Consider the following 72,089-nt stretch of genomic DNA (forward strand, 5'->3'; position numbering starts at 1 on the left):
CAATAGCAAAGACTTGGAACCAACCCAAATGTCCAACAACGATAGACTGGATTAAGAAAATGTGGCACATATACACCATGGAATACTATGCAGCCATAAAAAATGATGAGTTCATGACCTTTGTAGGGACATGGATGAAACTGGAAACCATCATTCTCAGTAAACTATCGCAAGGACAAAGAACCAAACACCACATGTTCTCACTCATAGGTGGGAATTGAACAATGAGAACACATGGACACAGGAAGGGGAACATCACACACCGGGGTCTGTTGTGGGGTAGGGGTGAGGGAAGGAGAGCATTAGGAAATATACCTAATGCTAAATGACAAGTTAATGGGTGCAGCATACCAACATGGCACATGTATACATATGTAACAAACCTGCACATTGTGCACATGTACCCTAAAACTTAACGTATAATAATAATAAAATTAAAAAAAATTTCCATCAATACAAAAAGTTTTCTTATGTCCTTTTGCAGTCACTAGTCCACATAACCTCTCAGCAGCCACCAATTTGCTTTCTGTCACTATAAATTCATTTTGCCTATTCTAAAAATTTCACATTACATACATGAAATAATGTGCTGTGCATGGCTTCTTTTACTCAACATAATATTTTTGAGATGTGTTCATGTTGTGTATGTCTATAGTTTGTTCCTTTTTAATTGATGAGTAGTATTTCATTACATGGATATACTATAATGTGTCTTTCACTTATCAATTGATATTTTGGTTATTTCCAATGTTAGCTATTATGAATATATTTGCTATGAATATTTAAATACAAGTCTTTGTATGCATCTATGCTTTTATTTTTCTTGATTAAATACCTAGGAACTGGATTGCTGAGTTATCTCAGTGAACACGTTTTAAGAAACTGCTAAAATGATCCCAAGCACTTGTACCATGTTACATTTAAACCAAAAGTATATGAGAGCTCCAGTTGCTCCAAATCTTCTCCAACTCTTGGTATTGCCAGTCTTTTAAATAGATGTGTAATACTATCTCACTATGATTTTAATTTTCATTTCCCTGATGATTAAAGATGTTGAACTTTTTATTGAATTTTTTATTGGCCATTTTTCCATCTCCTTTTGCCTGCTTATTAGCTATTTTTGTATTTTCTTTTGTGAAGCATTAATATATTTTTTCACTTTAAAATTAACTTTTGTCCTATTATTTATGTATATTTTTTCTTGAGGTACATCTTGTCTTATTATCAAGGTGTGTTTTGTCCTAATGTATTCCTTACAAAGTCATTTTTTATATACACATATTGTGAATATTTTTTCCCAGTACTAGGTGTAAATATTTATTTTAATAGTGTCCTTTGAAGAGCAGAACAAAAATAAATCAACCGTTTATAATGAGCCTATTTCTAGACCCTATATTCCATTTAATTTTAATAGATGGATAATGGAACATCAACTTGATAATTGTAGTTATACAGTAAGTCTTGAAACCAGGTAGTGTATGTCTTCCAACTTTTTTTTCCTCTTTCAAAACTGTTTTGATTATTTTAGGTTTTTTTGAATTTCTATAAAATTTTTTAGAATATGCATTAAATGTTTATTCACATACCTAGGGGCCAAATTGCTGAGTCATTTAAGTGAAAATTTTAATGAGGCTGCATGAAATCTGTAGAACAATTTGGGGAGAGCTAATATCTTACTTGTATCAAATATCAAATCTTTCAATACAATAACATAGTATATCTCTCTATTTCTTTAAATCTTTAAATTACCTTAAATGTTTTATAAAGGTAGTGCGTATGTTTTATAAACAAACCTTTACATATTTAATGAATTTTGGCACTCTTTTAATTGGAACTTGTAAAATTTCAATTTTCAATAATTTTCTGTATAAAAATATAAGGATTTTTTGTATATTGACCTTATGACTTGTAATACTGCTAACGTTGATTTATTAGTTCTAGTATGTTGTGTATATTTCTTATCAGTTCCTATATATGTGCTCATGTCATCTGCAAATAAAGACAGTTTCATTCCTTCCTTTCCAATTTGCATAATGTTATTTATTTTTCTTGTCTTACTGCACTGGTTAGGACTTCCAATACAATGTTAACTAGAAATGGTAAGAGTAGACATCCTTACTTTGTACCTGATTTTAGGGGAGAATTAGTCAGTCTTTTGAAACTAAGTTTGATAATAATTATAGATTTTTTATAATGTCTTTTATTAGTTGGAGGAAGTTCCCCTCTCTCCCTAATTTGCTGAGAGTTTTTATCATCAACTGATGCCAGATCTTGCTAAATATTCTGTATTCATTGCAAAGATCATAGATTGTTGTATGATGTAAATATGGTGAATCACATTGATTTTCAAAAGTAAAACCCACTTTGCATTTCTGGGATAAACACTACCCGTTCATCACAAATTATCATTTTTATGTTCAACCAGAATTGAACGGTTAATACTTTCCTTTGGTTTCCTGTTACCTCCATGTCTTTCCTAGTCCTCTTTTCCATTTTTCCCCCATGGTAATCATACTCCTTACAGTATGATCTTCTTGGATTATCTCATCTGTATTCATGGTTCTCATTTGGTTCTTCACTTTATAGTTCTAGGCTTTTTTCTTCCACAAGTTGTGAATCTAAATCCTACTCCCTGCTATACTCTCCTCCTAGTTGTCCTATGTGTATCACAGCCTCAACGTGTACAGAATCTATTGTTTCTTTATTTTCTTCCTTGCCAAAGCATATTCCTTATAAGATTTTCTAATCCTACTTGATATTATTACCATCAACTCAATCTTACAAAATGTATATCTAAAATTTAGCCTCAACTGTTTCCTTTATTTTACTCCTGAGATCCAATCAATCACTTAGGCTGTCTTATTTAATCCCAACTAGGTCTTAACTATTCTTCTTTTTTTTTTTTTTTTGGTTTTTAAATATCTCTTCTCTATTTTGTACTACAGTAGCCTCTTAACTCTTTTCCCAGTTCCATGTTATGCCATTCAAATCTATCATAATGCTAGATTACAACATTTAATGGTTCCCCCTTGGTCTAGTGGTCAAAGTCTAAATTTTTTAGTATAGTGTACAAGTCCCTTTGTTACCGTTTTCTTCCCAAGCCCTTATTTCAGTATTCTCTGAATCATATATTACGCTAAAGAAATATAGAATACTTGAAATTTTCTGAACACACATAGCTTTTGAATATCTCCACTTCCAGCTCATTGCTTATCACTCTGTAAGACAATCAAAATACTTAACAGTCAGAAAATTTATATGTCCTCTAACCCCCAACTCCAGTTTGGTGTTTTTTTTTTTTTTTTTTTTTTTTTTTTTTTTTTTTTTTTTTTTTTTTTTTTTTTTTTTTTTTTTTTTTTTTTTTTTTTTTTTTTTTTTTTTTTTTTTGGGTGAGTTGTTTCTACTCTGAACCGTTAAGTCACCTTGGAGACTTGTATTATTGTACTTATCACCTTGTACTGAAATTATCTATTATATGTGTCTACATTCTGCAAATGAATATACTCCCTCAAGAGTAAGAATGTGCTCATTTTTCCTTCTATATTTAATTCCTACTTCTATATTCATTCTTGGCACAAAATATGTGGCGAACTGAATTGAAGGTTAGACTCCAATCTGAAAGTTAAATTTATTTTCTAAAGTAGTCAAAAGTAACACAAGAAGAATGCTGTTCTGTGACTCAGAACACCTTGCATTCAGATCTAAATATTTATTTAAGGGGAAACAAGTGGGAAGCTGGTATTTTCAACACTTCAACTTCCTTCAAACACAATTATGAAGACGTATTTCTTACTCTGCACATTGAAAAACACAGGAAAAAAAAAACAAGACAAAATTAACACAAGGAAGCAATACCTCCACATTGGCTGGAGTGACATAAAATATTGTGGTTCACTGAAAAAACTGAGCTGGCTCCTGAAGAACAGCTGAGAGGATTGGGGTGGGCCACAAACATTTACCTTATCCTTCTTAGCTAAAGGTTTTCACCAATTTTATAAGTAATAATCTTTTGCATGTTATTTGCTAGTTTTTGTAAATGATTTATGTTTAACTAAGTAACCAGTGGTATATGATTCTCATTATAGAGTGTACACATAGTTTGCCCTGAACGTATCTTGTTTTTTTCTTCAAAAGTCGATGAATTCATTATCTCTAACATGATGTTAACAAAGCTTATTCTTCCTGAGTGTGAACTACGTCTGGCTCTCAAGCCTGTGCCTTTCATTAATACCATCACTCCTTATTATTGGGCTGTCATTAGGTCCAGAGTATGAGGTCTGAATTAGGAAGCCTAAAAATAATTTAATGCCATTGTTTGTCTTTCTTCTTTACCTTCGGCTATTGTTAGAAATTATTTCTGAGGAGGATTTTCAGACTAGAAGGTCATATAATTCTAGCAGTGGGAAATAGAGAGAGAGAGAGAGACGAACTAACAGCGGCTGCACACTGCTGTTTCAGGAAGCAGATATTCTGGTATTGTTTTACTTGTTTGCTTCTTTGTTTAATTTGGGCCATACATTTTTTATGTTTTTATACTGGGCATATCATTTTCAACTCTTCTGCAGTTCCCAGGACTTGCTAATTTCTTACACCAGGTTGTTTTTGTTATTTTAGTCATTAAAAATGTTATTACTTATGAAGTCATTTGTATCTAGGATTTCAAATATAAGCTTGTTTGTTGCTTCTTTTTGAAAAAAAAAAAATGATGTTGCAAAAATAACACAAGTTGCCCAATTTTACACCCCTAGTCAAGAGTGGATCCAGCCAAATAAAGTAGTTTTCCTGAATATCAGACCTAGGCAGTGTCTGACATGATTTGCTGTCTCTGGGTTTGTGGCCTCTTAGCTCTCTGAGATGAGAAACAATTGAGAGTGGTAAGGGGAGTGGGTGACATAAAAATAAAAAGAAGCTGAGAGAAAAGTGCAACTTTTGATATATTTGCAAATGCATATGCCTGGACGTGTGGGTGTGGGTGGAGTAAATTTGTGTATGAGAGTAGGAAGGGAGGTGTGTAATTTCTGGATACCATTTCCAGGGCTGTGCCAACAAACTATGAATTTAAGGAGAATGATCAAGGACTATACTCAATAAAGGTGATTTAGGCTGTGGGTCAAGTAATGAAATTTGGATCATATAAGAAAATTCGTAAACACTGACAATTTATCATCTAAGGCATATAATGAGAGTAATGGTAGGAGTAAGGAGAATGAAAACCGAAACAAAGGGAGATCATCAATTAAACTGCCGTGTTTGAAGGTGAGAAATATATGGCTTTTCCTGGGCTTCGAAAAATACGGCCTTTGGCCAAGTCTCAGCTGCAATGTTATCTTCAGTTGAGTTTTTTTTTTTTTTTTTTTTTATGGATTTGTTCAAAAACTTGCTGCAGTGGCACCTTGCTATAATTTGCCCTGCCTGCTACAAAAGAATTACATTCAGCTCTCATCTAGTTACCTTTCCATGCAGATTTGTAATGCATTGTTTCTTGCCTCTGGAGGATTTCATGACTTTAAAATACTGCCCTGTTCAGAAATTGCTTCAGAAGAGCAGTCCAAACCAAACTGAGACTCAGAAGCTCACATTAGTTAACACATTTGATGTGGAGTCCTATTTTCAGTATACCCTTGAAATACCTTTTACAGTGACTAAGTGCCATGAGTAGAAACATCAGAGATTATATATGCCAGTGTCATTACACTTATCCACAAAGGACACAACTCTGGGTGTGGATAATAAAAGCAAATTTAGCAATCACAGATTGTCAAGTTTTAATTGTGCTTATGGTCTATCTGCAATGTACAGAAAAGATTGGTGTGATTCTTGGAATAATAATACGTGAGAGTTCCTTTACCATATTGTCCGTTTTATAGCCTTTTCATCTTATCCAAGTCACTTTGGGTATGGCTTTGTGCATGAAAGCCAAAAATTCTAGACTAGTTATGATAAGATTTTCAGTTAAAATTATCCTTGGCAATTCAAAACATTTCTTGGGAGTTCATTGTCAAGATAAAACAACAACAAAAAACAGTCTCAGAACCCTGTCTGACTTTTCTGGCCACGATTATGTGTAGTGAGCTTTGAAATTACTCACACTCTAATTAGAACCCTACATCTGCCTTCTACCTTCTTTGTATTGTGTATGTGTCATTATTTTAATTTTTAAATTTTAATCTTAAATTATCTGATTATTAATTTTCTCATCTGTAGAGATATAGTATTATTTTAATCTATATTTCTGATGCATAAGATTACATAGATAAAATACATTAGGCTCATGTAAGTACTCATAAAGAAATGACTAATATTAACTATAATTATAATAAAGCACTTTCCCTTAGCATGATCAAACAGCTTTTTTGTCTTATGCTTTAGACTGATCATTATAGACTCCTGCAGAACTTTTTAAAAGTGAAGAATCATGTTCCCTTACTCCTACAGTTTTAAGTTCAGTCTGAGATAAGGCCCAGGAATCTGAATTTTGACAAGTTTCCCAGTTTTCCTAATGATCAATCAAATAAATTTTGAAAGACAAATATGGCACAAAAGGATTTGTAGGAAAAACAACAGAGAAAATTAATGTAAGATCAATCTTCCTTAAAAAAAAATACTCATTGTCTAAGACAAGTGCTCTATTGATGTAGCCACTAATTTGTTTTTCAAGTAACCAGCATATCTAGCCAACCTGGTATTAGTGAGGGAAACTTGAGGCTAGGCATACACAAAGGGCTTTACTAAAGGCTGATCTTTTCCTTGATGGTTTCTCCCATCAAATCCTCCATTTGAAGGGAAAAATAAAAACCATGGACTGTCTTACAAAACACCAAATCATTAGTTTCTCCATTACACATTTCTAATTTCTTTTTTTTTTTTCCCCCGCCCCCTGTATATGCTCCAAGCTGCCAGGTTTATTCTTTGATTTACAATGTGGCATAGTGTAGAGAATAAAAGTTTTAGGAACAAGAACTGCTGTTTCAAAAGTCTGACTCCACCACCTACTGAGCGACTTTTGGCAAGTTGCTGGAACTCTTTCCTAGGAAGTTGTCACACTCCTTCTGGATCAATGCTTCCATAGGTATCCTGTGAACTACACTGTACTGAACAGCTCACTGGCCACTACTTGTGCACTGTGTCCCCTTTGCAATTGAAGGAATTAAAATTCACAGAAAAAAATAAACAAATACATATTCAGCAAGATAGAAAATTAAATTCTAAGAGCGGACATGGCCTCCAAATTTTCCATCAGGATAATTCCAGGTTATTATAGACCACAGACACAAGGAATATATAGCTATTCAAAATCACATTAATAATTATTAGGATGCTATAATAGGAAAAAAATAAGCAAACTAAATATAACACGATTTCAAATTTGTAATATATAAAGATCATTAAAAATATTAACATTCTTGGTAGAATGATGATTTTATATTCTTACTATTCTCATATTTTTTGAATGTTCAATGATGATGATATGTAATTTTTCTGCTCAGAAAAATAATAAACATTTGTTTTTGTGTTTTCATTCTACCAATTTAGCCCATGCAGGATTTTTCTTGCTTTACCATCAGGCTTCCATTTGATATACCAACATGCCAGAAGCCCTCCCCTGTACCCAGTTGCTCTCCTTCCCATAATTCACAGAGATTAAATCTTTGTAGGACACATGCCTTTCTTTGTGATGAACTAGGAGAAAAACAAAAAACTTAGTTGATTATGATTGATTCATAACTGTTGTCTATAGTTATGTGGAGAGAGAGAGGGGACTAAGAAGAGCTATAAGCATAACAGGTGACACCAAGTCCAAATTTAAATTCAAAGGATTGTGTCTACTGAGAGGATCCTGGTAGAATTTAGCCATGGGGGCAAGCAATGAAAGAATCATTGATTTTTCAAGGGTTGTAACTCTATGGTTTAGAAAACAGGCCTATAAAATAACCAAAAGAATTTGCCAACTTCCCCACCTTCCCCTCCAAAAACATGAATTAGTAAGAAACAAAACTAAAACCAAGCTAAAAAGTTATACTAGTGTAATTAACTTCAAATGCTGGGGGGCTGTTTCATCATTGCAAAAAGATGTCCACAAGGCTTATGCTCAAAGGTAAGTTGTCTGCAAAAAGAAAAAGATGGGAGAATACTCGAACAAATTCATTTTAAAAATTAATTGGGCTGAAACTGATTTTAAAAATCAGTTTCTATGTGGATGAACTAATATGATTATAAGGGAGAAAAAGCATTGTTTTTGTTTTGTGTTGTTTTGTTTTGTTTTTATGAAATGTGTCTTACTTCTTTGCTTAAATATGGCCATTAATAAACTAATATATTTTTTAATTGAAATGAATATATTCTTATGAGATTTTTTGAAAGAAAAAACTATAAATGATACCTAGGACCAAAAAGAAATCTTAAATTAAAACTGAAATAATATTTTACTCTGTATTTTTTTACTTATCTCATTTTATATTTTAAGTACTTAAATTTATAATTTTATGGTTCTATTTTATTTACGTTTTCACCTGAGTTTGGAAAATAACATGCACATATATGTATAACACTCTTCAGAAATGACTGTTTTTCACTACTACTTTCTAGATTGTTAAATTATACTTATTGCGTACTGGAGTCTATTTCTATCTCTTTTTTACACACTTTCCATGATGCTAGAAGTGGGTACATCTAGATCTGGGTGTGACTCAAGACCACCAGATTCTCCTAAACATCAATATGGGAAGTGGGTAGGGCAACTGTGTGTAGTAAATCTCCCATGAGGGTGCAATTTGAAGCTTAGTGTGAGGCTACATCTAAAGAGAAATGTTTTTCTCCTCCTTAATTAAAAAATATATTTGGACCATTCATATGTGTAAAGGCATTATTCCACTGAAATACATATATGTGTATCAGGAGGTAAATGCGTTAATACTCCATCATTTATTTAGCAAATATTTATGAGCATCTACAATAGACCCATTGGTATGTGATTTTGACCCACAAAAAGAAAAAACGCAAAAATTAAGAGAAAGACAAATGCCTGAATTTTGTCAGTTTTCCAAGTAGAGGGAACCCCACCATTAAAGGCAAGGACACGTTGAGGGAACCCTATCGTCAAAAGATCTGAAAGATCAGAAAACAGTAACTAACTCAATGTGGACAAACGGGAGATAGGTATTCGGGATGCAGGATAATGGAGAATAGTGGAGAATGTGACAAAATAAGTAAGTAGGGCCTGATTATGGGACCCGACCCACTAGCACAGACTAGCTTACCAAATTTTCTTTTTTTCCTTTTTTTTTTTTTTTTTTTTTGAGACGGAGTCTCGCTCTGTCGCCCAGGCTGGAGTGCAGTGGCGAGATCTGCAAGCTCCACCTCCTAGGTTCACGCCATTCTCCTGCCTCAGCCTCCCAAGTAGCTGGGACTACAGGCGCCCGCCACCACGCCTGGCTAATTTTTTGCATTTTTTAGTAGAGACGGGGTTTCACCGTGTTAGCCAGGATGGTCTCGATCTCTCCTGACCTCGTGATCTGCCTGCCTCGGCCTCCCAAAGTGCCAGAATTACAGGCGTGAGCCACCACGCCCGGTCTAGCTTACCAAATTTTCTAGCTGCCACCTCTCAAATCTTGAGCCTTGATAGAATGACTCAATTAAGAACATGAGAAATATCACCGTAATATGTGTGACCCCCTGAGCAGAATGCCAATTATCAGGGCATCTATGGAATTATGGTGGAGAGGTGTCTCAGCCTTGTATATATCAATCTGAAAGTTCTAGGATATCTGCAAACCTCATTTCCTAAAAAAGCTCATCATGTTCAGGTCAACGTGAGTCACTTAAACACGTTTGAAGCCATTGATATAGTCCTCTCAAATCTTCTCACAAAAAATTAAGTTTCATAGGTTTACTACCTAAATAACAAGGTAATACTTTATAATTGATTCGAAATTAACATTAAGATATTAAAAATTATCTCCTAGTTTTAGACATTGCGATTCAATCTCCAAGCCAGTTAATTTCAATATTTTATGGAGGTTGATCATAACTCCATTTTAAACTCATCTTCTTATTATGAAAACACTAAGGAATAACCTCGAGTAACTATCCAAACTATCCACTTCAAACAGTGCACTATGAGATATTTTAGGCATAGTACACTGTCTGAAGTTTGAAACTTCCCTGTAAGTACCAACTACTAGCTTATTTACAAGGTTTAGGATATAGACTTTGATGGATTGTACCTGGTTTCATTGGCTACTCAGTCTAATTTTAGCTGTGTCACTAGCAGAGTACAAATTCCCCCCTTTGCCCCCATTCCATAAATTTGTGCCTGATCGCTCTCGAAACCAAAATACTTCCCACATCCATTTGTGGTTAATGATCCAGATAAACATATCCTTTCTACCTGTTGAAAAAGGACCCTGGGGGTTGTACCTGGAAGTCTTGGACCCTTCAGTAACTGCATGTACTTTTTTTCTCTTGCTACACCACACACTTTATTTTTATTAAAGCCTTATAGGAGCAGACCTTTGTTAGTCCTGTGAGAGTTTTCAACTCTATAACCTTGTATAGATGTTGTATCTACCTATACTCCTCCATCCTAACCAAGGTGTCAGACTTTCTCATACCTTTCAACCAAAGTAATTTTTACATGCCAGAGGCCCTCAGAAACTTCTACGGTATAGCTTGAATATTTCTTTGACATTTTGTGTTTATCTGTAAATATATAAATTATATTATTTCTCAAAATATTACCATGAGATTGTTATGCTGAAAAGAATGTGCATCATATTTTTCCTATGGGTTTCTTATATCCTCAGGATTCCTTCCCAGTCCTAGAATATCCTTTTGAGATCTGGTTAGGGTGATCAACCATTCAGATTTGCCTAGGACTGAGAAGGTTCAAGGGACATGGGACTTTCAGTGCTAAAACTAGTAAAGTCCCAGACAAACTGAAAGCAAATGGTCACCCCAGATCTTAGACTTTTATGACTGAATATTAAATGATGACTTTTTGTTTTCCCATAAATTTACTAAAAAATGAGTTAGATTTATTGTGACAAGAGTTCATCTTTTCCAGGAAAGCATTTATCCTACTGTCTTTGTTCATTTTCTATTGCTAAAACAGATATCACAAACTGGGTGATTTATAAAGAAGTGTATTGCTTACAGTTCTAGAGACCTGGAAGTTCAAGGGCATGGTGACAGCTTCTGGCAAGGGCTTTCATACTACATCACAACATGGTGGAGGGTACCACTTGGCCAGAGAGCAAGAGCATGTGTGTCAGCTCAGGTCTCTTTTCCCTTTGTTATAAAGCTTGCAGTCCCATCATAGGAGACTCACCTTGATTAGCTTATCCAATTCCAAGTATCTCCCAAAGGCCCTAGCTCCAATCAACATATAAATTAGAGGATTCCATTTCTACCACATGACTTTTGGGAGACATATTCAAATAATAACACCCACTAAAAATGGGGTTGCTTGTAAAGATCATTGACTGATTTCACTATGTTCAAGTAACTAAAAGTTTGCTTGTGAAAATGAAAAAAGTCACAGATTCATCAAGAAGAATTAGATTGGAAGTCAAAAGGCCTAGATTTGAATACTGGATCTACCACATAACTCACTGCTGTATTTATTTATTCAACGAATGTTTATTAATCTCCTGTTTCTTGCCAACACTGTGCTAAGCTACTAGGGAAACAAAACAATAAGTAAGATAGCCCCCACCATCATGGGCTTACATTCAACTAGACAAATGATTGTTAAAGCCCCATTCAGCCTTAAAGTCCTATGGCTACTCTTCCCTTATTCCATCATTTAGCAACCTGACCTTGCCCTTTGCTAACTATTTTCCCTCCCTATGGGCTTAAACTCTTATAAATGTGGAATCATTGTCTCAAATAAAAGCTATTCTCATTCCTGAAGTAATGAGCTAAAGGAAAGATGCTTCTTCAGCTTTTCTTTATTCAACATAAATATGCTATCTATGATCTTAGAAACACTGTTTTTCCTTGACATTGGGACTGAGATGACCACTCGGAACAAATGCCTAAAGTCACTGCCAAAAATATTTTATTTAATAAAATTAAGGAAATCTATATACCAATATAATTCTTGGGAAGAAAGTCAGGAGTTAAATTTATATATTCTCTAATATGTGGTTAAATATTTGAACTTAATTCTCTTGCCCCCAAATGAGAAATTCTTCTGATTCTTTCTAAATAAAAATTCAAAAAGTGAAGTTTTATATTCTCACTGTTAACGCTGTTTAAGCAACACATTTTAAAAGAGGAACATTGAAGTGGTGAGCTAACTTTTAAGGGGATGCAATCCACAGGAAATCTAACAACTAGCTGAATTCAGTGAAAGTGGATACAAGCTCTTCCTGGATTTTCTAGGATGGACTTGAATTTGACATGATAACAATGTAACAATATCAAGCAGAGCAATGATACACCTGTGTTCACGTCTTCTGAATTACTGTATCTAGAACTGCAACCTTTCAGCTATTTATATACTTCTGTGTCTCTAAATAACATCTATTATGTAACAAGAATAGGGATTTGTTCTGGCTTTGCCTATTCAAGAAACAAATCTTGTCTTCCCACAGTAATATGCTGCAGAATTGGGAAAACAAATATGCTGATTGAACTGCTTTTTTCATGCAACTGTAAATTTGTGTATCTTTATCTATTAGCATAAGCTTTCCCTTTTGTGCTATGTTTCTCTGCACCTCAGATTACAATTTCTATGTTCCCTCTTTGGGTAACTGAACATGAAGGTGACCAAATACCAACTCTGAATATGTAAATCGGGAGAACCATAGTTACTTATGTGAATGCATCATTCCAAAGTGTCAAACTCAGTCTTCTTGGACAATAAATAACTGTGTAGTAGTTCTACAGTTTTGTATTCAACTTTTATGTGTGAACATAATCTTTAAAATGCATTAAGAGTTTTTCTGCAAGCATACAAAGTTTAAACACTCTTGTGTGACCTGACTGACTCCTAGGTTGTCTAAACCTAAGACTGAAGGGTTTCAAAGATTTTGTTGAGTCCAAATTTAAACAAATTCACAAGCCTAGAAGCAGAATGATGAAATGTGTGTTACATTTTACTCACCAAAGTTAAACCTGAGCTATAGCTTATGAATTTGTTGGTGCAAATTTCACAAACTCATGCGGTTTTTCTCTTAACCTGCATTAATGGTTTCAACACTTTACAGAGTGACAGTGCTCTGTATTTTTGTCAGATATCCAGCTTTTTACTAAAAAATGAAAGAAAAAAAGGTGCAAAGATGCATCAATACTAACATGAATATGGAGTTAGCATATTAAAATTCATGAAGTCCTGTCAACTGAACTGATGCAAACTCTATTTGCCCAAAATACATGATGGCATTGCAAGCCAAAAAAGATGAAAACAGCTCGAGAAAGCTTTTTCTGATGCTATTTCATTCCTCTGAATATCAAGTAAGCTGCCTTTCTCCAGGTGGGAGCCACATGCAGGTTCACCATTCTGTAAAGTTAGGTTGGAGCTGGTTTTCCAAGCCCAAGAGTTTTCTATCCCTCTGTTCTTCCTGCTCCATTCTCAGCATGCTCACTGCATATGGAACACAAAAAAATCTCTGAACCGTGATCGCATTTTTCTCAGACAAGCAATGTCCTCTCTTGTCACTTGACTTGAATTGAAACCAAACAAGCCCCACAGATACATTTGTATTCAGACTCAGTAAAACGCTCCTTTATAATATTGTCTCAGGGACTATTCCGAAAAGCTCTGACTGGTTACCTTAACACGGGAGGCTGACTTAATGCAATCTGGGAATGAGGTAGAAGATACACAAGCCTGCTAGAATTCTGACAAGCCCTTAGGTAACAATCTAATAAAACATGGTTACAACTGTTAGTAGTTTAAACTGGCGAGTTTCTGAAGTTTTGCAAATTAAATAGGACAAGTCAATTTTTTCTAATTTGTAAATTAAATAGGACACGTAAATGCTTTGAAATCCCGGGCTCTGTCACTCATATTTTCTCAGAATCATCAATCATCATGAATCCTTTCATTAAAGCTCTTACAAAATGTGATATATTCTTACATACAGTTTGAAAAGAGTCTTGAAAAAGTTCCTTAAGATCAAAGACCATGTCTGCTGTAGATTCTGTGAAAGACTTATCATTTGGCTAGCACAATACAAGTTTAATTATAATTGCAAGAATAATTATGTATACATTCAGAAGGGACTTTGGGAGGTCAAAAGTTCAAAGACCCACCTTCAGGCTATGTGGCTGCAAAGCCTTCTCTTAGATGAGAATTTACCCTATTTAAGAGAGCTCTAAAAATGAAAATCCCATAGCTTTCCACTTACTCCTTAATATATATAATCTGTCTTGGTTAGAAGTTTTCTTCCTTTAACATCTACTCTTTTATTATGGGGCTTACACATTCATTATATAGAATAGAGTGCTATCTAATAGAACTTTCTGTGAAAATGGTGTGTTCTATCTTACTCTAATATAGTAGTTACTAGTCGCATATGGCTATTGAACACTTGTGGCTAATGCAACTGAGAAACAGAATTTAGAATTTCAAGTTTAATTTTAAAGTGAACATAAATAGCCACATATGTCTGGTGGCTGGTCTTTTGGACAGTGTATAATTCAATAAAATATGTTCATCATTTTTTAAGTTAAAAATACTACCTTCACTTTTTTGTTTGTTCAACAGATATTTATAAGGGAACCTCCCTTTATAAATGGAGTGTATTCCATGCCAGACACAGTTCCAGGTAGAAGGAATACATTTGTGACTAAAAGGGAAAGAGCTCCATTTATACAAAGCTTACATTCTAGTGGGGGGAAAATAAAATAATTAGAAATAGCATAAATATAATAAAGGAAAACAAGACAGTAATGTGAAGAAGAGTAAGAAGCTGGTTGTTAAACATGCTATTTTAGACAGAGTTATCAGGTGAGTGCTCTTTGGAACAAGGACATTTGAATTGAGACCTGGATGATGAGAAAAAGCCACTTCTGTTCAGATCCAAGGAAAAGTATCCCAGGAAAAAGGGAAGAGCAAGGGCAAATGCCTGAGGCAGAACCTAGTTTGTCACACTAGGGAAGTGGAAAGGCCAGCATGACTTTAACTCAATAAAGGATGGAAAAGGAGAATGAGATAAGATAAAAGAAGTAAACTGAAGTTAGGTTAGGGCTTTAGAGATCGCAGGGAACAGCTGCTTTTATTCTAAAGAAATAGAAAACGTTTCAAGGCCTGAGTGAGTGCTCTGATTTACGTGTCATAAAGATAACTCCTAATGCAAGAATATAGATTATCGGGTTGTAAGGAAGAAGCAAGGGAGTACTCATAATGATGGCCTTTTGATAAAGAGCAATGGCAAGAGGTAGACAATTGTGGAATAGTCTATATTCCAGAAAATTTTGCAGATAAAAACTGATGGATGAGTGGATGGGGGAGAAAAATTAAGAAAGAGCCTTAGGACTTTGGTTTTAGGAACTTGTTGACTGAGATGGAGAAAACTGAGAAAGGCATAAGCTTGTAAGGATTAAATCAAGAATTAAATCGTATAATATGTTGTCATTAAGATGCAAATGGCATTAAGATGCCAAATCCATAAGAAATAAGATACAAATCTGAAGCCTATGCTAACAATAGGCATTAGAAGTCCTCAGCAGAGTTGGTATTTAAAGACACAGGACAGGATATGGTCATTTAGGGAAAGTATGCAGATAAAGAAAAGAGGTCAAAATAGTTACAAGGGAATAGTTATAGCAATAGTTACAAATTAGTTACCGCAATAGTTACAAAATAAACAAAGGGAAAGATCATAACTAAGCCTTCTTGTAGGCCTCTTCACTTTAGACAATGCTTCCAGAACCTACTCTGAATTACAATCATCGTGTGGCTAGAATTTGAAACCTCTATATAAAACATACAGGTCTAGACACTTCAGTCACATCAATTTATCTATAGTTCAGAAATATATTATCGATTCAGATGTCTATGATTTTATACACATCATCATTTGGTCTAAAAGTCAGTATTTTTGCCTACACTCTCCCATTACCAATAAGCTGAAAATTTCAACTCTTCCTTCAAGAATTCATTTAATAGATCCTTCTCTGTTCTCTGACTCCTTTGTGACTGACCTTGTGACTAACTCTGTTGTAGCCATTATTTGTTTTCAGATCAATCTGCCAAAATAATGTAAACGCTTTGAGAATAGATAATATAGTCATCTTTGTATCTCTAGTATCTAGCACAGAGTTTTATTTATTCAGGGGCAATAGAATAGTTGCTACTTCAAAACTATGCTAGTTTCTCATCTAAATCCTGCCTCACAATGAGATAATTCTCTTCAAGCTCAGCACAAGCAATATCACTTATATTTTCTTCTCTGGGCCTCTTGGGGTCATCTTTTCTATTTCTAAGTTTGCCAAAAGCATAATTAAGATTCTCAATCCGAAAGAGATTCATTGCTCTTCAACTAAAAAATATTGTGTTTCTGTTGTTTCAAGCTTTCAGAACAAGACTCTCCTAATAAACTTGTTCAAAATTCTTATTTCCCAGATTCACCTTTTGAATTCTGAGTCTGTATGTCTGAGTTGGATTTTAGAAATGTGCAGATTTATTTAGTGTCCTAAGAAATGCTGATGGAGGGAGACCTTTTGCAACATCTTGAGCAATAGTTCAAGGGTTTCAAAAAGCAATCCCATTCTCCATTTGGCCTCAAAGGCGCCTAGTAGCACAGACACAGAAAGAGTCATATTAAATTACATATTATTCTAGAGGAAAATTATTTAGAAAACAATTTTAGAAAATGTCTAATTACCAGAACTTTTTTTCTTAATTCCATTTTAGAGAGGGCTAAGTAAAAATGTATTTTAACATTGTTGTCCCTATATCTAATCAGATATCTATATAGAGTACAAAATTATGCACAAATGCAAAGACAAGTTGTTAGTTCTATTTGTCATCCCATTCTATAGGTGACCCTCTAAAAATCTATCAAATTTATAGCATTCATCTACTCTTTCTTTTAAGCATGTTTTTCTTCTTAATACCAATAGATGATTTATAGTCTCATGACACTTAAGACAATCAAAATTTTGGTCATTTTATTAGCTCAATGAAAACAGAAAGAGAGAAATCTACATAAACCTGAGAAAGAACACTTAGCTGTTTCAAGTGATAAACATATAGCACGGGATGCCAGAGGAGATCAGAAACAGCTGCAACAGCCATGGTTCCATTCATCAACAAAGCCGATTCTGCTGCCCTGGTAAGCACTACAGAAATCCCCTTCCTTGTATCTAAACCTGTGTTTCTTCCAAAGCACTGTATTTTGACAGAACAAACAGACCTCCCTAACTCAGGAGGACCAGTCTGTTCAAGGGTACATAATGAGATATTCTCTTTGAAAACTTCAATCTGAAAATATCTAACAATATTTTAAATACAGTTCCTTTATAAGCGAATTATCCACTCAAAAGCAAAACTCAAATGCTGATATGTAACAACAGCTGGCTCTGAGTTTTACACGAATGGCAATGACTGGCAATGACTGGTGCAGACCTGAGGTGTTATCAACTGTGCAGTTTCAATAAGATAAATTAAGAGCCTACATCTTTATCAGTAACTGAACCAGCGAGTTCACATAGCTCTAAAGATAATTTCTATGCATTTTTGAGATTGCAGGATCTACCCATCTGTAGTTCAATGACTACAGCAGCACTAAAACATCTGATCAATAGCCCAAAGCTAAATAGGGACCCAGAAGAAAATCTCTTTTTGCCAGAAATGTTTGAATGTTTTCCTAAGTGGTGGACCACAATCACCACCAAAGTATTTACCCTGATTAACTCCTCATGTACAGTTCCCTCAGGATGAATTAAAAGTATTTTCTACCCAGTCTTCTAAAAGGTAAATTCTCTAATTTTCCCCAAATTACTGTTGCATTAGTCAGCTGGCCAATCCTTTAAAACTCCATGCTTGGATTCTTTCCAACAAATTTCAAAACTGAGCTGTTAAATCTAATATGCTCTCTAAGAAGTAAGCAGATGATTTAGGCACAACTATTTCTCAATAGATCACAGTCTTGCTTTGGTCCAGATTGCTGTAAAAATAAACAAAAATGTAAGACTTTTCAGTATTGCTTCAGTACTCCAACACATGTTAACTCTAGAGAAATGGCTATGGCATAAAAGTGGACTCTTGATTCTCTTACTGAATTGATGAGATTAAGTGTAGCAAAATGTTACCATTGGTAAACAGTAAAAATTAAAGGTGAAAAGGGTCAATGAAACAAGATTATCAAAGGCTTTATATAAGTATTGGGTTTTTATTCTATAGGCAATGGAAGACCATTGAAGAATTATGAGAATGAGAGTTGCTTATTCCTACGTCCAGCCTCAGTGCATTCTAGAGATGCAAAATGATTGCATGCTTGAGATGTGAAAAGTATGAAATGATTACCATGGTCACGGAGGTAACGTAGCATCATGTATAAAATCCCAGACTAAGTGTGACTATCACTTAGAATTCTAATTCTGTTACATATTAGCTGTATGACTTTGGGCAAACTATTACATCTCTGCACATCATTTTACTCATGTATTAAGAAAAGGAATAATAATGGCATCTTATGTAAAACATCTTATCAGGATTTAATACCATCTTAAGCACTACTGATGAGCAGTGCCTAGAACAGCACCTGATACATAGTAATTACTCAATAAATGTTAGTTATTAGCATTACTATTAATGTACTACTTACTGTTTGGTGTGTTTTTATATATTATCTGATATTATCCACAAAATAAATTAACAAAATAATTTAATATTAATTATTCAATAAATAACTGCTCACAATGATCCTTATATTATAGCAGAGGTAATTGATACTCAAAGACATTAAATAATTTTACAAGGTTGCACACCTACTAGGTTAGAAAACCAAGACTGCAATGGAGTCTTCTGAATCTAGAATCTGTGCTCTTCATCATCACTCTTTTCTTCATTGAGCAGCTTTATTAATACAATTAGATTAGCATAACAAGGAAGAAATGCATTTCATCAATATTTTCCAGGTGATGAATTACACGGCATTAGCTAGATCTGTGATAACATCATTTAAGATGTTCTTTTAGCCAAATATTTTATCTTTCCATCCACACAAACACAAACAACTAACCAAAATTCTTAAGAATATTTATCTTAAGTAATCTTTAAATCTCCAAAAATTACATTTCAAAAAGTCTACATCTGATAGTCCATCAACTTTACATATCCCTTTATCTTCCCATTCCAGTTCCTTCTCTCTAATAAGTGGCATCATTAGGGCTGTGCTTTAAACAGATTTCTGCGTCATCAGTAAGCTGGTTGAATTGAACCAGGAAGAGACTAGGAAAATGAGCCCAATTCAGAAGCTATTGCAGTAGTTTAGAAAAATAAAAATGGTCTGAACTACAGGAATAGCAACAGTAATTTTTAAAAGAAACAAAAAACAGGAATGAGGTGCTGTAGAACTAAAACTGAAGGAAGCTGATAGTTAAGTTTATGTAGAGGTAAAAAAGGGGAGGGAGGAAGCTTTGATCCAGGATGACCAGTATGATATAAATATTATGTGGGATCTTAAAAAAGTTGTAGGGCAATAAACATACATGTGCATGTGTCTTTATAGCAGCATGATTTGTAATCCTTTGGGTATATACCCAGTAATGGGATTGCTGGGTCAAATGGTATTTCTAGTTCAAGATCCCTGAGGAATCGCCACACTGACTTCCACAATGGTTGAACTAGTTTACAGTATGTTTATTGCGGCACTATTCACAATAGCAAAGACTTGGAACCAGCCCAAATATCCAACAGTGATAGACTAGATTAAGAAAATGTGGCACATATACACCATGGAATACTATGCAGCCACAAAAAATGATGAGTTCATGTCCTTTGTAGGGACATGGATGAAGCTGGAAACCATCATTCTCAGCAAACTATCGCAAGGACAAAAACAAAACGCCACATGTTCTCATTCATAGGTGGGAATTGAACCATGAGAACACATGGACACAGGAAGGGGAATATCACACACCAGGGCCTGTTGTGGGGTGGGGGGACGTGGGAGGGATAGCATTAGAAGATATACCTAATGTTAAATGACGAGTTGATGTGTGCAGCACACCAACATGGCACATGTATACATATGTAACAAACCTGCACATTGTGCACATGTACCCTAAAACTTAAAGTATAATAAAAAATAAAAATTAAAAAATTAAAAAGTTGTAAGACATAGAAAAGCACACTCAAAGGCAGCCTGAAAACCCAAAACCACACTGGAAAAGAATATTAATCACAATGCTTTCTTGAGTCCCGTGTCCCATTACCTTGATTACATGCTCTAAATTTTCAGCATTGGATCAAAGACTTTAGCCTATTGTTTGCTAGTTTCTAAACTTTTAGTAACCTTTTGTAGTACTAATGGCTGCCTCCTCACATTCCTGCCTCTGAGAGTATGGATCAAAACTTCAAACTTCTCAGCAATCCCCCATTCCTGGGTTTTATTCTGAAGGCAATAGGTAAAAATGAAAGCAAGATAGATGATGAACTGTAAAAGAGTGGGAAGATAAGTCTGATTTTGAATTCATCCATCTTTATTTATTAAGAGTATAGTCCAAATATAGGTCTGTGACTTAGTAGAAAGAAAATAGAGATATATATTTTGGAATCCTCTAAGTAGGGAGGATTGCTTAGCTACAAAAGTAAATGAGGATTCCAAGAGAGAAGTATTTAGACAGAAAAGAGAACTGGCCTAACAATAGACTATAAGGGAATGCCTACATTTAGAGGAAATCAAGCCAGGAAAAAAGACCCAGAAAGAATATTAGAGTAGTAGGAGCTTAACCAGAAATGTGATCTCACAGAAATCAAGAAAGTGGAGTTGGACATGGTGTTGCGTACCTACAGTCTCAGTTACTTGGGAGGCTGAGGAGGGAAAAATCCCTTAAGCCCAGGAATTCAAGACCAGCCTGCAAAACATAGTGAGACCGGGTCTCAAAATAAAAGAAAAAAGAAACCAAAGAAGTGGAGATTGCCAACAATGTATTCAAATTCAGAGGACTATAGTGGATATGCATTGTTTTGGATTGCCCACATTCCTGTCCTCAGATAACAGCACTTCCTCCCCTCTTCTTGCAATTAGAGAACATCTGCTTCTCAATACCAATTGTGGTTCCAACTGGGGCCATCCATTTTAATACTATTCCCACCCTCGCCTGAGACACAGGTATGCTAAGAGTCCCAAACGTGACCAAACATGGTACTTCAATCCCTGACCACAACTCCTGAGCCTCATAGAACCAAAGTCCAATTTATTTGAATCCTTCCCCTATACATGGAAGGAAGGGATGAGGAAGAATTCTCCTTAAGGTTGACAAAGCTGTAAAAATATGAGCTTGAAACGTGTGACTAGTGGTGACTAATGGTTTTTTCCTCCACAATTTGGAAAATCTAGTCCTCAGTAGCATATTCAGAAAGAAGTAAAGAAAGATTGCAAGAGAGATTTCTGACAGCTCAAATCCCAGAGAGTCCTATTTCTGCATTGATTCTTGCTTTCCTATGACTGATTTTTTTTACTACTACTTTCTTTTAATTTGTACACTTCCCTAGAATCACTGTAATAAATGCCCCCTTGTCTTTTTTTAACCTTGTTCTTTTTTTTGTATTTGAAAATAATAGCTTTATTACAATATAATTTGATGTTTTGATACACATAGTGATAAAAGAAACCTTCAGCTGAATTAAATTTAAAGGAATTTAATTAAGCAATGAACTATTCACCAATGGGGCAGCCTTCTGAGCCAAAGTATACTCAGAGAGTCCATCGCAGCCACATGGTGGAAGATTTATTGATAAAAAATGGAAAGTAATGTACAGGAAATGGAAGTGAGGTACAGAAACAGCCAGATTGGTTACAGCTTGGTGTTTGCCTTATTTGAACATGGTATGAACAGTTGGCTTTAACCTTGTTCTATCTCTTCACAGTAAGGCTTTTGCCACAAACAACTAAGAATCCTGACTAAAGGAGAGATTACTGAAAGGAATGAGAAGAAGCGGCAAGATTTTATAACTTGTAATTTGTAGGTAACCTGAAGGAAACTGGAATCAGAAAATTGTCGGCAATAGAAAATAGATGTCAAGGTTAAGGACAAAAGTGTGGTGAAGAAGTGAATCAGTAAAGGTGAGCTGGATTTCTGACAAATGTGGAAGGAAGAAAAGAGGCAGTAATTTTAAAGAATAACAGGTTTATAAGAGAACGTGCTCCCTCTTACCACACAGACAATTCTTTATAAATTAATAAATATTTTATTATGAAGGGGTTGTGATATTGTGATTCAAAAAAGTACACAGCTCCTCTTCAGTACTTGTCTGTGTCATTTTCTAGTAAACATAAACAAGGTCAATCAACCCTGTAGAGTTAATATAAATTTTCAGAAAAAAAAGTTTTGGTTTCATTGGTATTTTTTAAGTGATTTTGTTTCTGTGTTCAAAATATATTTATTAAAGTTTCTTTTGAAAATGACAGGGTTTTTTTTTTTTAGCTATGCTAAGGGAAGCTGACAAAATAATTTTAGTTGATTTGGGTACCATATCATTAACAGAGGAACACGGGAACCGGGTTCCTGTGGATGACAGATGGTCAATAAATATGGAGAACTTACTACTATAGAGTTGATTCTCTGTCTCCCTATCTGGAGTTCTCCTTTCAAAGCTCTGGTTCCTCAAACCTGAAACCTAGGGGTGGGGGTGAAGGAGATGGTGGTCTTCATACAGAAAATTGCTTCTCTGAGTGGATTTTAGTAGAGAAGAGGGCTCTGCAATTCAGTTCAGGGAAAGGAGAGAAACCCCTAGCTGTTACCACACTGTGGTCAGCGTGAAAGTTTCCACTGCAGCTGCTTACAAACAAACCACAATACGTATGCAGACCTATACTATCCAATTTTATTTTTACAACATCCCTGTGAGAAAGCCAGAGGAGATGTCATCATCCACTTTTAAGACATAAAGCAAAGAAGGTTCACACAGATTTATGTGATTTACCAAAATCATTCAACCACTAAGCAGGAAAGCCAAGAATTCAGCCCAGATCTCCTGATACAAGCTCCAGACTGTACGCCTTTCCCTTCCCTCTTCTGTTTTGAAGTTTTTAGCTGCTTCTCTACTGTGACAAAGGCCAGTGGCATAATTAGAAATATGGCTTTTACACCTTTGACTTCTTCAATTTTACACAAACCATGGGAATGGATCTTCCTCATTTTGGAGTTCTCTCTGTCTGAATTTAGGTGTTTGGGATACATTTATTCACATGCACAAATGCATTGTTGATGGCTTTTTCCAGTTTAAGGAAATCATACTAGCTACCAGAAGCAGCAACTGATATTTATTATGCACCCACTGCATGGCAGATATTTTGTAAACATGATCTTACTTAATCCCAAGCCTTAAGACATGGGCATTCACTTCTAAGAAAAGGCCACCAAGTGAAGAACCAGGATACAAACCCATGTCTGGATTAGGTCACTAAACTATAATGAAAAATGACATTTGTAAAAATACTAGTCCCTAGGTCACACCTCAACATCTTCTCATTAGAGGAACTTTCTCTGTTTGCTATAAATTTCTTTAGATGAAGATGATATTGGATTTGTATTCAAAAGAGTATAGATCTTTAAAAGATGTGTGAGCTTCAGAGGAGAGGCCTCAGTTATGTTACGCAGACAGTGTCAAAGCTTCCTCTGTTGCCAGTTTCCAGAACCACCGTCATGAAAAATGGAGTAAATTACAACATGCACCCTGCTGATGCAGGCGGAAGTTTCCATCTCAAAGGTTCCGATCCTGGCTTTATACTTTCAAAATATCATAAACTATGATTGTAGTACTCTGGCAAATGGGAAATAATTGTCCTCAATGCTCAATGGTTTGAAGAAGGCTATTGCTTAAAAAGTTCAAGGTGCTTTATGCCCTCTGTGAAGAATGCTTGCCTTCCCTTCAGTCATCATCTCTCACAAAATCAAGCATACTGACATCTTGAAAACATGCTTCTTTCCAGACAGGGGTATCTTTGCCTCAGTCATAAAGCTGAAAGGACTACAGTACTCTTTAATGGGATTTCCGGGCAGTGGGAAGATTATCTGAAAGCCCAAACTAATAAACACCTGTCTCTGCTTGTGACCTAGAAAATACTTCCCTTTGGTGGGCAGAAAGACTCTGTGTCACTGAAATTGCTTTGGAGGGATGTCATTTCATGTTTGGAGGTATGAGTTGAGCTCAATCTGCTGAATAGCTCTCAACAATTGCCCTTTGGTACAATAAATAAAGAAGTTTGAAATTCTGAAGCAATACCTGCTCTTCTCTGCTAAAATAAGATTAGCATTCATTTTGCCACAAAAAGGAAACAAAAATGTCATTTTTAAAAAAGAAGAAGGATTTATTCAATATTACTTGAAGGACCAAATACTTGATTTCTATTATTCCTGCTGTTTTTCACTGTCGACCTATTTAGTCCCCAGCCCTGGTATCACATACACACACACACAAAAAAAAAACCGGGTAAAAAAGACCCATAACAGAAAACACTTCAATAGAAAGCATGTTATAGCTCATAGACCTTTGAATAAAGATGTCTATATGTGCTGCTATTAAAGAACACACAATATTTTTTTAATGGTGGCTGGAGTGCTAATAGTGGTAGCTGCACAGATTTGAATAGGCTGACTTGCTGATCAGTGCTTATGTCCAGAAACTGGAACACCTCCTGAGAAATAGTTAACGGACCCCATGCTCAGAAATCAACACTGAATTCACAAATATTCAATTACGTGTATTTTGCTTGAAGGTCATCCAGAATAACACATAAGTTATTTAAAGATGGATAAGTACCTTTCAATAACAAACGTCCTTCCTAAAATTGGTATTTGTTGTATTATTCATTCAATTTATTGAATAATTTTGTATTACTATATGGTATATGAATCTCCCCTATCTACTGCTCTCATTGCCATATCTTATATTTATAAAACACTTAGTTGATTGGAAAAGATACAATATCACCCCTAAGGCCATACCTACCTAAATTAACCAGTTTAATCATTTTCATAGATATGATTAGAGTAATTCAATAACAGAAGATCAACTGGTTAAAAAAACTATGAGTCAAAGGGCCGTTTCTGTCAAAAACAAATGAGAAGTAAACTAGTCTATGAGACTGCCATTTTTTTAAAAAAAATAGACTATTTTACTGAAGTGTGACAATTATAGATGAAAGTGTTCTTATTCTAATGACAAAATTACACACCAACATAGCCACATCCCAAGAAAATAAAAAAAATTAGAAACACCACAGAAGACACCTATCAGTATTATTTCAAATACTATAGCTTTGTCTGCTGTTGCACATTGTATAAATGGAAGATAAGTGTCTGGTTTCTTTTGATTGATATTCTAGTGTTGAGATTATCCCATGCGATTTTTTCGTGGAAGTAATTTACTAATATTCTCACTGTGTAATTTCACATTGTATGAGTATAGTACAATCTATTTCTCTATTCTATTCTTAGTGAATATTTAAGTTACTTGTAGTTGTTACCTATTAAAATTCACTTTATTATGATTATCTTTTCTCACTTATTCTACCAATGTGGTAATTTTCATTGATTTCCAAGTGTTAAACTCATTTTGCATTACTAAAATAGACACAAATCTGTTTATTTTCCTTTTTATACATTAACCTATTTGGTTTACTAATATTTCATTTGGGGTTTTTGTGAACATGTTTATGAAAAATACTGGCATTTAATTTTCCCTCTTGTAAATCTACTTGTCAGTTTTTTGGGGGTATATATTATGCTTCCTCATAGCTTGAGTTTCCAAGTAATTTCTCCTTTTATCTTTGTGATATCTGTACTATCTGTAATAATGTCACTTTTTAAATCATCCATATTAATTTTTTGTGCATTCTCTCATTTTGATTTATTAATATCATTAGGATTTGTCATTTTTATTAAAACAAAATTTGGGGAAGTTCTCCTGGATAATATCCTGCAGAGCATTTTCCAACTTGGTTTCATTCTCCCCGTCACTTTCTGGTACACCAATCAGACGTAGATTTGGTCTTTTCACATAGTCCCATATTTCTTGGAGACTTTGTTCGTTTCTTTTTATTCTTTTTTCTCTAAACTTCCCTTCTTGCTTCATTTCATTCATTTCGTCTTCCATCACTGATACCCTTTCTTCCAGTTGATCGCATTGGTTCCTGAGGCTTCTGCATTCTTCACGTAGTTCTCGAGCCTTGGCTTTCAGCTCCACCAGCTCCTTTAAGGATTTCTCTGCATTGGTTATTCTAGTTATCCATTCGTCTAATCTTTTTTCAAAGTTTTTAAGTTCTTTGCCATTGGTTTGAATTTCCTCCCGTAGCTCGGAGTAGTTTGATCGTCTGAAGCCTTCTTCTCTCAACTCGTCAAAGTTATTCTCTGTCCAGCTTTGTTCCATTGCTGGTGAGGAGCTGCGTTCCTTTGGAGGAGGAGAGGCGCTCTGCTTTTTAGAGTTTCCAGTTTTTCTGCTCTGCTTTTTCCCCATCTTTGTGGTTTTATCTACTCTTGGTCTTTGATGATGGTGATGTACAGATGGGATTTTGGTGTGGATGTCCCTTCTGTTTGTTAGTTTTCCTTCTAACAGACAGGACCCTCAGCTGCAGGTCTGCTAGAGTTTGCTAGAGGTTCACTCCATACCCTGTTTTCCTGGGTATCAGCAGCGGTGGCTGCAGAACAGCTTAATTCAAGATGGATTAAAGACTTAAATGTTAGACCTAAAACCATAAAACCCCTAGAAGAAAACCTAGGCAATACTATTCAGGACATAGGCATGGGCAAGGACTTCATGTCTAAAACACCAAAAGCAATGGCAACGAAAGCCAAAATTGACAAATGAGATCTAATTAAACTAAAGAGCTTCTGCACAGCAAAAGAAACTACCATTGGAGGGAACAGGCAACCTACAAAATGGGAGAAAATTTTCACAACCTACTCATCTGACAAAGGGCTAATATTCAGAATCTACAATGAACTCAAACAAATTTACAAGAAAAAAACAAACAACCCCATCAAAAAGTGGGCGAAGGATATGAACAGACACTTCTCAAAAGAAGACATTTATGCAGCCAAAAAACACATGAGAAAATGCTCATCATCACTGGCCATCAGAGAAATGCAAATCAAAACCACAATGAGATAACATCTCACACCAGTTAGAATGGCCATCATTAAAAAGTCAGGAAACAACAGGTGCTGGAGAGGATGTGGAGAAACACGAACACATTTACACTGTTGTTGGGACTGTAAACTAGTTCAACCATTGTGGAAGTCAGTGTGGCGATTCCTCAGGGATCTAGAACTAGAAATACCATTTGACCCAGCCATCCCATTACTGGGTATATACCCAAAGGATTATAAATCATGCTGCTATAAAGACACACGCACATGTATGTTTATTGCGGCACTATTCACAATAGCAAAGACTTGGAACCAACCCAAATGTCCAACAACTATAGACTGGATTAAGAAAATGTGGCACATATACACCATGGAATACTATGCAGCCATAAAAAATGATGAGTTCATGTCCTTTGTAGGGACATGGATGAAACTGGAAACCATCATTCTCAGCAAACTATCGCAAGGACAAAAAACCAAACACCGCATGTTCTCACTCACAGGTGGGAATTGAACAATGAGAACACATGGACACAGGAAGGGGAATGATCATACACCGGGGACTGTTGTGGGGTGGGGAGGCGGGGAGGGATAGCATTAGGAGATATACCTAATGCTAAATGACAAGTTAATGGGTGCAGCACACCAACATGTCACATGGATACATATGTAACAAACCTGCACATTGTGCACATGTATCCTAAAACTTAAAGTATAATAATAATAAAATAAAAATAAAAATAAAATAAAATTTCAAAACAAAAAACAAAAAACAAACAATAAAAACAATGTTTGGCTTTGTTGACACTTTCTATGTTTTTCTTTTATAACTATCTGTAATGTATGTTCTTAGTTTATTATGTCCATCCTCAGCTTTCTTTTTGCTTAATTGATTTAGCTTCTCAAATTGGAAGTACAGTTCATTCCTTTTTTGCCACTTTTTAATTATAATACCTAATAAAGGACATAATCTCCCAGTTAAGTATAGCTTTAGTTGCATCTTAAAATTATTATATGCAATATTTTATCATTTTTTATTTCAAATTATACTTTGTGTTTTCTAATTTGACCCATAGATTACTTAGAAATGCATGGTCTAAAAAGAACTGGTACCAATTTTACTAAAACTATTCCAAAGTAATGAATAGAGGGATTCCTCCCTAACTCATTCTATGAAACCATCATGACATCAAAATCTGGTAAGGACACAACAACAACAACAAAAACTATGGGCCAGTATGTATCCCTGAGGAACATGGATGCAAAAATCTTCAACAAAATACTAGCAAACAAAAACTAATACTACATCAAAACTATAATCCATCACAATCAAATGAGTTTTATTCCAGGGATGCAAGAATGGTTGAACATATGAATATCAATAAATGTGATTCACCACATAAACAGAATTAAAAAGAAAAACCATATGAATATCTCAATAGATGCAGAAAAAGCATGCAATAACATCCAACATTCCCTCATGATAAAAACCCTCAAAAAACTAGGCATTGAAGGAACATATCTCAAAATAATAAAAGCCATCTAAGACAAACCAACAGCTAACATCGTGCTGAATGGGCAAAAGTTGAAGGCATTCCCCCTAAGAACTAGAAAAAGACAAAGATGTTCACTCCCACCACTCCTATTCAACATACGAAAATCCTAGCCAGAGCAATCAGGCAAGAGAAAAAAATAAAAGGTATTCAAATTGGAAAAGGAGAAGACAAATTATTTCTGTTTGCTGATAACATAATTTTATACTTAGAAAAACTCTAATGATTCTTCCAAAAGACTCCTAGACTTGATAAACGGCTTCAGTAAAGTTTCAGGATACAAATATAATGTAAAAAAATCAGTTTCATTTCTATGTACCAACAACATTCAAGCTGGGAACCAAATCAATAACTCAATCACATTTATAATAGCCATGCACACAAAATAAAATACCTAGGGATACATTTAACCAAGGAGGTGAAGGATCTCTACGAGATGAACTACAAAATACTGATGAAAGACATCATAGATGACACAAACAAATGGAAAAATATCTCAAGCTCATGGATTGGAAGAATTAATATTGCTAAAATGACCATACTGCCCAAAGCAATCTACATATTCAACACAAGTCTGTGAAATTACCAATGTCGTTTTTCATTAATTTAGAAAAAAATGAATTAAAGACAAATGTAAGTCATGAAACTCTAAAAATACTATAAGAACACCCAAGGAAAACCCAAGGCAAAGAATTTATGACTAAGACCTCAAAAGCCATCAAACACAGACATAAATTGACAATTGGGACTTAATTAAACTAAAGAGCTTCTGTACAGCAAAAGAAACAATAAACAGAGTAAACAGGCAACCTACAGAATGGGAGAAAATATCTGCAAGCTATGTATCCAACAAAAGACTAATATTCAGAATCTATGAGGAACTCAAACAAATGAAAAAAAAAAAACAACTCCATTAAAAAGTGGGCCAAAAAGGCATTTTTGAAACGATAATATACAAATGCCCAACAAAGAAATCAAAGGCCGGGCACGGTGGCTCACGCTTGTAATCCCAGCACTTTGGGAGGCCAAGGCGGGCGAATCACGAGGTCAAGAGATCGAGACCATGGTGAAACCCTGTCTCTACTAAAAATATAAAAAATTAGCCGGGTGTGGTGGCGGGCGCCTGTAGTCCCAGCTACTCAGAGAGGCTGAGGCAGGAGAATGGCGTGAACCCGGGAGGCGGAGCTTGCAGTGAGCCAAGATTGCACCACTGAACTCCAGCCTGGGCGACAGAGCAAGACTCTGTCTCAAAAAAAAAAAAAAAAAAAAAAAAGAGAAATCAAAAGGTGCTCAACATCACTAAATATCAGGGAAATGCAAATTAAAACCACAATGAGATGCCATTTCACACCAGTCAAAATGGCCACTATCAAAAAGTCAAAAAAAAAAAAACCAGATGTTGGTGAGAATGTGGAAAAAGTGAACACTTATACACTGTTTGTGGGAATGTAAATTAGTACAATCCGTATGGAAAAGAGTATGAAGATTTCTCAGAGAACTAAAAATAGAACTACCATTCAACCTAGCAATCCCACTACTAGGTACCTACCCAAAGGAAAAGAAATCATTTTATCAAAAAGACCCCTTCACTCATATGGTTATCACAGCACTATTCAAGATAGCAAGGTCATGGGATCAACCCAAGTGTCCATCAACTGATGATGGGATAAAGAAAATGTGTCATATCCACCCCTCAGAATACTACTACATAGTCATAAAAAAGAATGAAATCATGACTTTTGCAGCAGCACGGGTGAGCTCAAGGGCATTATCCTAAGTGAAATAACTCAAAAATCGAATATCAAATGCATGTTCTCACTCATAAAAGCAGGAGGTAAACAATGGGTACATAGGCACATACAGTGAGAAATAATAGACACTGGGGACTCCAAAAGGAGGGAGTAGAGGGGGATGAGGGTTGAAACATTACCTATTGGGTAGAATGTTCATTATTAGGGAGGTAAGTACACTAGAAGCCCAAACTTCACCATTACACAGCATATCCATGTAATGAACTTGCCCATGTACCCCCCTGAACCTATAAAAATAAAAATGAATAAGAATAAAATAAAAAGAAATGCATTGCCTAATTTGTAAACATGTGGGGATTTCCAATTATCATTTTGTAATTAATTTATTGGTTAATTCCACTATAGTCAGAGAAAATGCTCTGCATATTTTAAGTCGAGATTTGAAATGATTTGTTTTGTGGCCCAACATACAGTCAATTATTTAAAAAGTGTTTTATCTATGCTTGAAAATAATGTGTATTCTTTTATTACTGTATATAATATTCACTAGATCAGTTAGGCAAAATTTAATCATTACATTGTTTAAAACTTTTATAAATTTATTAATTTTACATCTTTTTTCTTATCTGTTACTGAAAAAAGTGTGTTATCTTCCATTATAATTGTGCATTTCTATAATTCTTTTAGTTCTATCATCTTTACCTTATATTTTTATTCTATATTTTATTAAGAGCATATAAATTTAGAATGATAATATTTTCCTGGTGAATAAAACATTTTATCATTACACAATGTGCCTTTCTGTTTCTAGTAATGTTTTTAACTTAAAATCTACTTTGTTATATATTAGTGTAGCTTCATCTACTTTCTCCTGCATCTCTTTATTTTGAGGGATGTATGTCTAATTATAATATACCTGTATGTCTAATTATAGTATATCATTTCTAAGCAACTTCGAGGTAGAAGTTATTTGGCCTTTTTATTCAGTCTGACAAGCTTTGTCTTTTAGAATTGGAGTATATAGTTTATTTACATTTAATCAAAATACCAATAAATATTGGCTTAAATTCACCATATTTTTATTTGGTTTATAGTTGTACACATTCTATGTTCCTTTTTCTCTCCTGTCTTCCCTTTTAAAATATTTCTTCATCATTTTAATTTTATTTCCCATTTATTAGATTATTTAAATTATATTACCATTCTTTCAGTGTTTACTCATAAAATTAGAATGTGACTTCTTGATTTATCAAACTCTAATAAAAAATTAATACTGTTAAAGAATGAAAATGTAATTTTTCATTCAACACAGGACATTTTGAGAGTGAAACAGCACCCTATCATTAATTATGTCTGATAAGAGGCCTAATGCAAACCAGAACTTACAGTCACCCCATATGTTTACCACTTTCAGGCAATACACGAACCATAGAACACAATTACTCTCTTTATCCTCCTCCTGATTTATGTGTTATATTTGTTGTGTATTTTAATTCTAAATATATTTGAAACCTAACACACATTATTATTGTTTTGTATAGTGAATATTTATTTATCTTTACAAATATATTTACTGAATCTCCAGACAAATCTGTGATTATTTTCCTTTTGCCTAGAGAACATTCTCAAGTGTTTATTTTGGTGTAGCATGGATAGAGATAATTTCTTGGAGTAATTTTGTGAAAAAAATTTTTATTTTCTAAAATATATTTCCACTGAATATAAAATTATAGTTTGGAAATAATTTTCTTTCAGTGCTTTCAAGATATCATTCTATTAACTTCTCGTTTCCATTATTTATCATAAGTCAGCTGTCATTCTTATTATTCCTTTTTGAGATTTAATGCGCCTTTTTATTCTGATTCTTTAATATGAATGTCTTTGTCTTTTGCTCGCAGCAGTTTTTCTATAATGTGCCTACATGTGATTTCCTTTACATTTACCATGCTTAGAGTTTTAGAACTTCTCGAAACCATAGCTCAATACATTTCTTCAGTTTTTTAAAATTCTCTATCATTATTTCTTCAAATTTCTATTGTTTTCACCGATTATTTTTCATAGTTTCCATTTATCTGCTAAAATTCTCCATCTTGTCTTTGAATTGTACAAACACATAGTCATTTTGAAGTGTGCCATATAACTTAATTTTCTAGATAACCTGTGTGTTAGGTATCATGATGAATCCCCAAAGATGTCCACATCTAACTTGAAACCTGTGTATATGTTAGGTTACAAAGAAAATGGGAATTAAGATTCAGACGGAATTTAGTTTATGAATAAGCTAATTTTAAGCTGGAAAGATTATTCTGGATTATCCTGAAGGGTTTAATATAATCATAAATGCCTTTATCAGTAAAAAAGGAAATAAAAGAGGCAGAACCAGAGATTTGCAGTATGAGAAATATTCTGCCTGAGGTTGCTGGCTGTAAAACATGGAGGAATGGAGCCATTAGTTATGAAATTCAGATAGTCTCCATCATCTGGAAAAGCAAAAGATATGTGTTCTCTTCTAGAGCCGCCAGAAACAATACAATCCTACTGATACTGAGTTTAGCCCAGCGAGACTCATTTCAGACTTCTGTCCTCAAGGACTGTAGTTCCTAAGTTCACGCTGTCACTAAGTTTATGATAATTTGTTACCACATCCATACATCCATAGAAAACCAATACACCTTGTAAGTCTATTCCTCCTGTTTTTTTTTTATTTTATTTTAGTCAAATGTTGTCTTCCTATAAGCTTAGGAAGACATTTTTGTTTAAGTACCTGGCATTGTGTATAAAAAATATACAAATAATTTGAAGCTCCAACAGCGATTAACTTTTGCTTTTAGCAGGTAGCTAAGTTAAGGGCAGATCACCTTAGTCCAATCAATGATTAAGCTGACTCAAAAGTGAGCTTCAATTTTTGTTAAGGTTGCTTCATTTCAGGTTCATCTTTTCCTATTTGTCAACTATAATCCTGCATTTAACAAGAGATCCTTCTGTTTGGTAGGTTTTGACTTTAATTTCCATACCTCCAGTGCTCTGCTCAGCTTTGCAACTCCTCAGCTAAAAGTTTGGAATTGGTAACAGCCTCAAGAAGAAAATCAGCACCAAATGTCAACTCACTATTCATGGCTTCCTTGCTCTTTCAGGTCTTGTTTTCATAAATTCTCACTGCCTTGGTAGCATGCTGTTATTATTAAAAACTATTTCTTTAAATATTACGTCCAGCTTTTATGATTGCTCTCAGCAGAAAAGTTGTTCCAAACAACCCAGTCCTCCATTTTCTGTAGTTTTATTCTAGCGCTGCCTCTTATGTGGAGGTGAAGACTCAGAGTAGAAAGTGTAATCAGAGGCCTCATTTTCAACTTTCTTGCTGGTATAGAAATATACTGAACATTAGAGATGTGTTGGTTAATGGTCGACAACCAGCTAAACATCTGTATTTCCTTTTTTTGTGGCATAAATCTCCCATCATAATTAACTTGAAGCTACCTTCATGGTTTTACTGATTTTGAAGTTTGAAAGAAATTTGCACAGTTTGCTCTCATGAGCCAATTAAGCCAGATCAAACACATCTCACGTCTGGAGGACAAAACAAAATTGTTATAATGAGTATGGAAGCACCCTTGTGCTAGCCTTACTATTTTATTCTTGAAAACCTTGTTTTAAATACATTACTCATGTTCCTCAATTACTAACTGAACATATATCTCATAAGCCAGTGAATGCTGGGTTCCCGACCCTAACTTAAGTGTCAATGATGTAATAGTGAGCAAATGAGACAGCACACCTCTTCTTAGGACTTACTCGAGTGGCTCAACCAAGGTTAAACACCCAAATAAATTATTAATTGCACATTGTGATAAGCACTACGAAGTAAAAGATAGGGTGCAATAATGGAGATCCAATTTAAACAAAGGGACTAAGGAAGGACTTGATTTTAAAATGACACTGAAACTGAAACCTGAAGGATGAGTTGTCAATCAGGCTGAGTGGAACGAATTTATGCACCATCATTAAAATGCCATCTGTCAAACTGTTTACCTTCTGGAGAAAAATAGCATAGGTAAACTTTTACTTTTACATGACAATTTTCAAATTATTGACAGAAATTATCATATTCCAACTTTTAATTTTTTAATGTAAATAGCTGTGCCATGGCCCACTCCTTTCTTCCATCTGATGTCTCCAAAATGTTTTTTTTAAATTTTTTAACTTAGTGCTCTCTCCTGAAATCTTTATATACTTGCCAATGTTTCCTATAAGTTGAATTTCTAGAATCCTACACAATGGATTATATGTCTTCTGATCAGTGCTGAAGACAGTGAAACTTTTATCTTTATTATTTTGGGACAAAATTCTATAACTATATTTACTTCATTCCTGAATTTCTACAGTATGATGATAATATCACTAATAACGTCTCCAAAGTCTGCAAGAACCTAAAATGCCTTCCCAATGATAGAAATAAGACTTAATTATGCTCTTGTTAGTTTTAATATTAGACTACAGTTTGTCGTACTGTTATTCTTAAAATTGCTAACATACTTCAGATAGTAGTTATTTTTTATAAATGCAAATAGTTGATTGATCATTACATCCATTCACAACTCCTCCTGTCTTTTATGTTTCAGATGTTAACATACTAATGCATAGCAACTTGCTGTGTTGATTAATAATGTAAGATAAAAAGGGGTAGTTAATTCAGTAGTTTTCAACCACAACTAGTTCTCCCAATTTGGCAATATCCAGGGATATTTTCGATTGTCATCCCAGGGACTGTACAACTGGTGTCTGCTGGGTAGAGGCCATAGATGCTGCTAAGCAGCCTACAATATGCAGGATAGCCCCTTACTATAAAGGATTATTTGTCCAAAACAAAAGTGCTAGGTTTAAGAAACCCTGAATTAACTAGAATAATTTATGGACCAATATTTATATCTGGATGATTTAACTATGATACCTATTTAAATTTTAAGTAGTAAGCTATGGTTACATATTACAGGATAGCCCCTTACCACAAAGGATTATGTTGTCCAAAAAACAGTGCTAGGTTTAAGAAACCCTGAATTAACTAGAATGATTTATCGGTCAATATTTAGATCTGGATGATTTAACTATGTTACCTATTTAAATTTTAAGTAGTAAGCTACATATTATTAAGTAGTAAGCTATGGTTACATATTACATATTCTGATTCATATTACTTCACACATTTTTGTATGCTGCTTTGGTCCAAAAGAATTTCCATTTATCATTGACAATGCAAGGCATATAGATCCCATTTCCATAAATAGAGATCTCTCATAATACTCTGTGAGTTTTAAAAGTGAATGTCAATCACAACAATTCAAAGTTAATTATACACTTTTAAAAATCATGTTCATTTCATCATTTATTTTCAATAGATTTTGTGCTATTTTCTGGCTAAGGTGCCCCTTTCCATTGCAAATTGTTTACCTCAAGGGAAGGAATTTGATAGTGTATCCAGTTAGACTTCTGCCACACCAAATGTTTCATTGCAATCTTTGGTTTAAGCCTTTATTATCTCCTTGTTATAAGGGTAGATTTTAAGACAAAATGCTACATCCACGGAGACATGGAGATTTAGGTAACATCTAGATTCAATTAAATGGCACTGGAGGTATTAGAGACACAGGTAGAACACAATGAACACTTACGATGGAGAATTCATGATGATCCAAGGCATCGTAGACATTTTGTAATTTGAATTTGAAGGCAATTATATCTACCTAAATTTCCTCAGTAAGTGCAACAACATTCAAATACTCCATCTTTTATACTTTGAAGCACATATGCTTAGCTGGCAGAAAAAAAATTTTCTGAGTTTTTCAGTCTGTAACCCTGAACTCTGTAGAGATCACTGAATTGATATGCAGTCTTTCAGAGGCTAGTGTTGGTGACCAAAGATCATGTGTAGCTCAGTTCTGTGATGACTGCTCTTACTTATTCTCTATCTGCATCATGGATAAACTCCACTTTGCAATGCATGTCTGCCAGCTGCATGGCTGACCTGCATAATAATGGCAATGGGAGATCAATGGAATGAATGATGCAAAATTGATCTACTGATACGTTCAAAAATTCTGACACAGAATTGATTCATGGGACAGTAATGCTTCTAAGACTCCAGACACATTTTCTAGATCTTTATTTTATGATGACCTAGCAGCCAATGAAACTGCTTAGACTGTAGTATCTGATTCAAATTTGCTCATCACTTTATCCTGAAGATAAAATAACGACACATTTAATAGAAATGATAAGGCATACTTTCTGCCAAGCTATAAAGAATTGTTGAATGCTTGAAAATATGACCTAGTTTATTGACCAGAATCTCAAGTGGCAAATGGAAGACACCTGGAACAAGTTAAACATTAGCTCCATGACAACAGGAGCATTGCTCTGTGCACAGATGTACCACTGGGCCTATCAAGCCTGACATATAGCAAGTTCTGAGTAACTACTGAAGGACTGCATGAATATAGTCATTTTAATGGGCATAGCCCTATCTTTCATTTAATACATGTTTATTCTAGTTCCTAAACGAATGTTGTTTATTGGTTTCTTTTTCATTGTAACGTCTCACAATATCTAGTACTATTCCCATGTTCAGTTGATAGTAATTAAATATCAAAGACTATATGACAATATGACAGGTTTTCCTTCACATAACAAATGTTATTAGCCTAGATTTTTCTTTTGAAAACAAACATAATACCAGCTATGCCTGTACCTACTCATAAGCATAAACATAGTATAAAAAGGCCTTTGAACCATCTTCCATTGTCACTATCCCTTTTATGACTGAAAACCTCTTCATCTTCTAAAACTGATGAGCTAAATTTTATTAAGAGAGATTTGTGGCAAGTCTCAAGAAGATTTGTGTAATATTCTCTCCTGTACGAAGAAAAGATCCTCCCATTCATCATCGATGGTTGATCAGAAGTGCTGTTTTAACAAATTTCTGATGATGAATGAGTATATCCTTCTTTCATATTAAAACAAATATTAAAAAAGCCATCTTCTTGAATCATGAAAGAAATCTTTCAATGCAGTTTAATCATGAAGGGTAGAAGTGAGATCAGCAGAGGAAGCCTGTGTATGGAAGGAGGTGGCCCTCTCTGCTATCTCAATTTCACCATTCTATGATTAGCAGAGGAAAGGCTAAATCCCAATTCTATGGTAGACTAACACGTTAATAATACTAATCTTAAATGTAGATCTCTGTGTCATATATATTAGGAAACATGATGGAGACATTAAGCCCCAGTTAATAATCTTCATATGAAAGAATACCCCCAGGAAACATCACACGCTCATTCCACTTTACAACTATTTAGTTCACAGGTATTGCAATTGCTGTTAAATCCTTTTTGACTTATTTAAGCTTTGGGGCAGTATGTGAAAAAATGCATTTTTTTAAAAGCTGGGACTTGATCATGATTAGTTCTTTTATTACATGATTGAGGAAGGATAAATGGCTGGCCACAGAATGCTACTTAATGACTCTGAACATTTTACACAGTCTGCATAAATGTCATTTTGAAATAGCTGTAACAATAGTGCTTCACTCACTAGCTTGGGCCTTTAAAGCATTTCCATTAAACATCTCATTCTAAAAGAAAAAAAGTCAAGTTATTTTAAATCTCACTAGGCTACAATTAAGAAGAGGATTTCTTCTCAGTGCAAAATATTGGCTGGAGTTTAGGGGTAAATTAAAACACAGACATAAGTTTCTCAATACTTTATCTCTTTTTAAAATCTGTTTTTTACTTAGAAAAGAATTTATCAAGGTTGAACAGGCATATCGTGTGTAAAATGTGGTTGTTATACCAACAAATGTAGATGTTTAGAGTTAGAATTTTATCACTTCAGATGCACTGATATGGCAATAATAGAAAATTCTAACACAGAAATCACCCTTTATCTGCAAGGGAATATGTCTCAAGACTCCTGGGGAATGCCTGAAAACTGTGAATATTGCCAAACCCTATATGTGTTATTTTTTCTTGTACATACATACATATAATAAAGTATAATTTATAAATTAGGCACAGTAAGAGATTAACAAAAATAACATAATAAAATAGAGCAATTACAATATATCGTAATGAGTTTTGTGAATGTTCTCTCTCTCTAAATATATTATTGTACTGTACCCACCATTTTTCTTGTGATAATGTGAGATTATAAAATTTCTACATGATGAGTTGAAGTGAGGTGAATGATGTAAGCATTATAATGTAGTGTTAGGTTACTATTGACCTTGAACATAAGTACTACTGTACTATAGCAATCAATCTCATAACTAAGATGGCTACTAAGCACTCATGGGCAGGGTTAGCATATACAGCATGGATATGCTAGACAAAGGGAGGATTGTCTCAGAATAGCACGCGATGTAAAACTTATAAATTATTTATTTCTGAAATTTTTTATTTAATATTTTCGGACTATGGTTGAACACAGAGAAGTGGAAAGTGAAACTGTGGATAAGGGGGGACTATTATACTGGCCTAATGTAGAAGTTGGAATACTTCTCCTGCAAAGAGCCAGATAGTAAATATGTTAAGCTTTGCAATCCATAACTACTGTATCTGTCACAACTACTCAATTATGCCACTCATAACTATCAACTCTGTTACTGTAGTGCAAGGAGCTATTATGCAATACATAAATAAATGTGGTGACTCTGCTCCAATAAAACTTTATTAACAAAAATGGGTGGTAGGTTGGATTTGGCCTGCAGATTGTTTGTCACCCCATGATTTAATTAACCAGGACCTATACTGTTTATTCAAAGTGAAATTTAGAGGCTGGCAGTCAGGGGTTGATTCAACAACTTTAAGAGTCTGAGCAGTAGGTCTTATTCCCTCTGCTACTCTAGGCCTACTTCACATAATTCCAAGATGACAGCTATAGCTCCAAATACTTAGTCCACTTCTAAACAAGAAGCATGAGTATTTTCAGGGCAATGAGAATGAGTCTTCCTCACATGCTTCCCTTCTTTGATAAGGAAAAAAAAAAAAAAAAAACAAAAACACTTCATAGAAGTTTCTTGTACTCCCCCTTTTATCTTAGTCAGTCTGGTCATATGCCTACTCCTAGGCCAATCATTGCCAAAAGGGAATGGGGTTGGCATAATTAAATGAAAGCAGTTTATTTTTTGGGACTGATCTCATTGCCATTGAAAAAGATGGCAGTTACGATACACAGATGAAGATAGAATGGCCCATTGTGTAGGCAATCAATACTACGCCACACAAACAGTACTGAGATTATAGTTGTTTTGGTTTAATTGGTTAAAGTATAATATCTTTAAAATGTTTCAGATTTAATTTTGATTCATTTGTGGAATAATTAAAAATGACCCCATAGCTATCCTTTGGGTCTTTTGACCTCTCCGTTAAAGTTCTATGCATGGTCTTAGGCTACACAGATTTTAGGCAGATAATTTTATTTTGCTGGTAATTTATCTATCTGAAAATTTGCAGGAAAAGGTGGGAAAGTATTACTGTAGATCCTGAAAAATGGAATTAAAAAAAGCCTACACTTTTTAGAGCTACATTCTCAAAACAAATTCTCTAAGCTTAAACAAGTATAAATTGGAAAATCTAAGTACAGAGACTGAATTCTGGTCCCAAGAAAAGTCACAGTTGAAGATGTATATCAGCCCCATAGGACTATAAGTTGTGTCCCTACAGAAGTGTGGTTGTATATGACAGTCAGCAAAGTGGAATCCAGGGGACCATTTATGACATATAGTCTCCAGTGAGGGAAGCTTATCTAAAAGTAGTGAAGTCAGGTACCCAGGAGTAGTCAAAACAAATTCTTTACTCTTAAAATCATTGTTTCTTCTAAACAGGACATGACACCTTAGTTGAGTTTATTCCCCAACTTGTACTGCCTCAAGAAGAGTCTATAATTAATATTGAAAGAATTATTTCATCTAAAACCCTACAAAAAGTTGGACCACAAAGTAAACCAGAAAAGAGAGGAGAGGTGATCTACATGTCTTTGCTGAGAATGTGACCTGGCATTGGAAGTCCAAAGATTCCAGAGAGCATGGCAACACTAGAAATCTCAGAAAATTCAATACATGGGCAAAAATGCTAGCTGTGCCTGTCAAAGATACTGGCGCACAGGAGAGGCAAGGATGGGGCATGGGGGTGACTGCAGTGCTCAGTTAAACTGCTTGCTGGACAATAGAGGAAATGGTCCCCAGTGGATTGCAGGCCACTGGAAGAAACAATAAGACACAACTTCATAGCTGTTTTAGACCTTGGCAGCAGAAACAAACCTGGAGCAGAGAACAGAAATGTGTAAGACTCATAAAACTAATTTGTGAGTACATATTTCCTAAGAACTCTGAAAAAAGGTGGGAGGCTCTATAGGAATTGAAAATGATTCCAAAATGCTCCTTTTCAAAGTTAATGAAGTAAGATAATATTAATGTGTTTAGAACAAGCAGAAGTTGTCAGCATAAATGGAGCTTAAAAAAGAGAGATTTTCCCATTCATCCCCTTTTTGCCTTCTAATGATCTGCTTATATAATTCCAACACGACTGGTTAAAACCATTTTCAAATAAGTCAAATTATTAATTACTTTTGATATATGCAACCCAGAATAGAGAGTTTTCCAACTATTAAATCTTACCCTAACATAGATTTGAGGGAGATTGAAACATCTTCCTTCCCAAAAATATTTTGGCCTGGTCTTGTCAGTAGCTGGAATTCTTAAGCCTATCCACAAATATTAACTGCTGTATCCTTTAGTTGCAAGGGCCTGCATGGTCTGGTCATTCTTATCTTATTACAAACCCCACTGGGCTAAGGTATTGAAGACCTGTGTTAAAATGCAAAAGCTACCAGGAAGAGATAAGACATTAAGCAATTACATGCGATTAGAACATGAACTCATCAGATTAGTCTCAATCGCTTAGAAAGACCCTTGAGAGAACCAAGCATGGGTAAATAACAAATGAATTTTGATGGGGTAGTAAATGGATAATATATATCTAAGAAAACAAATAGGAATGAAGCACTTCATCTCTGAGAAATGAAGTTTATAGAATTGGCAGAAAATACACTTCTATGTCATTGATCTTTCTGTTTTTGCCCTATTTCTACCTATATTTAACCAGAAATTCTAGTAACATCTATCTTATTTTCTAACATACATATTTTGCCTATATTTACCCAGAAATTCCAGTAACTTCTTTCTTATTTTCTAACATACATATGCACACATGTATCCCCATAGTTAGGCCAGAGTATGCTATTGAAACATTTCGTTTTAAGAAACGCAGAAACTGGAGGTCAATTCAACTTTGAGTTTTTCTAGTTGTAATATAATAGCTATCATTTACTGAATGCTTAGAATGTAATGGACTTTGCGATAAATGGTTTAAGTGAAGGAGCCAGAAGTTTTCCATTTATCTGTCTGATTTTAAGGCAGGAGGATTTTTTAAAACTTATGCAAATTTTATAGTTGGGAAAAGAAAAACAAAACAAGAATCAGAAAATCTGAAAGTCTTTGCAGCCTGCATTCCTGCCGGAACCAAGTAATAGCACTTTACTTAGAAAGGCAAACATTCTCCTGTTTGCCACACTTAGCTGGCTGCCTTCATTTAGGTCACTTGCTTCCACTAGAGGCAGAAACGTCAATTTGCATAATATGCAGTCCTGCTATACTCTCATGTTAACTTATGATACAAAACTTATGATTCTATGTTAATTTAAAACACCATAAGCTTACAAATGAATAGCACTAAAAAGTATTCAAAAGTATTATCAGATGATAAACAAAATGACTCTACTCTATTATTATAACTTCTTGGGAAGTAAAACCTATATAAGGGTAGTAAAGTTATTCTCAAGTATTAGTACTAAAAATTTTTTTAAAAGAAGCATAAAAAACAGAAAAGTTATATCAAGATAAATCATCTTACCACCCCTATAAAATTGCATCAAGTTTTATAAAGCCATCAGAATTAAGAGATATAATTCTTCACAACATATTGCTGCCCACTTATAAATTTTTGTGATATCCAGAATTACTAAAGTTTACTTTAAAATATGCATGTTTTAAAATTGCATATGTTAAAATTAAGAAACAAAATATTATATGTCCAATATATGTTTAAACTGATAAAATTTTTGTATACAACAACAAGAGCAAAATCATTAAGTCATACCATTAGAAAAACAGAAATTCGAATCAGAAGTACACAGAGCAATACAGCAGTCAAATTCCAGTTCTTAGGGGAGATTATTTGCTAACAATAAATGATAGTATTGTGTGTCAATAGGCATTGAGATGGTTACAAAGCATGAAAACAAGCTGTTAAGTCAGTTCAATAAGGGATAAAAATCAAACCAACTAGCTACTTGGCATCAGTTATTCAAATTAATCTATTGATTAAATTTGTTCACTGTTTCTAACAGTTGCTTCGGTATACTGTAGTAGAACTATAATTTCCTCAGTGGGATCTGACTGAAGCTTCTCCCCATCATAAGTATGAGCCCAAAAACCAACATAAAATTTATCAGAGAAGAAATGACCAAAGAAGTTTCTGGCAGTTTCCTCAAAGACCAATTAATATTTAGTAAAGAAGTAATGAATTTTACGTGAGACTGCTCTAGCAAACATATCATTCATTCATCCATCTGCTCATGTATTTATATAAAAATTATTGAGTACCTACTGTGCTGCATTTCTGTGGTCCTCTCCCTCTTGGAGCTTATAGTCTGATGGAAAAAATATTAATCAAAGAATTAAAACATGAATCAAACTTTTATAAGCACCAAGAAACAAAATGACACTGATAATGTACATAAGAGATCCCATCTATACTGGGAAGCTTCTATGAGGAAATTACATTTGAGATCCAGTCTGAGCGATAAGTGGGCTTTCTTGTCCTACTGAGGTTCATTCACACTAATAACTCCAATTTCACTTGCTATAACCTTCACTGGCATAATGGATATCCTCTAGTCTGTACTACCCTAAAGTCTCACTGAGTCGTTTCTAGAACTCCCAGTAGTGTCTCAACCGAGTTATTCCTGAAGTCCTGTTTTCTGCTCTGACAAGCTGCACTGACATCCTTGCCAGGGGAAAAAACCTTGAGAGAGGCAACTCCTCAAGCAGATCTCTCTGAGAGAACATTCAGTTCTATAAATGTTATGTACCAATTGTTTAGAATTGCAGTGTCGTCCCTACCAGCACATTTCTGTGTACCTGACAACCTATGGATCCTCTAATACGGCCTGTGTCTCTCTGATCTCACACACAGGTCTAGGGTGCTGGACCAGGGACAGGTGACCATTACCTGAGAAGGTCACATGTGCTGCTTCCACCTTCTCTTTTTTATTCTTCCCACCCCATCCCAGTTACCCAAAGAAACATCTCTTTTTTCCCTCCACCTAAAGTATTCTGCTCCCCCAGGCTGGCTTGTCAACAGACAAACCAGAGCAGAGAACTAGCAAATTCAGATATGATAACAACTCAAAGAGAACACAATTTGTCTATTATACTTTAATTAGTTACTAAATGTGAACATCCATTTAACCAACAGTTTCCTTAATTAGATATTGTATTTAACCCACATTTCTCATTTCCATAGGTGACTCAATATTCTTTCCTTTTGAGTCTTTTTAAATTTTCTGGCTCACATTTGTGTGTGTGTGTTTTTTTTAACCACCTGTGGCACTGTTGAGAGACAGCCAAGCCCAATGTGCAGGAGTCCATTGATTGATGACTGGTCATTAACCACAAAGGGGACCATGAACCACATTTATGTAGAAGGGAACGATGTTACAATGCCAGATGTAGTGAACTCATAATGTTTTTCTTAAATCTCAAGTTCCCCCCTCCCAAGTGATAGTCTAAAATGAAAAGTTCTTAAAATATGTAAAGTTTCAGAATTATAGTATTTGCATCTGAATAAATCTTCTGCATTAATAACTTTAAATCAGTATTTTATATTACTCTCATCTTTATTTTCACTATTCAACTGAAGATCTGCTGATTTATCTGATTAATAAGAAAGTCTAAGTCATCTAAAAATATTTTTTAAAGATATTGCTTAATTACACTGTCCAACAAAAAGATTTTTCCAGAATCCCCCCAGAAAATATATAAAATAAAGATAAACTGAAGATGCATATTTATCATCATTAAGAAATTCCTGCATGGCTGATTGCAACTTGAAGTATCATGAAACAATGACAGATGAATCCCACCAAAACTGCATGAAGCTATGAAGTTCCCAGAAATATCAAGTAAAAATGTAATTTTTATCTGAATACTTGAATATTTCAAATGAAATATTTAAAAATAAAATAATGGTATTTAAGGTAGATGGTAATAAGCCTGAAGAACATTATATAATGAATGATGGTACTGGCAAGAAACAAAATCATCCATGGTCAGCTTAACTTTTCTGTCGTAACATTTGAAAAAATAAATCCAAGTTCTATTTTCCAAATAAATATGTGCATTAATAAACCTACAGATCTTAATGCCTCTGGTGGGGAAAAAAGAGCTATGTGTACTTTTCTGCTAATTAGCTAAGAGTACATAGTATTTCTTGAATTAATATTATGAATTTAAAATTTTTGTTTAATGAATATTTGATTTCTTTCCTTTCCAAACATGGAAAGAGTAGCTTCAAAGAATGTTTTCTGTGTTGCTCAAAATTTAAATCAGTAACAAGAACATATTTACTGTGTGACTAAAGAGTGAGATAAGACAGATTATATAGTAAAAAAATACCAAAAGTGAAAAAAAACTTTCTATTTTATTTGACATAAGATGACGCTTGATTTATAAATTTCTAGACACCAATCAATCACTAAACAGTTGGGTTTTGCCTAAAATAAGAAGAACAAATTCTTTTCTAATTTATTTTTGTATAGACACAGCCCATATAAACCTTTTCTTGACCCTATCAAAGAGCTGAGGACTCAGAGCAACCACATAGCTCAAAACCCAAGGAAAACAATGTCTGCAAGAATAGATAGGACAAAAGCACTGGCTCACTTAAAGCAGTGCCCAGGAGTAAAAGACACAAGTCATCATAGATGTAAATAAAGATAACGCATTTAAAATTTTTAACAAATTTAGAAAGGCCAAGTAGAGTAAAAGTTTAGAATCCATGGAAACTGCAGATTTAAGAAGAGTTTGTACCCATTCTTCAGCTGTTTTCCACAGACAGCTAATGGGTACTCATGAGAAGATTAGGGATGAAGCAGGAGACTCGAGAAAGTCCCATTATTTTGTGATTCTGAAGGAGAGAAGCAGCCAGAGCTGCAGGAAAGGAACAAAGTTCTACCCACACCCTTTTCCCTATAGAAAAACAACAAAAGCAACAACAACAAAAAAATCCAGAAATCACTTAGGGCAGCAGGGTACAATGAAAATGCATTAAAGTAGAAGGAAGAATAAAAATTTGAAAATATCCCCCAAGGGGGAGCAGAAAATAATCCTAGGTGAAGGATTCTATATCAATATAATCAGGAGTCTCCTACTGCCTCAGAGGGGAAGAAACCCCCACCTAAGTGCTACAAGTAATAAGATTGAATCGGTAATTAAAAGTTTTTCATCAAAGTCCAGGACCTGATCATTTTACTACTGAAGTTTACCAAAAGTTCAAATAAGAACTAATATCAGTTCTTCTCAAACTACTTCAGAAAATTGAAGAGGAAGGAATTCTTCCAAATGCTTTCTATCAGGCCAGCATTGCTCTGATACCAAAATCAGGTAAGGACATACACAAAAATAAAACTACAGACCAATATCCCTGATAATCATAGACAAAAAAAACAGGCTGGCATGGTGGCTCACACCTGTAATCCCAGCACTTTGGAAGGCCGAGACAGGTGGATCACTTGAGGTCAGGAGTTCGAGATCAGCCTGGCCAACATGGTGAAACCCCGCTGTACTAAAAAAAAAAAAATACAAAAATTAGGCTTGGTGGCTGGTGCCTATTAATCCCAGCTACTTGGGAGGCTGAGGCAGGAGAATTGCTTGAACCCAGGAAGCAGAGGTTGCAGTGAGCCGATATCGTGCCGTGACACTCCAGCCTGGGCAAGAAGAGCAAAACTCTGTCAAAAAAAAAAAAATCTAACAAAATGAATCCAACAACACATTAAAAAATTACTCCGTGATCAAGTGGAATTCATCTCAGGGATGCAAGAATGCTTCAACCTATGCAAATCAATAAACATAATACATCACATCAACAGAATCAAGGACAAAAACCATATAATCATTTCAATAGATGCTGATAAAGCATTTGATACAATTCAATAACCCTTCATGATAAAAATGTTCCACAAATTGGGGATAGAAGTATTACAACTCAAAACAATAAAGGCCATGTATGACAAACCCATAGCTAGTATCATACTGAAGGGGGAAAAATTGAAAGCCTTTCCACTAAAATCTGAATCAAGACAAGGATGCCTACTTTCACTACTTTTATTCCGTATGGCAATGGAAGTCCTAGAGATAGCAATTAAGCAAAAGAAAAAATTAAGGGTATGCAAACTGGAAAGGAAGAAGTCCAATTATCCTTGTTTACAGACAACATGATATGATATTTAGAAAAACCTGAAGACTCAACAAAAAATTTAGAATTGATACACACATTTGGTAAAGTTGCAGGATACAAAATCAACATACAAAAATCAGTAACATTTGCAAATGCCAACAGAAAACAATCTAAAACAAATTTTAAAAATGGCAATTTCATGTACAAGAGCTATAAAAATGTTCTAAAATAAAATACCTAGGAATAATTTTAGTAAAAACACAACACACTTAAAAGAATTGAAATGATACAATTTCTCGACACAATGGATTAAACAAGAAATAAACTAGAGAAGGTTGTCCAGGAAAATCTTTAAATATTTGTAAATTATACACCATACTTCCACATAACCTATGAGTCTAGAAAAAAGTTAAAAGAAAATTAAGAAATCATTTTTCTTTTTTTTTATTATTATTATACTTTAAGTTTTAGGGTACACGTACACAATGTGCAGGTTTGTTACCTATGTATCCATGTGCCATGTTGGTGTGCTGCACCCATTAACTCATCATTTAGCATTAGGTATATCTCCTAATGCTTTCCCTCCCCCCTCCCCACACCCCACAACAGCCCCTGGAGTGTGATGTTCCCCTTCCTGTGTCCATGTGTTTTCATTGTTCAATTCCCACCTATGAGTGAGAACATGTGGTGTTTGGTTTTTTGTCCTTGCGAAAGTTTACTGAGAATGATGGATTCCAGTTTCATCCATGTCCCTACAAAGGACATGAACTCATCATTTTTTATGGCTGCATAGTACTCCATGGTGTCTATGTGCCACATTTTCTTAATCCAGTCTATCGTTGTTGGACATTTGGGTTGGTTCCAAGTCTTTGCTATTGTGAATAGTGCTGCAATAAACATACGTGGTGCATGTGTCTTTATAGCAGCATGATTTATAGTCCTTTGGGTATATACTCAGTGATGGGATGGCTGGGTCAAATGGTATTTCTAGTTCTAGATCTCTGAGGAATCGCTATACTGACTTCCACAATGGTTGAACTAGTTTACAGTCCCACCAACAGTGTAAAAGTGTTCCTATTTCTCCACATCCTCTCCAGCACCTGTTATTTTCTGATTTTTTAAATCCACAGCCAATATCATACTGAATGGGCAAAAACTGGAAGCATTCCCTTTGAAAACTGGCACAAGACAGGGATGCCCTCTCTCACCACTCTTATTCAACATAGTGTTGGAAGTTCTGGCCAGGGCAATTAGGCAGGAGAAGGAAATAAAGAGTATTCAATTAGGAAAAGAGGAAGTCAAATTGTCCCTGTTTGCAGATGACATGATTGTATATCTAGAAAACCCCACTGTCTCAGCCCAAAATCTCCTTAAGCTGATAAGCAACTTCAGCAAAATCTCAGGATACAAAATCAATGTACAAAAATCACAAGCATTCTTGTACACCAATCACAGACAAACAGAGCCAAATCATGAGTGAACTCCCATTCACAATTGCTAAAAAGAGAATAAAATACCTAGGAACCCAACTTACAAGGGACATGAAGGACCTCTTCAAGCAGAACTGCAAATCACTGCTCAATGAAATAAAAGAGGATACAAACAAATGGAAGAACATTCCATGCTCATAGGTTGGAAGAAACAATATCGTGAAAATGGCCATAATGCCCAAGGTAATTTATAGATTCAATGCCATCCCCATCAAGCTACCAATGACTTTCTTCACAGAATTGGAAAAAATTACTTTAAAGTTCATATGGAACCAAAAAAGAGCTGCATCGCCAAGTCAATCCTAAGCCAAAAAACAAAGCTGGAGGCATCATGCTACCTGACTTCAAACTATACTACAAGGCTACAGTAACCAAAACAGCATGGTACTGGTACCAAAACAGAGACATAGATCAATGGAACAGAACAGAGCCCTCAGAAATAATGCCACATATCTACAACTATCTGATCTTTGACAAACCTGACAAAAACAAGCAATGGGATAAGGATTCCCTATTTAATAAATGGTGCCATGAAAACTGGCTAGCCATATTTAGAAAGCTGAAACTGGATCCCTTCCTTACACCTTATACAAAAATTAATTCAAGATGGATTAAAGACTTACATGTTAGACCTAAAACCATAAAAACCCTAAAAGAAAACCTAGGCAATACTATCCAGGACATAGGCGTGGGCAAGGACTTCATGTCTAAAACACCAAAAGCAATGGCAACAAAAGCCAAAATGGACAAATGGGATCTAATTAAACTGAAGAGCTTCTGCACAGCCAAAGAAACTACCATCAGAGTGAACAGGCAACCTACACAATGGGAGAAAATTTTCACAACCTACTCATCTGACAAATGGCTAATATCCAGAATCTACAATGAACTCAAACAAATTTACAAGAAAAAAACAAACAACCCCATCAAAAAGTGGGCGAAGGACATGACCAGACACTTCTCAAAAGAAGACATTTATGCAGCCAAAAAACACATGAAAAAATGCTCATCATCACTGGCCATCAGAGAAATGCAAATCAAAACCACAATGAGATACCATCTCACACCAGTTAGAAGAAATCATTTTTCATTGAATGAAAATGAGAACACAAGGTATCAAAATTTGTTATAGGCAAATAAAAAACTGCTTACAAAGCAATGTATATCATTAAATATTTTAATTATTTCAAAAAATTATCTAAGTATCCTCTTGAGGAAACAAAGAATGTAAGAATAAATTACACCCAAAGTATGCAGAAATAAGAAAATTCTGAAAGAGAAAAAAAATTTTTTTAAAAGATGACTGAAAATAATAATAAAAATGATAAATTTAAATAGAAAACTATAAAGTCAATATTAAGAAGAAAAGAGAAGATTTCATTAATAATTCCTCAAACACTTTAATAATAATAATGGAATACTCTAAAAATTATATGCTTGTGAATTCAACAATTTATATAAAATTGAACAACTTTAAGAAACAAACTACTAAAGCATGTTCAAAAGGAATAGATAATTTATTCTGTAACAATAAAGAATTTGAATTCATGACTGCAAAACTTCCAAGAATAATTTTTGTTAAACTAAAATGTCAGTCTATGTCCTAGTCGGCTTACAAGCAAATGTTATCAAGAATTCAAGTAACACATAATACCAATTTTTAAAAATCATTTCCAGAGAATAGAGGAGAAAGAAATGCAATCCAAGACACTTTACAAGATTACACTGATACCAAAACCAGTAAAAGACAGCAGAAAACTACAGACTGACATTTTTTATAAACACTGATGAACAATCCTGAGGAAAATATTGGCAAATCAAATTTAGCATCATATGCAAAAGCTAATACATCATGACCAAATAGATTTCATACTTGGAAGGCAGGTTTGGTTCAATAACTGAAAATCAATGTAATTCACCATATTACAAGAAGAGAAATCATATGATGATTTCAATATATGCATCTCAGTGAAAGCCTTTATGAAATTCAGTATGTATTAATGTTAAAATAAGCAAACAAATAGAAGAAAATTTCCTCAACCTGACATATCTACTACAAGCCTTCATATAATGCCATTCTTAATGACAGACTTAGTGTTTTTCTCTGTGATCAGGAACAGACAAAATGTCCATTCTTATCACTTCTATTTAACATTTTATTGGAGGTCTTATTCAGTGTAATAAATAAAAACAAAAAAATTTAAAGACATACAGTTTTGAAAGAAAGACATGGTTATCTACATACAGAATCTCAACAATCTACAAAGAAGCTAGTATAACTAATAAATAAATTTAACAATTTTACTGAATACAAACTCCATATACAAATATCCATTGTATTTTTACATGCTAACAATGAACAATGGGTAACTGGAATAAACAGCCTATTGAAACAGAGTATTATTTATAACCTGAGAAACATTAACTACTTAGATATAAATGTAATAAAGTACAACTCAAGATTTATATACTAAAAACTACACTTATAAAGGAAATAAAAGAGGACCTAAATAAATTAAAATATATTTTAGGTTCATGGATCAGAAGACTCAATACATTAAGATGTCAATTCCATCCTAATAGATCTATAGAGTCAATACAATTACAACAAAAATGTCAGCAAATTTTTTTGTGGAAATTTGCCATCAAATTTTAATTTGGTAGGGTGGGAGGAGTGGGAAAGCAAAGGAACAGAATAGCTCAAACAATTTTGAAAAGATAGAACAAAGTTGAAGGACTTATACTGTTCATGGTAGACAGCTTGGACTGCCATAACAAAATACTACATACTGGATGGCATAAGCAACAGAAATTTATTTTCTCACAGTTCTGGAGGACAGAAGTTCAAGATCAAAGGGCTATCACGTTTGGTGGTTCCTGATGCCTCTCTCCTTGGCTTGTAAATAGTCATTTTTAGTGAGCTGCGGTCTCACATTGCTTTTTCTCTGTGTTTGAGCACTTCCGGCATCTCTTTTTCTTAAAGACACCAGTCTTATAGGATTTGGGCCCTACTTTTATGACTCATTCAAACTTTATTACCTCTTTAAATACCCTTCCTCCTAATAAAGGCACAAGGACTACTAGAAGAAAATATTGAAGAAAATCTCTGTCACCTTGGGTTAGGCAAAAAGAAATTTAAATATGACACAAAAAGCATAATCTTGAAAAGTAAAAATTGGAAAACTGGACTTCCTTAAAATTGAAATCTCTACTTTTCAAATAAAACTTAAAATAAAAAGACAAGCCACCAATTGGAATAAAATACTTGAAGAACACATATCTGATATAATATAAAAGGTCTTAATGATAAGAAAACAAGCAATCTGATTTTTAAATGAGAAAGAATTGATATGTTAATTGAGGATGATATCTAAATGGCAATTAAGCACATCAAAAAGTGCTCAACATCTGTTGTCATTAATGATATACAAACTAAAACCAAAATAAGATAGCATTACATACCCATTATTGTGGCTAAGACTACAAAAACTTGACAATACCATGTGCTGGCAAGACTAAACACCTGGAACTCTCATATATTGCCAGTTGGGATGCAATATGCTACAATCACTTTGGAAAAAGTTTGACAGTTTCTTTTTTAATTAAATATACACTTACCATGCAAACCAGTATTTCCACTCAATATTTGTACTAAAGAAAACAAACATATGTTCACAGAAAAACCTGCATGTAAATGTTTATTGCAGCTTTATACTTATTATCAAAACCTGGAAAAATGCATACTGGTACATGTAACAACATACAGGTATGTCAAAAGCATTATGCTAAATGAAAGAAGCCAGACTCAAAAATTACATACTGCGTGATTCTCGAATATGGTATTTTGGATGAGAGAATTTATAAAGAAAGAAAAATTGGTGTTTTCCAGGGGCTGCGTGTGTTGGTGTGTGACCAGGGAGGAAGGAGTACAATGGAGCATGCAGAAACTTTTTGAGGTGATGGAACTCTTTTTTATTTTGACTGTCGTGATTACATGTCCACCAAAAACTTAGAGGAAGGCCTGCCTTTGTCAAAACTCATAGAACTACACACTAAAATGATAAATTTTATATATTTAATTTTTTTTCAATAAACTTGACTGGGAAGAATTCCAGAATGAATTTCTTCACCCAGGTCATAACCATAGCTAACATTTAAGTTTACTTTCTTTTATTTCTATATGTGTGTGCGCTACTGTGATATACACATACACACGTGCATACATATGTGTGTATATATATATGTATCTGCATATATATGTGTGTGTTTCTGTGTGTGGGGGTGTGTGTGCATAAAATATACACACATACATACAGGTTTTGGTCTACAGTTTCTGGCTAATAATTCCCAAAGCCCTTGTTATAGTAAACAGAATCAATCTCTCTCTCTGAACTTCTCCTGCTCTCCTTTCAGCTGGCCATGGCAGGATTCTAATCTGATGGTGAGTCATAAAACAATCATTTCAGAAAGGGTCCTGCCCCCTACCATGGAGTAAAGCATGCTGCACAGAGGACAAGAAGAATCTGAACAGACAGGCCTTACTGAGTTTATATCACATCATTTCTGTCCAATCACATTTCACTATGGTTGTCCATGCTTCAATCCTGCCTTTCCAATAAAGTCCCTATTAAAAGACCCAAGAGAACAGGGTTTGAAGAGCTTCCAGATAGCTGAACATGTCAAGGTTCCTGGGGGGTGTTGCACCCAGAGAGGACATGAAAGCTCCATGTTCCTTTGTATAAGCCTTGCCCTATGCATCTCTCCATCTGTCTTCTTTGTAATATCCCTTATAATAAAATGGTAAATTTTCATGAGTTCTGTGAGCCACTCCAGCAAACTAATCAAACCCAAAGAGAGGATTGTGGGAACCCCAACTTGAAGCCAGTTGATCAGAAGTTCAGGATGGCCTGGACATGCAAAAGGTGTCTGGAGGAGTGGGCATGGGGGAGCTTGGGAAACTGAGTCCCCAAGCTCTGAGACCTGACTCTATCTCCAGATGATGTTGGAGTTGAATTGGAGAATGCTCAGTTGGTGTTCACTACAGAATTCATTGCTCACTTGGTGATGGGGAAAAACCCCTGCCTATATTTGGTCTCAGAAGTCTTCCATGTTGATAATTGTTGTCTTGAGAGAATAGGCAAAAGCACTTTGAGTGAGTGTGTTTTATACATAAACAATTATAATGTATGCATATTTTTATCCTGCATTTAATACCTACTGAGAGCATTTTCTTATCTTTAACTCATCTTCCAAAATGTAATGTTAAAAAAATTTAGTATTATCAAATCTCATCTTATGGAAAAATAACTAGTGTGCAAAAATGTATTTGTTAATTATTATTAAAAGTTATAATGTTGGCATCTGGCAAGATGGCCGAATAGGAATAGCTCCAGTCTGAAGCTCCCAGTGAGATCAATGCAGAAGGTGGGTGATTTCTGCATTTCCAACTGAGGCACCTGGTTCATCTCAATGTGATTGGTTAGACAGTGGATGCAGCCCACGGAGTGCGAGCAGAAGCAGGGTGGGGTGTCGCCTCACTTGGGAAGTGCAAGGGGTCGGGGAACTCCCTCCCCTAGCCAAGGGAAGCCATCAGGGACTGTGCCATGAGGAACCATGCACTCCAGCCCAGATACTACACTTTTCCCACTGTCTTCACAACCTGCAGACCAGGAGATTCCCTCCGGTGCCTATGCCACCAGGGCCCTGGATTTCAAGTACAAAACTGGATGGCCATTTGGGCAGACACCGAACTAGCTGCAGGAGTTTCTTTTCATACCCCAGCGGCTCCTGGAACACCAGAGAGACAGAACCCTTTACTCCCCTGGAGAAGCGGCTGAAGTTAGGAAGCCAAGTGGTCTAGCTCAGTGGATTCCAGCCCCACGGAGCCTAGCAAGCTAAGTTCCACTGGCTTGAAATTCTCGCTACCAGCACAACAGTCTGAAGTCGACCTGGGATGCTCCAGCTTGGTGGGGGGAGGGGTGTCCACCATTACTGAGGTTTGAGTAGGTGGTTTTCCCATCACAGCATAAACAATGCCCCCAAGAAGTTCAAACTGGGCACAGCCCACCACAGCTTGACAAAACCACTGTAGCCAGACTGCTTCTCTAGATTCCTCCCCTCTGAGCAGAGCATCTCTGAAAGAAAGGCAGCAGCCTCAGTCAGGGGCTTATCGATAAAACTTCCATCTCCCTGGGACAGAGCACCTGGGGGAAGGGGCGGCTATGGGTGCAGCTTCAGCAGATTTAAACATTCCTGCCTGCCAGCTCTGTAGGGAGCAGTGGATCTCCAAGCACAGAGCTCAAGCTCTGCTAAGGGACAGACTGCCTCCTCAAGTGGGTCCCTGATTCCCCTGCCTCCTGACTGGGAGACACCTCCCAGGAGGGGTCGACAGACACTTCATATGGGAGAGCTCCCACTGGCATCTGGCAGGTGCCCCCTGGGACGAAGCTTCCAGAGGAAGGAACAGGCAGCAATCTTTGCTGTTCTGCAGCCTCCACTGGTGATAGCCAGGCAAACAGGGTCTGGAGTGGACCTCCAGCAAACTCCAACAGACCTGCAGCAGAGGGGCCTGATTGTTAGAGGGAAAACCAACAAACAGAAAGGAACAGTATCAACATCAACAAAAAGGACTTCTACACCAAAACCCTAATCGAAAGTCACCAAAATAAAAGATTTTGGTCTTTGATAAATCTTCGTAGATAAATCCACAAAGATGGGGAGAAACCAGCACAAAAAGCCTAAAAATTGCAAAAACCAGAACACCTCTTCTCCTCCAAAGGATCACAACTCCTCGCCAGCAAAGGAACAAAACTAGACAGAGAATGATTTTGAGAAACTGGCAGAAGTTAGGCTTCAGAAGGTGGCTTCAGAAGATAGTTCTTCAGAAGAAGCATGTTCTAACCCAATGCAAGAAAGCTAAGAACTTGAAAAAAGGTTAGAGGAATTGCTAACTAGAATAACCAGTTTAGAGAAGAACATACATGACCTGATGGAGCTGAAAAACACAGCACAAGAACTTCATGAAGCATACACAAGTATCAATAGCCAAATCCATCAAGCAGAAGAAATGATATCAGAGATTGAAGATCAACTTAATGAAATAAAGTGTGAAGACAAGATTAGAGGAAAAAGAATGAAAAAGAAACAACCAAGCCTCCAAGAAATACAGGACTATGTGAAAAGACCAAACCTACATTTAATTGGTATACCTGAAAGTGATGGGGAGAATGGAACCAAGCTGGAAAACACCCTTCAGGATATTATCCAGGAGAACTACTGGCCTAGCAAGACAGGCCAATATTCAAATTCAGGATATACAGAGAACACCAAAAGGATAGTCCTCGAGAAGAGCAACCCCAAGACACATAATCATCAGATTCAACGAGGGTGAACTGAAGAAAAAAAATGTTAAGAGCAGCCAGAGAGAAAGGTTGGGTTACCCAAAAAGAGAAGCCCATCAGACTAACAGTGGATCTTTTGGCAGAAACCCTACAAGTCAGAAGAGAGTGGGGGCCAATATTCAACACTCTTAAAAAGAAGAATTTTCAACCCAAAATTTCATATCCAGCCAAAGTAAGCTTTGTAAGTGAAGGAGAAATAAAATCTTTTACAGACAAGCAAATGCTGAGAGATTCTGTCACCACCAGGTCTGCCTTACAAGAGCTCCTGAAGGAAGCACTAAACATGGAAAGGAACAACCTGTACCAGCCACTGCAAAAACATAACCAATTGTAAAGACCATCAACATTATGAAGAAACTGTATCAACTAATGGGCAAATTAATCAGCTAGCATCATACTGACAGGATCGAACTCACACATAACAATGTTAACCTTAAATGTAAACAGGATAAATGCCCCAATTAAAAGACACAGACTGGCAAATTGGATAAAGAGTCAAGAACCATCGGTGTGCTGTATTCAGAAGACCCATCTCAAGTGCGAAGACACACATAGGCTCAAAACAAAGGGATGGAGAAATATCTACCAAGCAAATCAAAGAAAAGAAAAGCAGGGGTTGCAATCCTAGTCTCTGATAAAACAGACTTTAAACCAACAAAGATCAAAAGAGACAAAGAAGGGCATTACCAAATAATAATAAATTGATAAAGGGATCAATGCAACAAGGAGCGCTAACTATCCTAAATATATATGCACCCAATACAGGAGAACCCAGATTCATAAAGTAAATTCTTAGATACCTACAAAGAGACTTAGACTCCCACATAATAATAGTGGAAGACTTTAACACCCCACTATCAATATTAGGCAGATAGACCAGACAGAAAATTAACAAGGATATTCAGGATTTGAATTCACCTCTGGACCAAGTGGAACTAATAGACATCTACAGAATTGTCCACCCCAAATCAACAGAATATACATTCTTCTCAGCACCACATTACACTTATTCTAAAATTGACCACATCGCTAGAAATAAAACACTCCTAAACAAATGCAAAAGAAGAGAAATCATAAACAGCCTCTTAGAACACAGTGCAATCAAATTAGAACTCAGGATTAAGAAACTCACTCAAAACTGCACAACTACATGGAAACAGAACAATCTGCTCCTGAACAACTACTGCATAAATAATGAAATTAAGAGAGAAATAAATAAGTTCTGTGAAACCAATGAGAACAAAGACATATCAGAATCTCTGGGACACAGCTAACGCAGTGTTTAGAGGGAAATTTATAACATTAAATGCCCACAAGAGAAAGCAAGAAAGATGTAAAATAGACACCTCATATCTAATGGAGAAGCAAGAGCAAACAAATTCAAAAGCTAACAGAAGACGAGATAATTAAGATCTGAGCAGAACTGAAGGAGGAACACGAAAAACCCTTCAAAAAATCAATGAATCCAGGAGGTAGTTTTTTTAAAAGATCATAAAAATACATAGAACACTAGCCAGACTAAAAAAGAAGAAAAGAGAGAAGAATCCGTAGACACAATAAAAGATGATAAAGGGGATATCACCACTGGTCCCACAGAAATACAAACTGCCATCAGAGAATAATATAAACACCTCTATGCAAATAAACTAGAAAATCTAGAAGAAGCAGATAAATTCCTGGACACATACACCCTCTCAAGTCTAAACTAAGAAGAAGCCCAATCCCTGAATAGATCAATAACAAGTTCTGATATTGAGGCAGTAATTAATAGCCTATCAACCAAAAAATGTCCAGGACCAGACGGATTCACAGCCAAATTCTACCAGAGGTACAAAGAGGAGCTGGTACCATTCCTTCTGAAACTATTCAAAACAATAGAAAAAGAGGGACTCCTCCCTAAGTCATTTTATGTGGCCAGGATAATCTGGATACCAAAACCTGGTGGAGACACAACAAAAAAAGAAAATTTCAAGCCAATACCCCTGATGAATATCGATGTAAAAATCCTCAATAAAATACTGGCAAACCAAATCCAGCAGCAAATCAAAAACTTATCCACCACAATCAAGTCAGCTTCATCCCTGGGATGCAAGGATGGTTAAACAAACACAAAGCAATAAATTTTATCCATTATATAAACAGAACCAATGACAAAATGACATGATTATCTCAATAGATGCAGAAAAGGCCTTCAACAAAATTCAACAGCCCTTCATGCTAAAAACTCTCAATAAACTAGGTATCTCAAAATATTGAGAGCTATTTATGACAAACCCACAGCCAATATCATACTGAATGGGCAAAAACTGGAAGCATTCCCTTTGAAAATGGGCATAAGAAAGGATGCCCTCTCTCACCACTCCTATTCGACATGGCATTGAAAGTTCTGGCCAGAGCAATCCCGTCTCTACCAAAAATGCAAAAAAATTAGCCGGCCATGGTGGTGGGTGCATGTAGTCTCAGGTACTTGGGAGGCTGAGGCAGGAGAATGCCATGAACCCAGGAGGCGGAGCTTGCAGTGAGCCGAGATTGTGACACTGCATAGCCTGGGTGACAGAGGGAGACTCTGTTTCAAAAACAACAAAAACAAAAGAATGGCGATCATTAAAAAGTCAGGAAACAACAGGTGCTGGAGAGGATGTGGAGAAATAGGAACACTTTTACACTGTTGGTGGGAGTGTGAATTAGTTCAACCATTGTGGAAGACAGTGTGGTGACTCCTCAAGGATCTAGAACTAGAAATACCATTTGACCCAGCCATCCCATTACTGAGTATATACCCAAAGGATTATAAATCATTCTACTACAAAGATACATGCACACTTATGTTTATTTCAGCACTGTTCACAATAGCAAAGACTTGGAACCAACCCAAACACCCATCAATGATAGACTGGATAAAGAAAATGTGACACATATACACCATGGAATACTAGGCAGCCATAAAAAGGATGAATTCATGTCCTTTGCAGGCACATGGATAAAGCTGGAAACCATCACTCTCAGCAAACTAACACAAGAACAGAAAACCAAACACCACATGTTCTCACTCATAAGTGGGAGTTGAACAATGAGAACACATGGACACAGGGAGGGGAACATCACATACCGGGGCCTCTCAGAGTGGGGGACTAGGGGAAGTATACCATTAGGAGAAATACCTAATGTAGATTACAGGTTGATGGGTGCAGCAAACCACCATGGCACATGTATACCTATGTAACAAACCTGAACGTTCTGCATATGTATCCCAGAACTTAAAAAGTATAATATAAAAAAATTTTTAAAGAGGGCGTAATGTTTGCAAAGTTTGATAATCCAATTGCTATACAAATTCAAATGTTTTTGTGTTCATTTTTTACTTATTCATTTATTTTGTTTACTTTATCATTCAACATACACTTAAGCCTCACTGATAAAAAACAGTAAGAAATTAAGTGAGTTCATGATCTCAAAGATGTGACTGAGTAGTGAGAACACAACCAATTCAACAAATAATTATAATCCCGGTGACATATGTTACAAAAAAGGTACAAAAAATTTAATTCTTTATATTTTTCATAAGTTACGATAAGACTTTCATAGTGAATCATATTGTACAGCTAATTACCATTAAGTTTAATTGTTTTGTAAATTTGCATTTATATGCCTATGTTAATGAGATTTTCTTTGGTTATAGTGGGATTCTGTCTACATACGCTTTGAAAATACTCTGTACAAGCCTATGATGTGCAGCTTTAACATCATGCCATGCATTTTTTTCACTTGTCATATTTAAGCCATAATTCTCTCCAGTAAAATTCTTGCTCCTGAACAAGATTTCTCTTGGTGTGGAACCAGGATGACCAAGAACTAGAAGGAGCCAACTCTTGGTAGGGCCTTTTCTCTATCATCAGAGGTCATCAAGTCTTTTGCCCAATAGTCTGTTTTTAATCCTTAATTAGCAACACAGAAACAATAGTTTATTTCATGCTTTACCATGAAGTTTATGTGCCCTTTGCAGCAAAGGTTTTTATGAACAGCCCAAACACACACACACACACACTCCATTCATACTTCTGAAGAGCCTGTATCTCATCTCTGAATAAAGCTGCCCAGAGAGAGAAGGTGCTATGTTTGAATTACACTGTTTTGGGGTCCTTAGAATTGCAGTGAGGTGTCCTCAATCAGCTTGCCCTGCTTCCTCAGCTATCATGATGGATATTGTAAAATCAGGATGTCATAGCATAAATTATGGTAAAGTATTATAAGGAAGCTGTTTATATGAGTTCGCTAGGGCTAACATAAAATACCACAGACTGGGTGGCCTAAACAATAGAAATTTACTTCATCATAGTTCTGGAGGCTAAAAGTCCACGGTTGAGGTGTCAGTATCCTTGCTTTCTCCAGAGGCGTCTGTCCTTGGCCTTCAATTCATCACCTTCTTGGGTTTTCACAAGGTTTCTCCTTTGTATACACACACACACCACACACCACACACACACACACACACACACACAGGTCTGTGTCCTAACCTCTTTTTATAAGGACAGCAGTCCTATTGTATTAGGGCTCACCCATATGTCCTCATTTACCTTAATTACCTCTTTAAAGACCCTATCTCTAAATACAATCATATTCTGTTACTGGGGGTTAGGACTTCAACATATGAATTTGGAACTGGGGGAGAATGCAATGAAGTCCATAAGACTGCTATTACATTTACTAAAGATATGCTACTTTAAAAAGTGTTCACCATATAATCATAGAAAGAGATGTACTACTGACTTTGAACTAAACAATTTATTGTTCTCTTTATGGAGTGATAGGTTTTCAAATAGTGCAAATCATTTAAATAATATTGTTTCACATTTTGCTTTGGCCACCAGGAACCCGAAGCTTGACTAAATAACTGCGTTTTACAGAACACTACAGTCTCTACTTAAATTTTAACTTTCTCCTCGATTTTGATCAATTCATTTACTTGCTTTGCCAGAATCTTGATTCTTATCTTTTATCCATTGTCTTGTATGCTGCATGCAATATGACACCCTGCATGGCCAGATTATATGAAAAAGCAAACCTGAAAAACACCTAACATCCAAGTGACTGAAACTATGCCCCTAACAGTTAAAGAAATATGACTAACAGAAATCCTTGAGCTTGCAGGAAGGCAGAAAAACAACTTGCTGAAATGCTGAAACTCCCTTTTCCCAGGTTTATAAGATAACAAAACTGGCTGAAATCCATTGGAACCAATATGGCCGATTGGAGTTTGCACAGAATGAGCTTGCTGACTTCACATTTCCACCATACTTTTCATGATAACTCCCCGAAGTTGCACGTGGGACCCATGAGGTAGCATGAATGGATAACTGTGCATTCCCAAAGACTTTCCAGCTCTTCTCTTTCCTTCCACCAATCACGTACTAATCCCAGAATCCACTTCCTAAATGTTTTTTAATAAAATGACTACCTTAAGGCCAGCACAGGGAGACAGATTTGAGGTGGACTACTGTCTCCTTGTGAGTCAATTTGCAGTAAAATGTTTTCTTTTCTCAAAAACCCAGCGTCATAGTATTGGCTTCTAGCGCACGGGGCAGCAAGCCTCTTTTGCTTGATAACGTGACCACAGGTGACTTCATTGGATTTTTCTGAGATGTGGAAGATGTATCGCTTTAAGCAATAGCATATCTAACGAAAACTACATTTCTGTGGGCTAGTAGACTCCAGTAGACATTTATTGTCTTTTGGTCACAAACTGCTCTAAAATTTGAGAAAAAAAGTTCTAAAACCTATTTCCTATCTAAAGACAGCACAGTGTTTGTGCTGATTAAGAGTACAAGGCCGGGCGTGGAGGCTCACCCCTGTAATCCTAGCACTTTGGGAGGCCAACGTGGGTGGATCACGAGGTCAGGAGTTCGAGATCAGCCTGGCCAACATGGTGAAACCCCGTCTCTACTTAAAAAAAAAAAAAAAAAAAAAATTAGGCATGGTGGCAGGCGCCTGTAATCCCAGCTACTCAGGAGGCTGAGGCAGGAGAATCACTTGAATCCGGGAGGCGGAGGTTGCAGTGAGCCGAGATCACACCATTGCACTCCAGCCTGGGTGACAGAGCAAGACTCCGTCTCAAAAAAAACAAAAAGAAAAAAATGCTGGCTTGACCCCTTAGTGGTTGTGATGCCCTAGGCAAGTTACATACAATATTTGTATAATACATCTCTTTTTTTTCACTGTAATACAAGGATACTGTGAATATTTACATTCTAGTTTGCCATGATGATCAAATGAGTAAAAACCCTTAGAATAGTTCCAAACAAATAGGACCTGTTTGTTCATCATGAACTAATATCATCTGAGAAAAATGCACTCAAAAATGTGTGTATAGTGTTAGAATTTTCACAAACACCAAAAAACTCCCATTCCCCCACGTATTCCTGGGGTCAATGAGCCCCAATTAATAACTCCTGAGCTACATATTTTATCATGAACAGTACATTAAAAAGTTGAATTAAACTTATAAACACACAATGTTTCTAGTTTTAGTTTGATATTTGCTGAGCATCCACAGAATGTGAGACAGAGGAGTGCTGAAGTATTATTATATTGTTTTGTGCTTTATTGCATTTTTTCTAAAGAAGTAAAAAGAATACTTAGTCGAAATGGCATTGGACTGTAAAGTGCTATTTGGCCATATTTTCTTCTGAGAAATACTGGGTAATAAGGTCTTCTTTCACTTTTTTCTCTCACAACAATTAGGGAGCATCTCCTTGGTTCAAGGCCAGTCAGCTAGAAAGAGACAGAGATAAAGTGTTGGGTCTTTCCAAGCTGAGACTAAATGTGGACGGTGGCCAGATCAATGAAACCACAGAAATCAGTATTGATTGTGAAGACAATCAAAAGGATAAACTAAAGGATGAACTCTTTGTGCTGGCTTCCCTACCACGTATGGAAAATCTCAATCATCAGATTTCCAACTATAATTTATAGTAGCATAAACTGTCCTTTTTTCCTTATTTTATTCATCCAAAGATTGTTAAAGATATGATTTGTATGTGTTTCCATGCATGTCATTAACTAAAATAAATGGAAATACGAGAAGTGTTAAATTCAGCATGTTTATGGTAACATAAATTGTTTTTAATTTTTTTCCATCCAAACCCTCACATGACCAACTCATCCATGCAGCCTTAAAAAATTGAGGACTGAATAAAAAATGAATGGGGTGTGCTAGATATGAACAATAAAGAAGGAAAAATCCTTTTCATGAAGGCTTATATTTTGTTACATAAAAGCTCTGCATTCTTCCATTATTGTTTTAAAAATACTCTTTAGTTTTCAAATAATTTTGCATTAGCTTTGTTTCAGCAGTGATGTTCTTTTCTTTGAAGCAGTTTGCCCACAGCTCTTTAAGCCTTCGAGTGTAAATTAAAGGGAATGAAAAATAGCTAGCATGTGACATTCTAGAGACATTTACACTCCATCATAATTGCCACAAACATTCTTGTTAAATTTAATTCATTGATGTGCCTGGTCCAAACTATTTTTTATCTTAAGAATAAAGTATATAGATTACTCATTTTCTAATTCCTATTTACTAATATCTGACCAGTAAAAAAAAAATTTAACTTAGTTAGGTAGAAAGTGTTTATATGAAGTTCAACAACTATGGAAGAATTTTCTACATGGGCACAGCCTTAGTAGTTTCTGCTTCAATTTGACTTTTGTAAATACAGTTGACCTTGAACAATATGGGTTTGAACTGCATGGGTCCAGTAATACATGGATAATTTCCAATAAATCTCTCCAGCCTCACCTTCCACCTCTTCTGCTTCTGCCACCCCAAGACAGCAAGAACAACCTCTCTTCTCCCTCCTCCTCCTCAGCCTTCTTGAAGATGATGAGAATGAAGAACTCTGGGATAATCTACTTCCATTTAATAAACCAGCAAATATATATTTTCTCTTCTTTATGATTTTCTCAATAACATTTTCTTTTCTCTACCTTACTTTATTGTAATAACGCAGCAAATAATACATACAATATATAAAATATATGTTAATTGACTGTTTATGTTATTGGTAAGGCTTCTGATCAACAGTGGGCTATTAATAGTTGAATTTTTTGAAGGTCAAAAGTTATACATGAATTTTCAACTGCACAAGGACTGGGGCTTCTAGCCCCCAATTGTTCAAGAGTCAACTGTACATTGTATTAAGATACAATAAATAACCTTATAAAAATTTAAAATATATCTATAATAAAATTAAATTAGCAATGAGATTAAATAATTGTTTGAGGGTTGATGCCAGTGTTTCACTAAACAAAATAAATATCTTAAATTTCCCTTTATTATTTTAGGGTGAAATCACGAAACATCAATGAAATGAAAAAAAAAAAAAAAACAGACTCATTTTCACTACAGTGTTACTAGGAGAATTTTTTTTTTTATTATTATACTTTAAGTTTTAGGGTACATGTGCACAACGTGCAGGTTAGTTACATATGTATACATGTGCCATGTTGGTGTGCTGCACCCATTAACTCGTCATTTAGCATTAGGTATATCTCCTAATGCTATCCTTCCCCCTCTCCCCCCACCCCACAACAGGCCCTGGTGTGTGATGTTCCCCTTCCTGTGTCCATGTGTTCTCATTGTTCAATTTCCACCTATGAGTGAGAACATGCGGTGGTTGGTTTTTTGTCCTTACGATAGTTTACTGAGAATGATGGTTTCCAGCTTCATCCATGTCACTACAAAGAACATGAACTCATCATTTTTTATGGCTGCATAATATTCCATGGTGTATATGTACCACATTTTCTTAATTCAGTCTATCATTGTTGGACATTTGGGTTGGTTCCAACTCTTTGCTATTGTGAATAGTGCCGCAATAAATATACGTGTGCATGTGTCTTTATAGCAGCATGGTTTATAATCCTTGGGTATATACCCAGTAATGGGATTGCGGTCAAATGGTATTTCTAGTTCTAGATCCCTGAGGAATCGCCACATTGACTTCCACAATGGTTGAACTAGTTTACAGTCCCACCAACAGTGTAAAAGTGTTCCTATTTCTCCACATCCTCTCCAGCACCTTGTTTCCTGACTTTTTAATGACTGCCATTCTAACTGGTGTGAGATGGTATCTCATTGTGGTTTTGATTTGCATTTCTCTGATGGCCAGTGATGATGAGCATTTTTTCATGTGTCTGTTGGCTGCATAAATGTCTTCTTTTGAGAAGTGTCTGTTCATATCCTTTGCCCACTTTTTGATGGGGTTTTTTTTTTCTTGTAAATTTGTTTGAGTTCATTGTAGATTCTGGATATTAGCCCTTTGTCAAATGAGTAGATTGCAAAAATTTTCTCCCATTCTATAGGTTGCCTGTTCACTCTGATGGTAGTCTTTTGCTGTGCAGAAACCCTAGTTTAATTAGATCCCATTTGTCAATTTTGGCTTTTGTTGCCATTGCTTTTGGTGTTTTAGACCCTAGAAGAAAACCTAGGCAATACCATTCAAGACATAGGCATGGGCAAGGAGTAGGAGAAATTTAACTCAAATGAACATTAATTGTGGTTTTGATATGTCCTTATTATGTAATAATTTAGACTCCTATGTAAACACACTGGCACAAGGAAATTATACCTCTGAAAAAATTAGTCACACATACGCTAAGATAGTCATTAGTGGAAAGAGAAAATAAACTAAGGAATGAAAGGGGCATTTAAAAACTAATTCTGAATTGAGTAAAGACAAAGGAAACATGGAGGGAGCATGTTTTAATTTTAGCATTTAGCACTAGAAATAGATAAGAAATCAAAATACCAGTTAGATCTATGATTACAAAAGCTAGAATCTTGACGAACTTAGAAGAGAGTGGAAAAAACCAACTTTCCATCATCAGATGAATAAATCAACATAATGTGGTATATGCATACAATGAAAAAATAGACATAAAAAGGAATAAAGTTCTGATATATGCTCAAACAAGGAAAAACCTTAAAAACCTTATGCTAAATGAAATAAGCCAGATACAGAAGGAAAAATATATGATTCTGCTTACCTGAACTGTATAAAATAGGCAAATGTACAGAGACAGAAAGCAAATTAGAGGTTCACAGGAACTTTGTGGAGGAAAGAATGAGGAGTAACTGGTTAATGAGTACAGAGTTTCTTTTTGAGTTAATGAAAAATATTGGTAGACAATATTTGTGATATTGGTGATGTTTTTACAACACTGAGAATGTAATTCCACTGAATAATACACTGAAATGGTTAAAATGACAAATTTTATATGTATTTGATCAGAATTTTATAAGAAAAGGACATACTGTGGGCAGGGATGAGGAAGGGGCTATAGGTCAAAAATAGCAGGAAAAAATGCATATTAAGCACCTAGCATGGAAATAATGCATGGATCTGGCACGTGTCATGTACTCAACTAACACTGGGTTGCTTTTAAAGGGGAAAAAGAAGGATTCTCATCTTTATTTATTTATTTTTACCTTTTATTTTTCCATAAGTTATTGGGGTACAAGTGGTATTTGGTTACATGAGTAAGTTCTTTAGTGATGATTTGTGAGATTTTGATGCACCTATCACTGGAATAGTACACACTGAACCCTATTTGTGGTCTTTTATCCCTTGCCTCCCTCCACCCTTTCCCCCAAGTCCCCAAAGTCCATTGTATCATTCTTATGCCTTTGCATCCTCACAGCTTAGCTCCCACATATCATTGAGAACATACGATGTTTGCTTTTCCATTCCTGTATTACTTCACTTAGAATAATAGTCTCCAATCTTATCCAGGTCACTGCAAATGCCGTTAATTCATTCCTTTTTATGGCTGAATAGTATTCCATCATATATATGTATACCACAGTTTCTTTATCCTCTCCTTGACTGATGGGCATTTGGGTTGGTTCCACAATTTTGCAATTGCAAATTGTGCAGCTATAAACATGTGTGTGCAAGTATCATTTTTGTATAATGACTTCTTTTCCTCTGGATAGATACCCAGTAGTGGGATTGCTGGATCAAATAGCAGTTCCACTTTTAGCTCTTTAAGGAATCTCCATGCTGTTTTCCACAGTGGCTGGACTAGTTTACTTCCCATCAGCAGCATGGAAGTGTTCCCTGATCACGACATCCACGCCAACATCTACCGTTTTTGATTTTTTGATTATGGCCATTCTTGTAGGAGTAAGGTGGTATCTCATTGTAGTTTTGATTTGCATTTTCCTGATCATTAGTGATGTTGAGCATTTTTTCATATGTTTTTGGCCATTTGTATATCTTCTTTTGAGAAATGTCTATCCATGTCCTTAGTCCACTTTTTGATGGGATTGTGTGTGTGTGTGTGTTTTTTTCTTACCGATTTGTTTGAGTTTGTTGCAGATTCTAGATATTAGTCCTTTGTCAGGTGTATAGATTGTGAAGATTTTCTCCCACTCTGTGGGTTGTCTGTTTACTGACAGTTCCTTTGGCGGTGCAAAAGCTCTTTAGTTTAATTAGGTCCCAACTATTTATCTTTGTTTTTATTGTGTTTGCTTTGGGGTTCTTGGTCATGAAATCATTGCCTAAGCCAAAGTCTAGAAGGGTTTTTCCGATGTTCTTCTCTAGAAATTTTATAGTTTCAGGTCTTAGATTTAAACCCTTAATCAATCTTGAGTAGATTTTTGTATAAGGTGAGAGATAAGCTGCATTCTCCTACATGTGGCTAGCCAATTATCCCAGCATCATTTGTTGAAAAGGGTGTCATTTCCCCACTTTATATTTTTGTTTACTTTGTCAAAAATCAGTTGACTGTAAGTATTTGGGTTTATTTCTGGGTTCTCTGTTCATTTCCATTGGTCTATGTGCCTATTTTTATACAAATATCATGCTGTTTTGGTGACTATGGCCTTATAGTATAGTTTGAAATCAGGTAGTGTGATGCCTCCAGATTTGTTATTTTTGCTTAGTCTTGCTTTGGCTATACAGGCTCTTTTTTGGTTCCATATGAATTTTAGAATTGTTTTTTTCTAATTCTGTAAAGAATGATGCTGGTATTTTGATTGGAATTGCATTGAATTTGCAGATTGCTTTCGGCAGTATGGTCATTTTCACAATATTGATTCTATCCACCCATGGGCATGGGATGTGTTTCCGTTTGTTCGTGTCATCTATGATTTCTTTCAGCAGTGTTTTGTAGTTTTCTTTGTAAAGATCTTTAGCCTCCTTGGTTAGGTATATTCCTAATTATTTTAATTTTTTTGCAGGTATTGTAGAAGTGGTTGAGTTCTTCATTTGCTTCCCCACTTGGTCGCTGTTGGTGTATAGAAGAGCTACTGATTTGTGTACACTAATCTTGTATCCAGAAACTTTGCTGAATTCTTCCGTGAGTTCTAGGAGCTTACTGGAGGAGTCTTCAGGGTTTTCAAGGTAAATGACCATATCGTCAGCAAACAGTGACAGTTTGACTTCCTCTTTACCAATTTGAATGCCATTATTTCTTTCTCTTGTCTGATTGCTCTGGCTACGACTTCCAGTACTATGCTGAAGAGGAGTGGTGAGAGTGGGCATCCTTGTCTTGTTCTAGTTCTCAGAGGGAATGCTTTCAACCTTTCCGCATTCAGTATTATGTTGGCTGTGGGTTTGTCATAGATGGCTTTTATTACATTGTGGTATGTCTTTTGTATGCCGATTTTGCTGAGAGTTTTAATCATAAAGGGATCCTGGATTTTTGTCTAATGTTTTTTCTGCATCTATTAAGATGATCATGTGGTTTTTGCTTTTAATTCTGTTTATGTGATGTATCACATTTATTGACTTAAAAATGTTAAATCATCCCTGCATCCCTGGTATAAAACCCACTTGATCATGGTCAATTATCTTTTTGATATGTTGTTGTATTCGATTAGCTAGTATTTTGTTAAGGATTCTGGCATCTATGGTCATCAAGGATTTCTGTCTGTAGTTTTTGTTTCTGTTGTTGTTGTTGTTTTTTTTTTGGTTAATACCAAAACTTTCCTGATTTTGGTAATAGGGAGATCCTGGCTTCATAGAACGAATTAGAGAGGGTTCCTTCTTTCTGTATCTTGTGGAATAATGTCAAAAGGATTGGTACCAATTGTTCTTTGAATGTCTGCTAGAATTCTGCTGTGACACCTTCTGATCCTGGACTTTTTTTTTTTGCTGGTAATTTTTGAATTACCATTTCTATCTCATTGCTTGTTATTGGTCTGTTCAGGGTATCTAATTCTTCCTAATTTAAGCTAGGAGGGTTGTATTTTTTCAGGAATATATCCATCTCTTCTAGTTTTTCTAGTTTATGTGCATAAACATGTTCATAGTAGCCTTGAATGATCTTTTGTATTTCACTGGTGTCAGTTGTAGTATCTTCTGCTTTGTTTCTTAATGAGGTTATTTGGATTTTCTCTCTTCTTTTCTTGGTCAATCTTGCCAATGATCTATCAATTTTATTTATCTTTTCAAAGAAACAGCTTTTTGTTTCACTTATCTTTTGCATTTTTTTGTTTCAATTTCATTTAGTTCTGCTCTCATCTTATTTCTTTTCTTCTGCTGGGTTTGGGTTTGGTTTGTTCTTGCTTCACTAGTTCCTTGAGTTGTGACTTTAGAATGTCAGTTTTTTCTCTTTCAGTCTTTTTGATTATGAGCTTTCTCCTTAGTACCGCCTTTGCTGTATCCCCGAAGTTCTGACAGGTTGTGTCATTATTGTTGTTCAGTTCGAAGAATTTTCTAATTTCTATCTTGATTTTGTTTTTGACCCAATGCTCATAGAGGAGCACTTATTTAATTTTCATGTATTTGCATGGTTTTAAAGGTTCCTTTTGGATTTGATTTCCAGTTCTCTTCCACTGTGGTCTGAGAGAGTGCTTGATATAATTTCAGTTTTCTTAAATTTATTGAGACTCATTTTGTGGCCTATCATATGGTCCATCTTGGACAAAGTTCCATGCGCTGTTGAACAGAATGTGTTTTCTGGGGTTGGTGGATGAAATGTTCTGTATATATCAGTTAAGTCCATTTGTTCCAAGGTATAGTTTAAATCCATTGTTTCTTTGTTGACTTTCTGTCTTGATGACCTGTCTAGCGCTTTCAGTGGAGTATTGAAGTCCCCCATTATTATTGTGTTGCTGTCTATTTCATTTCTTAGGTCTATTAGTAATTGTTTTATAAATTTGGGAGCTCCAGTGTTAGGTGCATATATGTTTAGGTCTGTGACATTTTCCTGTTGGACAAGGCCTTTTACCATCATATAATGTCCCTCTTTGTCTCTTTGAACAGTTGTTGCTTTAAAGTTTGTTTTGTCTAAGAATAGCTACCTTTGGTGTCCATTTGCATGAAATGCCTTTTTCCTATCAAGCCACCACTACAAGAACTGCTAAAAGGAGCTCTAAATTTTGAAACAAATCCTGGAAACACATAAAAACAGAACCACTTTAAAGTATAAATTACACAGGACCTATGAAACAAAAATACAAGGTAAAAAGCAAAAACAAAACAAGGTACACAGGCAACAAATACCATGATGAATGCAATGGTACCTCACATCTCAATACTAATATTGAAAATAAATAGCCTAAATGCTCCACTTAAAAGATACAGAACTGCAGAATGGATAAAAACTCACCAACCAACTATCTGCTGCCTTCAGGAGACTCACCTAACACATAAGGACTCACATACACTTAAAGTAAAGGGATTCGCATCTTTAAAAGGATGGAATTCACAGGACTGGAATGGCAGTATAAACTCTCGCTCCTCCATACCCTACCCTGGATGGAGTACAAAGCTTTAAATCAGTAGTTATTTGGTATGTGTTTGTTGAGTGACAAGTTGAACAAGATTGAGCCTGGTTACCTTGAAGGGGTCAATATCACCTCTGCTTTTTTTGGGGAAGAAACAACCTGGGGTAGCATAAATAATAGAGAATGGCAAAGCCCTCAGTAAAATAATAATAATAATTTAAAAATTTAAGTCAGTGAAGAGAAAAAGCATTGAAATGTCGGATTTATGGAATTGCAGAATGTTCTAGCTAGAAACTAGAACTCTATATTAAACTCAAACTTGTACAGATTAGAAAATTGTACTTAAGGAGAAAATGGAAATGAAAAGGATATGTGAAAAAGAAATAATATGAAAATGAGTTAACCACAGCCAAATAGACACATGCAAACGTCTTTGGGTTTTATCAATATCTTTAATTCGGAGAGTATTGTCTTGTACTACTTCTCCCATGCCTAGTATATTGCTTTGTTATATTGCATGAAGTAATCAGAAATATTAATCAGTCAGTTCATTTTGGTATCTATGCACTAAAGGGATTAATGTAACCATGCTGCAAATATAAGAATAGGCAGAAGAGCAAAATCTCTAATCCCTGTGCCTAGTATGCATAATTCATATTAGACAACATTAAAAATAGAAATCTATAGACAAAAATTTCCTTATCCTTCTAGTTTATAGTTATGCTTTTTAAAAAGCAAAATTACTAAAAGAAAACCCATATTTTCAGAAAAAAATATATTGTAGTAACTATCCTTTTAATGGTACCTGTGTTATATGTTGGAATATAGCTGCTTTTCTCTTCCCAAAAGTATGCTAAACAAACAAATCAAAAATCTCTACCAGGCTACATAAGAGCTACTAAGTAAACCATGAAAATATATCATACCAGATAAACAAACCCAATTAGAAGAAATGGCAAAAAGTTTTAAGTGCTGTGAATAAAAGAGACACAAAATAGAATCAGGCTATACATAGATTACATATCTTTCTTCCAAGGACTCAGTGCCAAAGGAATACAAACTTCATCTATAGTATTCTAATGTCAATAGAATATTTGAACTTTGTGCCCATTATTATCCATATTCTATTAGAAAATACTTTTATCCTTAAATTTTCCATTCTTAGTGTATTGTTTCATGTTATCTATAAATATTATTATATTCAGAGGCCAAATTTAACATAAAAATTTGTTTTATACCCCTTTTTTTAGGATATAATTTTACTTAAAATCTGTTATGTTTGACCAAAACTTATGAGTACCACTTACAAAAATTACACTATAAAAA

This window comes from Nomascus leucogenys, chromosome 3, assembly GCF_006542625.1.
Source record: "Nomascus leucogenys isolate Asia chromosome 3, Asia_NLE_v1, whole genome shotgun sequence".
Classification (NCBI taxonomy): domain Eukaryota; kingdom Metazoa; phylum Chordata; class Mammalia; order Primates; family Hylobatidae; genus Nomascus; species Nomascus leucogenys.